Source organism: Eleutherodactylus coqui, chromosome 5 (genome assembly GCF_035609145.1).
Source record: "Eleutherodactylus coqui strain aEleCoq1 chromosome 5, aEleCoq1.hap1, whole genome shotgun sequence".
In the NCBI taxonomy this organism is placed as follows: Eukaryota; Metazoa; Chordata; class Amphibia; order Anura; family Eleutherodactylidae; genus Eleutherodactylus; species Eleutherodactylus coqui.
In genome coordinates, this window is record NC_089841.1 from 249,865,248 (window position 1) to 249,937,336 (window position 72,089).

At 46.0% G+C, this 72,089-nt stretch overlaps 1 protein-coding gene across 1 annotated transcript; it reads right to left on the reverse strand.

Annotated features, from left to right (window-relative positions):
* Positions 1–19,449: 19,449 nt before the first annotated feature.
* On the reverse strand, positions 19,450–29,017 carry LOC136627088 (protein kinase C delta type-like). Its single transcript, XM_066602033.1, has 6 exons — positions 28,974–29,017; positions 27,139–27,309; positions 25,201–25,292; positions 23,789–23,851; positions 21,640–22,140; positions 19,450–19,552 (listed from the first exon to the last, which is right to left on the reverse strand). The coding sequence occupies exons 2-5, from the start codon at positions 27,214–27,216 to the stop codon at positions 21,837–21,839; spliced, it is 537 nt and encodes a 178-aa protein (XP_066458130.1). The 5' UTR covers positions 27,217–27,309; positions 28,974–29,017; the 3' UTR covers positions 19,450–19,552; positions 21,640–21,836.
* Positions 29,018–72,089: the final 43,072 nt, after the last annotated feature.

A 72,089-nucleotide genomic window follows, 5' to 3' on the forward strand; every position in this document is an offset into this window, starting at 1 on the left:
GGATGTATGACTTTACCTCCATCGTTCTAATAAGGACAGGGCTGTTTTAAAATAGACAGAGAGGAATGCCCTATGTTGTTCTCTAGCTGCAGCACTGAAGTACCATTGGTGCGGATTTTGACTGAAAATCAGCTGCATATCCACAGGTGATTTTATGGTATGTGGCGCTCCCCCTCACCTTCTCTGAAGGCTTGCCACTGTCAGTGCTCCCCGGTTTCCGGATCCCAGTGGACGTTAATGGCCTCACCTCACCAGCGGTGCTGCACCTGATCAGGCTGCCGGGACCCGGGAGCCGGTGAGCGCTGACAGCTGGAAGCCTTCAGAGGTGAGGGGGAGTGACACATAGTATGAGATCAGCTGCAGATACCCAGCTGATTTTCTAGTCGAAAGCCACACTAATGGTGCAGAGTTTGACAGTTTTTTTGGATGCAAAAATGCTGAGCAATTTTTCGCAAAAATTTACGCTGTGGACAGTCTGCAGCATTTCCACCACATGTACACTTTCCCTACATCAGCTTAATGTATGCTGTCACGTGCATAGTGGGCTCAGTAGTAATAGTGACCCCCCCACATTTGACTCAGTATTGATAGTGAACCACCACAGTGGCCTCATTAGTAATAGTGACCCCCCCCCACAGTAGCCTCGGTAATAATATCAGCCCCAGTAGTATAGTGACCCTCACAGTGCTCTCAGTAGTAATATTGGCCTCAGTTGTAATAATGGCCCCCACATGGGCCTCAGGAGTAATATTGGCCCCTGTAGTAATAGTGACCCCTACGGTGGCCTCAGTAGTAATAGTGACCCTCACGGTGGCCTCAGTAGTAATATTGGCCCCAGTAGTAATAGTGACACCCACAGTGATCTCAGTAGTAATATATATTGGCCTTAGTAGTATTAATGGCCCCCACATCAGTAGTAATATTGAACACCCATAGTGGCCTCAGTAGTAATTGTGACCCCCCCACAGCGGTCTCAGTAGTAATAGTGACCACACCACGGTGGCCTCAGTAATAATATCAGCCCCAGTAGTAATATTGACCCCCACATTGGTCTCAGTAGTAATATGAGCCTGAGTAGTAATAGTGACCCCCCCACAGTGGTCTCAGTTGTAATATTGGCCCCAGTAGTAATAGTGACCCCCACAGTGTATCAGTAGTAATATTGGCCCCATTAGAAATAGTGACCCCCCACAATGGCCTCAGTAGTAATATTGGTCTCAGTAGTAATAGTGATCCCAAACAGTGGCCTCAGTAGTAATATTGGCCTCAGTAGTAAGTGACCCTCCACAATGGCCTCAGTAGTAATATTGTCCTCAGTAGTAATAGTGAACCCCCACAGCGGCCTCAGTAGTAGGATTGGCCTCAGTGTAATATTGATGCCCACAGTAACCTCAGTAGTAATAGTGACCCCCCCCCCCCACAGTGGCCTTAGTAATAATATCAGCCCCAGTAGTAATATTGACCCCTACAGTGGTCTCAGTAGTAATATGGGCCTGAGTAGTAACAGTGACCCTTCACAGTGGCCTCAGTAGTAATATTGGCCCCAGTAGTAATAGTGGCCACCACAGAGGTCTCATAAGTAACATTGGCCCCACTAGTAATAGTGACCACCACAGAGGTCTCATAAGTAATATTGGCCACAATACTAATAGTGACCCCACAGTGGCTTCAGTAGTAATATTGGCCCCACTAGTAATAGTGACCACCACAGAGGTCTCAGTAGTAGTATTGGCCCCATTATTAATAGTGACCACCACAGACGTCTCATAAGTAATATTGGCCACAATACTAATAGTGACCCCCACAGTGGCTTTAGTAGTAAGTGTCTCATATATTAGCCTCAGTTTTAATACCATTACTACTGGGGATGCTAGAGAGGACACTAATGGTGTCCCCTATATCAACCCCAGTACTAATAGCGACCGCCTGATACCGATACACTTATTTCCTTCTTGTCTTTAAAACTCCGCTGCTTCTCTGCTTGGCGCTGCTGTGGGTGGAAGTGTGTGCGCCCAGATTTCTGCAGAAACAAGGAGGATCCTGGGTGCACACACTGCCATCAGTTTGCTGCTGAGTAATTACAAGCTAGGGAGCCACGGCACCCCTGCTGGTAATCACTGTCATGGTGACCAGACGTCGGCACACGTGCCCACAGAGAGGGCTCAGTCTGCCCCCTTTGGCACATATGCCATAGGTTCACCACCATGGATATAGGGGGTCCAAGTTGAATAGGACCAAGCAAGTTCTGTTTGTTCTGGACCAATAATAAGCTCTTTGCATGTATAATACAGGGTTACTATAAAACCAATACTTTTAACATTTTATAGAAGCCACGTTTTTATTGATAAAGCTGAAAAACTCACGTTTTTGTTTAGAATGTCTTCATTGGCTATGGGCATCTTTTGTTTAGAATGTCTTTATTGGCTATGGGCATCTTTTCTTGTGGGATGGTGTGCAGTTTTTTGTTTTCACTTAAATGGACATTTTTTTGGTAGTGTTTCTCTTCTGCAGCTCCTACTTATCACTGTACAGAGGGTCCCCTACTTGGTTCAGTTCCAGGAACCTGTCCGCGAGTACATTTGTTCGTATGTCTGCACAAATGGTTGCATGGAGGGGATCGCGGGTGGATCCCGCTCCATACAACGTCGGATGCCGGCTGTTCTTACAGCGGACACCCGGCGACAGCAGTTCTGACGAGCCGCACCGCTCATCGGGAACTGTTAACACTTTAAATACCGCTGTCAGAGCGGTATTTAAAGTGTTAACGCTGGACGTTCAGGGGGCCTGTGCAGTGTCTCGCGATAGATCACGGGATGCTGTGCGGTTGCTAGGCAGCTGGGGGCCTTCTGAAAGGCCCCAGGGCTGCCTATATAGAGTGCCTATGATGTGCACGGCTTGACAGACCCTTTGCATAAGCAGCCCTAGGACCTTTTATAAGGCCCCCGGCTGCCTAGCAACCGCACAGTGTCCTGCAATTTGTCCGGAAAGGCTGGATAGAAGCCATAGCATTACATCATACTGTGCAGGGCAGATTGTTCGCATCTTGCGAAGTTCATAACTCGAACGTTCACAAATTGGGGACTATCTGTATATATAAACGGAGGTCTTAAAGGGGTTGTCACGCGCCGAAACGTGTTTTTTTTTTTTTTAAACCCCCCCCCCGTTCGGCGCGAGACAACCCCGATGCAGGGGTTAAAAAAACAACCCGCACAGCGCTTACCTGAATCCGGCGTCTTCATACTCACCTGCTGAAGATGGCCGCCGGGATCCTCTGTCTCCATGGACCGCAGGGCTTCTGTGCGGTCCATTGCCGATTCCAGCCTCCTGATTGGCTGGAATCGGCACGTGACGGGGCGGAGCTACACGGAGCTACACGGAGCCCCATTCAGAAAAGGAGAAGACCCGGACTGCGCAAGCGCGGCTAATTTGGCCATCGGAGGGCGAAAATTAGTCGGCACCATGGAGACGAGGACGCCAGCAACGGAGCAGGTAAGTATAAAACTTTTTATAACTTCTGTATGGCTCATAATTAATGCACAATGTACATTACAAAGTGCATTATTATGGCCATGCAGAAGTGTATAGACCCACTTGCTGCCTCGGGACAACCCCTTTAAGGCTCAGTGGGAGATCTGGCTTTGTTTCCCTCTGCTCTCTCCTTTCCTGCACCTTGTTATCAGCTAATTTATGACCATAAAACATTAGCTGATGGGCTGGGCGGAATTGCTGCGGACTTTCCGTGCGGACTTTCCACATACATTCTTAAACCTAAGACTGAACAGCAAAATGGACGGGATTTGCAAAAATCTCTTTCACACGAAGCCACAGGGAAACTAACTTTCGGCATGGAATTTAAATCCGCGTCATGTCAGTTTTGGCGCAGTTTCCACTGCGGGCTCTTTTCTCTCTATGGGGAGAGATTTCTGCAGCAGCATGCAGGCTGAAAGATCACTTTATATCTGCGCCAAATGACGCGGTGTTTGAAGCAGCCTTTATGCTGCGGAAATCTTGCAGAATGTCCGTGTGGTTCCACTGCAGACGTTCCACGAGACTTCCATCCCGATGGAACCCAGCCATGAGGTGTAATAGAGCAGAGGGAATCTAAGGGTTCTTTTACACGGGACGATATGTTGGCCGACAGATGCCCAGCAGGGTGTCCCATCACTGATGCCAGGGCATTGTTGGCTAAATGGAGGTGGAGCTGGTGGTTGTTCATGCCCACCCACTTCCATTCACATGGAACGATATGTCGTTCAGTCCCTGCATACATTTACACTGAATGATAATTGTTCAGATTCTCGCTGGATTGCAGGAATCTAAACGATAATCATTTTTGCCTTCCTGCAGTTCAAGGAGCAGCTTGTTAAGACCGTCGCACCTCAGGAAGATTACGAAGCCTCACAGTGCGCCACTTTACACCCCATTCCTGCCACTGAGGTAAAAAAATACCCCCCAAAAAGCATGAGAGGAGGGGGGAGACCCGGCTTTATTGCCCCATGTACCCATGCCAATCAGGCCCCCGTAATTAGCCCTGTCTTCGGACATACGAGACAGTTCACATTATTACTTTTATCCAAAATTTGGGAAACGCCAAAAAGGGCGCGCGGGGGCAAAGGAGGGGGGGGGGATATTTTTAGGGAGTCAATTTTTATTCCGCACAAGTGAGCAATGCGGCCTGGAATTTATTCAGTTGTGCCTTGCACTTCAACGGGTGTTCCCTCTGTTATATGCCTTGCCATTTGCCCTGTAAGTAGATTAGTGCCACAACAGGAAAGTTCCTGAACACGGGACATACGGGGGGATCCATTTTGGGGTGAATGTCTTCATTTCTATGTACACTGTACAAAAAAACTGTTTTTAAATTGACACAATTGCCAAAACAATCTGTAATTTTTTTCCTTCTGCTTTGCTTAGAATTTATTCAAAAGTTTTAGCGTAAAAATACACGGTACATGCCTAGATAAATTTGTTACGGGGTCTAGTTTTCAAAATGGGGTCATTTGTGGGCGTTCTCAATGGTTTTGGGCGCTCAAGAGCTTTACAAGTGGGCAATTAGGCCTGGAATTTATTCAGTTGTACCCTGAAATCCAACGGGTGCTCCTTCCATTATAGGCCAAGCCATGTGTCCTGTAAGTAGATTAGGGCCACAATGGGTATTTTTCTGAACACGGGGCAAACAGCTGGATCTATTTTGGGGTGAAAGTCTTCATTTATATGTGTGCTGTACATAAAAAACTGTTTTTAAATTGACACAATTGCCAAAAAATGAAAATCGTAATTTTTCCTACTGCTTTGCTTAGATTTATTCAAAAATTGTAGGGTTAAAATACACAGTACACCCCTAGATGAATTTGTTAAGGGGTCTAGTTTTCAAAATGGGGTCACATGTAGGGGTTCTGTATGGTTTTGGTCGCTCAAGAGCTCTACAAATGGGCAATGGGGCCTAAAACACCTTCAAGCAAAATTTCTGTTCTGAAAGCCACCAGCTGCTCCTTTCATTTTGGGCCCCGTTGTGCATACAGACATAAGATTAGGGCCACAATGGGTATGATTCTGAACACGGGACAAACAGGGGTATCCATTTTGCGGTGTCAATACTCATTTTCATGTGCACTATAGGAAAAAAATATGTCTTTAAAATTACATATTTGCCAAAAATATAAAATTTTACTTTCTTTCCTCTAAATTGAATTAATTCCTGAAAAAAACTGTGGGGTCAAAATACAGTGAATACATCAAGGGGGGAGTTTTTAAAATATGATCATTTGTGGGGGTATCTATCATTCTGACACCGATGAGCCTTTGCAAACTTGGCTTAGTGTAAGAAAACAAAGTGTTCCTTAAAATGCTGAAAAGTAATGTTAAATTTGTACGTCTCCTAAATGGTTAAAAAACACAAATGTTTTTCAAATGTGCATTCAGAATGAAGCAAACAGATGGATATATATATTAGCAAAAATGTGTACAGTATGTTTGAACATATTTGATATATTACAATTGAAAATTTGAAAAAAATGACAATCTTTTCAAAATTTTCCCAATATTGGCACTTTTAATAAATATACACAAATTCTATCGGACTATTTCCCCACCTAAATGAAGTACAAAATGTAGCAAAAAAACTGTGTCAGAATCACTTGGATATACAAAACCTTTACGGAGCTATTCTACGTTAAAGTAACACATGTCAGATTTCCAAAATTTGACCTAGTCATTAAGGCACAAACAGGCTTGGTCACTAAGAGGTTAAACCAAGCTTTTATGTTAAACATATTTTAAAGACTTTTTGATTTTTTTTTCCGTTTTACAGTCTATTTTTCAATAAAAATCCTAATATTCTGTAATTTTAACACCGAGCCAATAATAGTCTGACACTTCCTGGAAATGTTTCAGCATTCATCTCTATATCTGAGAGAGATAATACATTTATATAGATAACAGGATCCACCATTCACAATAGGAGATGGTCACAGCTCACCTCCTCCCCCTCCCTTAACAATGACCTCTGCACATGCAACAAAACATGCCTGGAACACTCTCCCATAGTAGTCAATGAGTCATCTGTTGTCTATAGGTTCCCATTTACATGAGAATGCTGTGAAGCATCTCTAGATGCTGTTAACTGCTGCTCCAGCGAGATAGCAGCCCCCATAGTTATTGGCATAAAATGTGCACATATAGAGTTGTCACTCCGGCCTCACGCCCTTTTTGGCGACATGCTCAATTGCTAGATTTAGGATAGCAAAGAGTCAAAGGGAATAACGTTGTCCTGCTTTCACGTCTTGTTCTTGGGCAGTGCAGGAGTTGATATGAACACTAAGGTTTAGAGATGAGCGAGCGTACTCGTCCGAGCTTGATACTCGTTCGAGTATTAGGGTACTCGAGATGCTCGTTACTCGAGACGAGCACCACGCGGTGTTCGAGTCACTTTCATTTTCTTCCCAGAAAATTTTGCACCGTTTTCTGGCCAATAGAAGCACAAGGAAGGCATTACAACTTCCTCCTGTGAAGTTCCAGCCCTATCCCACCCCCCTGCAGTGAGTGGCTGGGGAGATCAGGTGCCACCGGAGTATATAAACTGGGGCCACCCGCTGCATGCTGAGAGACATTAGGGAAACTGCCGTCTTGCTGTAGCTGCTATAGGGAGAGTGTTAGGCTGTTATATTCGTCTAAAGAACCCCAACGGTCCTTCTTAGGGCCACATCTGACTGTGTGCAGTACTGTTGGGGCTGCTTTTAGCAGTTTTGCAAATTTTTATTTTTTTTGTATATCGGGCGTGCAGACCATAGCGTCCTCAGTCTGTAGTCATTTTACTGAGTATAGGGGCAGTACTGGTGAGGCAGGGACAGTGGTACAGGGAAAGAGGTATATTGGCTATATAGGCAGTGGGCTTTTTCAAAAAAATTGGAAAAAAAAATCTTTGGGCTGCCTGTGACCGTGTTCAGTTTACTGCGTGTCTGCTGGGGGTAGTAAACGCTCACTTATTACCCAGCTAGGTGTTACTGCAGCCTTGCGTATAATTTTGTTCTGGCTGCACTGTGCTTTCAATAACCACAGTCATCCTCCAACAGGGAAATCCAGATACAGGCTATATAGGCAGTGGGCTTTTCCCACAAAATTGGGGAAAAATACTATATTTGGGCGGCCTGTGACCGTCTTCAGTTTACTGCGTGTCTGCTGGGGGTAGTAGTCGCTAATTAATACCCAGCCTTGCGCATAATTTTGTTCTTGCTACACTGTGCTTTCAATAACCACAGTCATCCTCCAACAGGGAAATCCATATACAGGCTATATAGGCAGTGGGCTTTTCCCCCAAAAATTGGGAAAAAATACTATATTTGGGCTGCCTGTGACTGTCTTCAGTTTACTGCATGTCTGCTGGGGGTAATAGTCGCTCATTAATACCCAGCTAAGCGTTACAGCAGGCTTGCGCATAATTGTTTCCTGGCTCTGCTGTGTCCGTTACATGATCGCCGTCATCCCGGCAGAGGGAAAGAGTATACAATATATACGCTGCATACGGTGTCTGTCTGGTTTTTCACCTCACCATTTTAAAAAATTGAAGCAAAATACTTAAGGCCTACCACTGGCCTTTGGCCACTTGACTGGTTCTGCGCTGTGAATTCCAGTAGCTCAGTCATACGCACCTAGGTCTCACTACAGGCTTGCGCATAATTGTTTCCTGGCTCTGCTGTGTCCGTTACATGATCGCCGTCATCCCGCCAGAGGGAAAGAGTATACAATATATACGCTGCATACGGTGTCTGTCTGGTTTTTCACCTCACCATTTTAAAAAATTGAAGCAAAATACTTAAGGCCTACCTCTGGCCTTTGGCCACTTGACTGGTTTTGTGCTGTGAATTCCAGTAGCTCAGTCATACGCACCTAGGTCTCTCTACAGGCTTGTGCATAATTGTTTCCTGGCTCTGCTGTGCGCTCCGTAAGCGAAGTCAGCCTCCAACTACAGGCCAATAAGCGGCACATTTAATTACAGCGTTCTGTTTCTGCTCACTCGTAATACACCATGCTGAGGGGTAGGGGTAGGCCTAGAGGACGTGGACGCGGGGGAGGACGCGGAGGCTCAAGTCAGGGTGTGGGCACAGGCCGAGCTCCTGGTCCAGGTGTATCACAGCCGACTGCTGCAGGATTAGGAGAGAGGCAAGTTTCTGGGGTCCCCAGATTCATCTCACAATTAATGGGTCCACGCGGTAGACCGTTATTAGAAACTGAGCAGTGTGAGCAGGTCCCTCCTCCCAGCCTCCCCACTCCATGAAAATGCCACATTCTGAGGAGCAGGCAGACTCCCCGGAACTGTTCTCGGGCCCCTGCCCAGATTGGGCAGCAATCGTTTCTCTCCCACTGGAGGAGTTTGTCGTGACCGATGCCCAACCTTTGGAAAGTTCCCGGGGTCCGGGGGATGAGGCTGGGGACTTCCGGCAACTATCTCAAGAGCTTTCAGTGGGTGAGGAGGACGATGATGATGAGACACAGTTGTCTATCAGTGAGGTAGTAGTAAGGGCAGTAGGTCCGAGGGAGGAGCGCACAGAGGATTCGGAGGAAGAGCAGCTGAACGATGAGGTGACTGACCCCACCTGGTTTGCTAAGCCTATTGAGGACAGGTCTTCAGAGGGGGAGGTAGGTGCAGCAGCAGGGCAGGTTGGAAGAGACAGTGTGGTGGCCAGGGGTAGAGGCAGGGCCAAACCGAATAATCCACCAACTGTTTCCCAAAGCGCCCCCCTCGCGCCATGCCACCCTGCAGAGGCCGAGGTGCTCAAAGGTGTGGCAGTTTTTCACTGAGAATGCAGACGACCGACGAACTGTGGTGTGCAAGGTTTGTTGCGCCAAGATCAGCCGGGGAGCCACCACCACCAGCCTCACCATCACAAGCATGCGCAGGCATATGATGGCCAAGCACCCCACAAGGTGGGACGAAGGCCGTTCACCGCCTCCGGTTTGCACCACTGCCTCTCCCCCTGTGCCCCAACCTACCACTGAGATCCAACCCCCCTCTCAGGACACAGGCACGACAGTCTCCTGGCCTGCACCCACACCCTCACCTCTGCTGTCCTCGGCTCCATCCACCAATGTCTCTCAGCGCAGCGTCCAGCCGTCGCTAGCGCAAGTGTTTGAGCGCAAGCGCAAGTATGCCGCCACGCACCCGCACGCTCAAGCATTAAACATGCACATAGCCAAATTGATCAGCTTGGAGATGCTGCCATATAGGCTTGTGGAAATGGAGGCTTTCAAAAACATGATGGCGGCGGCCCTGCGATACCCGGTTCCCAGTCGCCACTACTTTTCCCAATATGCCGTCCCAGCCCTGCACGAAAACGTTTCCCGCAACATTGTACGCGCCCTCACCAACGCGGTTACTGGCAAGGTCCACTTAACAACGGACACGTGGACAAGCACAGGCGGGCAGGGCCACCATATCTCCCTGACGGCACATTGGATAAATTTAGTGGAGGCTGGGACCGAGTCAGAGCCTGGGACCGCTCACATCCTACCCACCCCCAGAATTGCGGGCCCCAGCTCGGTGCTGGTATCTGCTGCGGTGTATGCTTCCTTCACTAAACCACCCTCCTCCTCCTACACGACCTCTGTCTCGCAATCAAGATGTGTCAGCAGCAGCACGTCGCCAGCAGTCGGTGTCGCGCGGCGTGGCAGCACAGCGGTGGGCAAGTGTCAGCAGGCTGTGCTGAAACTACTCAGCTTAGGAGAGAAAAGGCCCACGGCCCACGAACTGCTGCAGGGTCTGACAGAGCAGACCGACCGCTGGCTTTCGCCGCTGAGCCTCCAACAGTGTATGGTCGTGTGTGACAACGGCCGTAACCTGGTAGCGGCTCTGCAGCTCGGCAGCCTCACGCACGTGCCATGCCAGGCCCACGTCTTTAATTTGGTGGTTCAGCGGTTTCTGAAAAGCTACCCATGCTTGTCAGACCTGCTCGGAAAGGTGCGCTGGCTCAGCGCACATTTCCGCAAGTCCAAGACGGACGCTGCCACCCTGCGGACCCTGCAACATCAGTTTAATCTGCCAGTGCACCGACTGCTGTGCGACGTGCCCACACGGAGGAACTCTACGCTCCACATGTTGGCCAGGCTCTATGAGCAGCGTAGAGCTATAGTGGAATACCAACTCCAACATGGGCGGTGTAGTGGGAGTCAGCCTCCTCAATTATTTACAGAAGAGTGGGCCTGGTTGGTAGACATTTGCCAGGTCCTTGGAAACTTTGAGGAGTCTACCCAGATGGTGAGCGGCGATGCTGCAATCATTAGCGTCACCATTCCTCTGCTATGCCTTTTTCAGAAGTTCCCTGCAAAGCATAAAGGCAGACGCTTTGCGCTTGGAAACGGAGGCGGGGGAAGACAGTATGTCGCTGGATAGTCAGAGCACCCTCATGTCTATATCTCGGCGCGTTTTGGAGGAGGAGGAGGGGGAGGAGCATGAGGAGGAGGGGGAAGAGACAGCTTGGCCCACTGCTGAGGGTACCCATGCTGCTTGCCTGTCATCCTTTCAGCGTGTATGGCCTGAGGGGGAGGAGGAGGAGGACCCTGAAAGTGATCTTCCTAGTGAGGACAGCCATGTGTTGCGTACAGGTACCCTGGCACACATGGCTGACTTCATGTTAGGATGCCTTTCTCATGACCCTCGAGTTACACGCATTCTGGCCACTACGGATTACTGGGTGTACACACTGCTCGACCCATGGTATAAGGAAAACCTTCCCACTCTCATACCCGAAGAGGAAAGGGGTTCGAGAGTGATGCTATACCACAGGACCCTGGCGGACAAACTGATGGTAAAATTCACATCCGACAGCGCTAGTGGCAGAAGGCGCAGTTCCGAGGGCCAGGTAGCAGGGGAGGCGCGGAGATCAGGCAGCATGTACAGCGCAGGCAGGGGAACACTCTCCAAGGCCTTTGCAAGCTTTATGGCTCCCCAGCAAGACTGTGTCACCGTTCTCCAGTCAAGGCTGAGTCGGCGGGAGCACTGTAAAACGATGGTGAAGGAGTACGTAGCCGATCGCACGACCGTCCTCCGTGATGCCTCTGCCCCCTACAACTACTGGGTTTCGAAGCTGGACACGTGGCCTGAACTCGCGCTGTATACCCTGGAGGTGCTTGCTTGCCCTGCGGCTAGCGTCTTGTCAGAGAGGGTGTTTAGTGCGGCTGGGGGAATCATCACGAATAAGCATACCTGCCTGTCAACCGACAGTGCTGACAGGCTTATTCTCATAAAGATGAACAAAGCCTGGATTTCTCCAGACTTCTCTTCTCCACCAGCGGACAGCAGCGGTACTTAAACAATACGTAGGCTGCACCCGCGGATGGAAACATCATTCTCTATCACCATAAAAAACGGGGACCTTTTAGCTTCATCAATCTGTGTATTATATTCATCCTCCTCCTCCTGCTCCTTCTCCTGAAAGCTCAAGTAATCACGCCGAACGGGCAATTTTTCTTAGGCCCACAAGGCTTGGTCATATTACTTTTGTAAACAATGTTTATACGTTTCAATTCTCATTAAAGCGTTGAAACTTGCACCTGAACCAATTTTTATTTTAACTGGGCTGCCTCCAGGCCTAGTTACAAATTAAGCCACGGTAACCAAAGCGATTAATGGGTTTCACCTGCCCTCTTGGTTGGGCATGGGCAATTTTTCTGAGGTACATTAGTACTGTTGGTACACCAATTTTTTTGGGCCCTCGCCTAGAGTGTAATCCTAGTAATTTTTATGGGCTTCGCCTTCACTCATAGTACAGCAAGGTGTGTGGGGTTGGCCTACACTTTTGCTACATAAATGTAACTGGGGCCTTGTCTATACTGCAACTACTGAAATGTGAAAGAGACTGTTATCTCCCTAAACTGCTGCAACGGGAATGTTACTGTGGCCTGTCTTGACTACTACTACTACTGAAATGGAACTAATACTGTGCTCCCCCTATACTGCTGCTTCGGAATTGTTACTGGGGCCTGTCTTGACTGCTACGACTACTGAAATGGAAGTAATACTATGCCCCCCCCTATAGTGCTGCTTCGGAATTGTTACTGGGGCCTGTCTTGACTGCTACTACTACTGAAATGGAACTAATACTGTGCTCCCCCTATACTGCTGCTAGTGATATGTTACTGGGGCCTGTCTTGACTGCTACTACGACTGAAATGGAACTATTACTGTGCTCCCCCTATACTTCTGCTTCGGAATTGTTACTGGGGCCTATCTTGACTGCTACTACTACTGAAATGGAACTAATACTGTGCTCCCCCTATACTGCTGCTTTGGAATTGTTACTGGTGCCTGTCTTGACTGCTACTACTGAAATGGAACTAATACTGTGCTCCCCCTATACTGCTGCTAGTGATATGTTACTGGGGCCTGTCCAGACTGCTACTACTACTGAAATGGAACTAATACTGTGCTCCCCCTATATTGCTGCTAGTGATATGTTACTGGGGCCTGTCCCTAATGCTACCGCTGAAATGTTACTATTTCTGGGCTCTGCCTATACTGCTGCTTCGGAATTGTCACTGGGGTGTGGAAACGGAGGCTTCCCAAAGACATGATGGCGGCGAGGCCATTTCCCACCAACGCGGTTACTGTTAAGGTGCATATAACCACGGACACGTGGAGAGGACACGTAGTGCCTCAAAAACATCCCCCTCCTCCTCCAACAATGAAAACATTCTTGGCAAATACCTTTGCATTGGTTTGTCTGGTGGCAGTCCAAGAATTTCACCTTTACCGACACAACAAGGGAGCCACCCATGCTGTCAGTCCACACGGAGTTGTACCTGCCTGTGTCTACTTATAAAGAACCCCAGTCTGACTGGGGCATGCAGTGTGGGCCGAAGCCCACCTGTATTTAATCTGACGTTAGCTCTGCTGTCCAGGGCACTGCAATGGGATTTGTTCATGTACCGCCGGTGGGTTCCAGGGAGCCAACCATGGTTTGGGTCGACACAGACTTCACATTAGGGATTTGTACCTGCCTATGTCTATGTATTAAAAACCCTGGTCAGACTGGGGCATGCAGTGTGGCCCGAAGCCCACCTGCGTTTAATCTGACATTACCTCAGCTGTGCTGGGCAATGCAATGGGATTTATTTATGTAACGCCGGTGGGTTCCAGGGAGCCACCCATGCTGTCGGTCCACACGGAGTTGTACCTGCCTGTGTCTACTTATAAAGAACCCCAGTCTGACTGGGGCATGCAGTGTGGGCCGAAGCCCACCTGTATTTAATCTGATGTTAGCTCTGCTGTCCAGGGCACTGCAATGGGATTTGTTTATGTACCGCCGGTGGGTTCCAGGGAGCCAACCATGCTTTGGGTCGACACGGACTTCACATTAGGGATTTGTACCTGCCTGTGTCTATGTATTAAAAACCCTGGTCAGACTGGGGCATGCAGTGTGGCCCGAAGCCCACCTGCGTTTAATCTGACATTACCTCAGCTGTGCTGGGCAATGCAATGGGATTTATTTATGTAACGCCGGTGGGTTCCAGGGAGCCACCCATGCTGTCGGTCCACACGGAGTTGTACCTGCCTGTGTCAACCTATAAAGAACCCCAGTCTGACTGGGGCATGCAGTGTGGGCCGAAGCCCACCTGTATTTAATCTGACGTTAGCTCTACTATCCGGGGCACTGCATTGGGACAAACTGCAGGAGCAATACAGCGCTAATGAGACGTGCACAGCTACGCTAGCATTGGAGTCCGCTGTAGACCCGCGATTGCTGAGGGTTTGTGCAGAGGCCTATGTCCTGGGTGCAGTGAAAGTCCGCTTCCAGCCTAGGATTGCTGAAGCTGTGGGCCGAGGCCTATGTCGTGGGCGTGGTGCAAGTCTGCCATGTTTGGCCGCTCAGATCAATTTTTTGTTCATGTCTTGGGTTTCCTAGGACCCACCTATGCTGTTGGTGCAAACTTAGTTCCCATCGCGGTGTTTGACCTGTCTGGCACAAAGGCACTGACTGACTTGGGTAGGGGGCAGAGCGCTGACGACTTTCCCCTTGCAGTGTGGATTGAGCTATGCGTCACCTTGATAGAATGAATAGTGTGTGGCACATGGGTTCCCCATTGCTATGCCCACGTTTGCAGCTCCTGACGGAGGTGGCACAGGATTGGAGTTCTCATTGCTTCTGTACAGCATTGTGGGCTATCGCCCCGCCCCTTTTAAAGAGGGTCGCTGCCTGGCCCTGCCAACCTTCTCCTCATGGCAGACGCACTTATAAATAGACATGAGGGTGGTGTGGCTGTGAGGCCAGCGTGTGGCATGAGGGCAGCTGAATGCTGCGCAGGGACACTTTGGTGTGCGCTGTGGACACTGGGTCGAGCGGGGGGGGGGGGGGTTTGAGCAGCATATAACCCAAGAGAAGTGGCAGCGGAGTGTCATGCAGGCAGCGATTGTGCTTTGTTGGAGGTAGTGTGGTGCTTAGCTAAGGTATGCCTTGCTAATGAGGGTTTTTCAGAAGTAAAAATTGTTGGGGGGGGGGGGGGCACTATTGCCGCTATTGTGGCTTAATAGTGGGTCCTGGGAACTTGAGATGCAGCCCAACATGTAGCCCCTCGCCTGCCCTATCTGTTTCTGTGTCGTTCCCATCACTTTCTTGAATTTCCCAGATTTTCACAAATGAAAACCTTAGCGAGCATCGGCGATATACAAAAATGCTCGAGTCGCCCATTGACTTCAATGGGGTTCGTTACTCGAAACGAACCCTCGAGCATCGCGAAAAGTTCGACTCGAGTAACGAGCACCCGAGCATTTCGGTGCTCGATCATCTCTACTAAGGTTGTATTTGTTCCTGTCGTTTTTTAGTTCCGGTGGTTATGCACATTCAGCTTATAGAATGTACACAACAGGGGATAAATGTCTTCTAGGAGGCAAACACTTCTGTATGGTATCCTGCAGCATATCGCTCCAGATTTGCTGTAACTGAACCTCTGGATTGTGCCAAGTCACAGACTATTGAAGTTCGTGTCCCAGATGATCCCATACATGTTCTATTAGTGCTAATTCTGACGCTCCACAGCAAAGGCAGGACTGCGGCGCTCACCCCTAGGTTTACACACAGAAACACGGATGTCATTAGTGCCCAAACTAAACCTGGATTCGTGAATGAAGACAACCCGGTTCCACTCTGTAGTGTCCAGTATTGTCATTCACAAAACCACTGCAAGCAGAGGTGATGGTGGGTGACTGTCAAAGGCTTTAGAAGTAATGGGCACTGTGAGACCAAATGTCCCTCAGCTAAGTGCCTGGAAATGGTTCTGACAGATACAGGATACTACAACGGTGGCGTCACCTGTCTCTAGATGGTGGACAATGAAACAATTAGAGCTCTTTATGTTTGTCAGATGATTAGACAACCCTTTCATCTTGTGCGCCCTCACACATCCACTGGTCCCAACACCTCCTAACAGTCTGGTCAGATGCTCCTCTCTATTGGTGGTCTGTAGGGGGTGTCCTGAGCCCGGTCACCTTGTGCGCCCTCACACACCCACTGGTCCCCAACACCTCCTAACAGTCTGGTCAGATACTCCTCTCTACTGGTGGTCTGTAGGGGGTGTCCTGAGCCCGGTCACCTTGTGTGCCCTCACACATGCACTGGTCCCAACACCTCCTAACAGTCTGTTTAGAACAGCCCAGGTGCCGGCAATTCGTCGATACGATCATCCAGCTTCTCACATTCCAATAATAAACCTCCCTTCTCAAACTCTGTTAACTGGGCCAAATCTCTTTGTTGCATTGTAGAGACGTCTAGTGGTCAACACAAGTAGAAGAAGAGGTCATAACACACAAGGAGCCTCTGACAGCCTTTGTATAGGTCATGGGTGGAACCACTTTTAGGGCCTAAATGCCAGTCATTTGTATATCTGCCTGAGATGTAACTACATGCCGAGTTTTGCAGCAAATTGAGAACTTCTTCTAGGGGCTAGATTTTTTTTACAAAGAGTATATATAGGATCATCTGGAGTGGGTAATTTCCCAAAATAAGGTCAAAATGTCCTAAATAGATCATTTTAACAGGCAATGTCCTATCTATGGGTATATTTCCTTTAAGAGGGACTACATATTTAGCTCATATAAAATCCAGCATGGCATGCTATGTTATCAATCAGCAATTGTTACCGCAGATTACCTGCTCCTAAGGCCGAGGTCAGATGGGTGTAGTTTACACTCTGCTGAGCAACATGTAAAACCCACCGCTGTCATCCTAAAAAAGATAGTGTGCCCGGGTGGCTTCTAGTTTCGTGAAGCAGCCTGGTCACAGATCCATGGTGTGGGCTGCGTGCTTCCACGGCTCTCTTAGGAGCCTATGGTAAGCACTCTGGACAGCGCATGCCATGGAGCTGGCAGGCGAGTCGGCACTCGCTGTCTGTTCTTTTTTAGAAGCGCAGGTCCATGTGAGTGCTTCCATAGCAACCTATTGTTTCCTATAGCAGCGTTGTTTACATGCTGCTGTAGCAGCGTGTAAACCACGCTTTTCTGACCGAGGCCTTAGAGATAGCTCACTATCAAGCTGATTACAACATAAACTATCTAATTCTAAACCTAACCTCTTACCATCACTGCCAGTTTTGGCGTTTATATCACAGCAATTGTTTCTCAATTTTGCCGTCCATTACTGTTTTGTTATTTTTCCGTTGACAGTCCTATCAGGCTTTGTTTTTTGCAGAATAGAAAAATTCCATGAAGTCTTTCTTGGAGAGAAAAAAAAACTGCTCTTTTTTTTTAAATAAACACATTCACAGTAGAAATGATGTAACTTATTTATTCAACAAGCTGATACAATTATGGCGATACCAAATGGTAACATTTTTCATATTTTAATACCTGTGCATAATAAATGTACTTCAAAAAAATTATCAATGTTTTTTACATATTGCTATATCCAAAGACCGAAAACAGTTTTATTTTTCCATTGACGGAGCTGTTTGGGGGCTTGTTTTTTGCAGGAGAAGCTGAGATAAAGTTGTCAGCAAGAGCGGATAATAATTTGTTGGATCCATTACTTTTACCTGAGAGATTCCCAACAAATGTCTGGATAGTTATAATCTCCCATGATCACTATGTTGGGCTTTTTTGAGCGCTTGGCCATCAGATGTACAAAGAGTTCATCCATATATTCCTATAGGAAATGCCTACAATGGTGTCCTTTATGTTGTTCTCTCTTTGTATTCCTACCCAAACAGCTTGAAGCTTGAATCTCTGTGGAGATGAATGTTTTCCTAACATACAACACAATACCTCCTCCCAGAGGCGTAACTTGAAGTTCCCGGGCCCCGATGCAAAACTTGTAACAGGGCCCCCAACTATAATGCTTTACTCATAGTACTGGGTTCCCTATATGGAGAAGAGACGCCTTATGGGCCCCCTAAGGCTCCTGGGCCCGGGTGCAACCGCATCCCCTGCATCCTCTATAGTTACGCCCCTGCCTCCTCCCCTTTCTTAAGGTCTATTTCTTACCGGTCATGTGAAGGAATCCTTATACAGTCAAGCTGGTGGAATACGGGTGTATTTGCACACGCAATACACAGATTATAGAACCCATTGATTTCAATTAGTTTGTTCACATGCATGCATTTTTCCTGAGGATTTTAGTCGAAGAAAAACCCAACGCACCATGCTCTATTCTCCTGCACATGTGCACAGCAAAAGGTCTCATAGAAGTAAAGTAGAGGGTACATAAATGCATACAAAATATGCTAGGAGATGCGTGAAACACTGCGCAATTGTGCAGGAAAAAGAACACATCTGGAGCTCCTTAGACTCTTTAGCCATTTCAATCGGTGCATTTTATTTTTCATGCAAATGAGCATGCCCTTCAAAAAGTACAGTAAAAAACACCGACGTGGGCAAAAAAAGCATCGTTCATTCTGTAGGAACAATACACTGGTGCACATAGGCTTATATGACGCTGGCATTAATGACATCTTCACTACATCCTGTGGTCAGTAGGATTACATTTGTATCCAATTTATATAGTTTTGTAACATTTTATTACTTTTGTACAATAAAAACAATTTAAAAATGGTGTCACTGCATTCAAAGATCCGGAACATTTGTGTTTTTCTGTCTACAGAGCTGAACCAATGACCGACTACTATAATTGGCACAAATAAAAAAGCAAACAATTACAATAAAAGGTCCGGCCTCCTCCACCCCTTAATAGCCGGCCATCTCTCACCTTATTTCCCCGTCGCCGGTGACAAAACTAAACAATGTCATAGAAGAGGGAGAAATATGAAATTACACTCACCGGTAGTCAGCGGTAAATGTAATTGCAGCATTAATATCTTATGAAGTATATGCATACTGTGACACTATACATAGAGTATCATAATATCATCCTATATTGGGCATGTGGTGCGTCTGACATGGTCAGGCACATCCTAATACCATACATAAAAAGAAAAAAAAAAAGGGTCCGGCCTCCTCCACCCCTTAATAGCCGGCCATCCCTCTCCTTATTTCCCCGTCATCGATGACAATACTAATAGATGTCATAGAGGAGGGGGAAATACAAAATTACACTCACCAGTAGTCACTGGTAAACATAATTGTATTTTTAGTCATTTATGGAGTATATATAAAGTGTAACACTATATATATAGTACCATAATATCAACGCACTCTGCGCATGCGGTGCGCCTGACATGGTCAGGCACATCCTCACGCCATACATATTAAAAGAAAAACAAAGGTATACCACCTGTATGCCAGATGTAGACATGGCAGTAATCATCCAGCTTGGTCTGATGGAATTGCTGGGCTGCTCTTGATGACATCATCGGTGTTCTTCTGCTTCTCTTGATGGTCTCCTGCTCTTTCTTGATGGTCTTCTTCTCTTGATGGTCTTCTTGGGGCTTATGAGATCTGGCTCTGATGATCTTAAAAAGCCGGTGTGCTGTCCAGGGTTTTCCAGTTAGTGCTGACAAATGAAAACCCTGTGAATAAGGCCTGATGGTCTGCCGATATGGCCGAGTGGTGAGCTTCTGCTGCCTCCATCCTCTCGAGATTAAATGGTCGGGAGCCGCGCCGGATGTTGTTTGACTATAAGAAGAGGAAGCATAGGGATTTAGCTGGTATTATAACTTCTCATGACAGCACTGGATTACAGTTCAAAAAGAAAAAAGCTAATTCCAATATAAAAATTTATCACCCTAAGGGCAAAGTCAGACAAGTGTTTTTTTTGCTTGCGCCTATGTGCGCCAAAAAGGCACATCTGATAGAGCCATTGGCTCCCTATGATTTGTTCACATGTCCGTCTTTTACAGGCGCAAAATACTCACACATGTAAAAGAGATGACATCCGTGCGCTGGGTGGGTCCGTGCAACGTGGAAAGATTCCCCACGGGGAGTCCCCTTATCACTGAACACTGTGACAGCACTGTCACAGTGTTCAGTGACAAGGGGACTCCCTGTGGGGATGAAGCTGTCACAGCTGTCGCAAAGGACCATGATGCCATTCCATTGCTTTTAATGGGACCGTTGCTACTGCCGCTGGCCCCATTGAAAGCAATGCGATGCAGTCAATCCTCACAGTGACTTTTGTGGAAGGGCTTGAAATAGAAGCTGCTGTAAAAAAAATATATATATATACACCACCTCTCTGCTGCTATGCAGCTCTGGCACATGTTGTTGCTGACTGCCAGCACTGCTCTGAAGCAATTTCAGCTGGCCTGGAATTTAAAAATACCCAACTCCTAAAAGAGCTGTGTCTGATTGGCTGAGCGTTCAGCCAATCACAGGCAGCGCTCAGCCATTCATTGAATGACAGCTAAGCGCTGCCTGTGAGTGGTCACAGCGTTCAGCCAATCAGAGGCAGCGTCATTGAAAGCAATGGGCATGGAGCTACGGTCAATTGCATTTTGCACATGCATGCAACACATTCTTTGCTCAAAAAAGACGCTCGTCTGACTGAGCCCTAAGGCCAAGTACAGACGGCCGGGGAGGAATCCAACTGTGAGATCTCGTAATGGAATCAGACCTTGTTCCCCAGCAGAGACCCCTGGCTTACCTGTCCGCTGTCTTCTTTCTGCGCTGCAGATGTTCCGGCTAGTGCGCCGCCACACATGCGCAGTGCAGGGCTGTTGCACCGGCAATGATGCAGATCTGTGGCAACTCGCTGCGGGATGGACAGCTTCCATTGACTGCAATGGAATTCATCTGTGCGAGCCTCACACTAGAATAGGACATGCTGCGATTTTTTTTCCAACCGCCAGCAGAAAATCGCAGTTTATTTCCACTCGTGGGCATGGAAAAGTGTTTTACTTAGCATGTCTAAGGGCAGTATTTGCTGCGGGATCCAGAGGTAAACACTTGCTCCTGATCCCGCAGTGCAAATACGCCCGTGGACATTGGGCCTAAGACTACTCGCACACGGACAGATTTAAACTTGTGTCTCAGATTCTTCAACGGAACTCACATCAGCCGACACACAGACACATCATCCATGCGCTGTCCGATGTGCGGGACATCACACATTATCATGTGCATAAAATTTTATTTTTCATGAACTATTCATACGAGTAGAAACAAGTCCCCCGTAAATATACCCGGTCCAATCAATACGTTTAATTTGTCTTCAATTTTCTAACCAAAAAAATCGGTTCGAAAGTCAGATGGAAAAATCTCCCGTATGAAAGTGGCCTAAATCAGGTTACTGTAAGTTATCACTGATAGTCACAGAAATTCAAGTGTTCTTCCTAAATATTACAATCTAAACATTCAAGACATATACAGCATATACACCAAGGAAGCTGATAAAGGTGATATTAGATCTATAGCCCATGTCTAGCACCATAGTGAGGCTTAGACATATACAGTATATACACCAAGGAAGCTCATAAAGGTGATATTAGGGCTACAGCCCACGTCTAGCACCATAGTGAGGCATAGACATATACAGTATATACACCAAGGAAGCTCATAAAGGTGATATTAGGGCTACAGCCCACGTCTAGCACCATAGTGAGGCATAGACATATACAGTATATACACCAAGGAAGCTCATAAAGGTGATATTAGGGCTACAGCCCACGTCTAGCACCATAGTGAGGCTTAGACATCTCCCATTAGTACTACTATGACGTTATAACATACAAAGCTGAACCAATACAATTTCTGCTTATACTTACTGGTACAGGGATGTGTGGTGGTCGCATGTGCAGGGCTTGCACCATGTCCCAATTGATATGCCGGAAAAACTTCTGGGCTCTGATGTCACCGTGGACCCCTAAGCGTGTCGTAGGATCTTCCCGGAGGAGCTAGAAAGGTTTAAATGTAATCTTATAATTTGAACTATTATTACTGTCCTGGTCTAGTATAACATGTATTACATAGAGAATATATTCACCTTCTTGATGATGTTCTTCGCCTCGATGTTGGAGGCATTAAATCGTCCTCGATGATACTTGGACCTGCTGGTAACCATGATATTAAGAATGATACCTAAGGCATACCAGTCGATGGCAGCATTGTACTCCTCCCCGCTCAGCATCTCAGGAGCCATGAAGTCCGGTGTTCCAGCATATCCTGAGGCTGTGCGATCTCCATAGATGTCCTCGAGGGCCAACCCGAAGTCGGCGATCTTTAGATGGCCCGCTGAAGTCACCAGGATGTTATCCGGCTTGAGATCTCTGTGAAGTAGAGGAAACAATGGTTTATTCCCATTCATACTGCTAAGAGAGAATCTGTCCCATTAGCTGATTTACTTTATAAATATATGAAGATTAGAGATGAGCGAACGCGTTCGTCCGAGCTTGCTATTCGTGCGAATATTAGGGTGTTCGGGATGTTCGTTATTCGTAACGAACACCATGCGGTGTTCTGGTAAATTAAACTTTCTTCCCTGAGACGTTAGCGCTTTTTTTTGGCCAATATAAAGACAGGGAAGGCATTACAACTTCCCCCTGCAACGTTTAAGCCCTATACCACCCCCCTGCTGTGAGTGGCTGGGGAGATAAGGTGTCACCCGAGTATTGAAATCTGCCCCTCCCGCTGCTCGCTATGGATGCATTCTATATGCGCTCAATGGGGCCAGCGGCAGCAGCGCTGACCCCATTGAGAACATATAGAAGACAAATCCTTCTTCTCTGGCACAGCTGTAACAGCTGTAGCAGAGAAGAACGATGTTTGCCCATTGAATTCAATGGAACCGGCAATACAGCCGACTCCACTGAATGCAATGGGCTGCCGGCGATCGCAGGATGAATGGTCGGAAAGGGGTTAAATATATAACCCCTTTCCTGCAATTCATCCAGAAATGTGTTACACTAAAAATATATACCGGCGTATAAGGCGACAGGGCGTATAAGACGACCCCCCAACTGTCACCTTATACGCCGGTAATACAGTGGAGCAAAGAATAAAAAGCATTACTTACGTTTTTAGATGATCTGCGGCGCTCCTGCAGGCTGTCACTCCCTCCTGGTCCACGGCAGACAAGCTTTCTCCACGAAAGACTTTAAATCCCTGCCTCCAGAAGCACATGTGCCTTCAGCCAATCACAGCCAATGACAATGATGTCATTGAATGGCTGTGATTGGCTGTGTTTCTGGAGGCGGGGATTTCAAGCCTTGAAATCGTCTTATACGCCCGGTCGCCTTATACGCCGGTATATATTTTTAGTGTAACACATTTCTGGATGAATTGCAGGAAAGGGGTTATATATTTAACCCCTTTCCGACCATTCATCCTGCGATCGCCGGCAGCCCATTGCATTCAGTGGAACATGCTGTATTGCCGCTCCATTGAATTCAATGGGCAAACATCGTTCTTCTCTGCTACAGCTGTTACAGCTGTGCCAGAGGAGGACGATCTTTATGCTGACAGTGGGGGGGGGGGGCACTCTTGCCGCTATTGTGGCTTAATAGTGGGACCTGTGAACTTGAGATGCAGCCCACCATGTAGCCCCTCGCCTGCCCTATCCGTCACTGTGTCATTCCCATCACTTTCCAGAATTGCCCAGATTTTCACACATGAAAACCTTAGCGAGCATCGGCGAAATACAAAAATGTTCCGGTCGCCCATTGACTTCAATGGGGTTCGTTGTTCGAAACGAACCCTCGAGCATCACGGGAAGTTCGTTACGAATAACGAACACCCGAACATTTTGGTGTTCGCTCATCTCTAATGAAGATGTTACCTAATGTGCGCACAAACATTCAGAATTAATATATCTAAGTATGTTTTATATCAGATTCCAAACCATCTACTATAATATAATCTGGGATTACAGACCCGGCCTGAGTCCATCACACCTAAAAAAGACAAGAATATATTTACCGGTGGACGATGCCCTTCGTATGCAGGTGTTGGATACCGCATACAAGTTCCGCTGCGTAGAAACTGGCACGAAGGGGAGAGAAGAGAATTAGTATCCGGAGGCTGACAGAAAGCTCTGAAGAACACATAGTACAGAAGAGCAGAAGATCCACCATGTGAGGTTATTACTATAGACTGCAGGGATCACACATCTCATTCTTCATGCTACATGTTCTCTAATCCTATCTTATTCTGCATACTACAAACATGGGGATAAGGACTCCTGCACAGGGCAGCGCCATATGTGTTTGTGTTATAGATCAGTGGGCTCTCTGTGCGACACCCTATAGAGCCTCGAGAAGATATATCATCCACTGGAGCAATGCAATATAATGTTACATGTGGTGGAGCTTTTTTTTTTCTTTTTGCAGATTAATGGCCGCCAAACGGTGCCGATAGACAAGAACAGCCATTTCCCTGCTTTAGGTGCAGTCCTATGCAAGCACTGTGTGACTTAGAGTTATGTATAAGCGATGCTGCTATTACTATGTGAGATCCATGATCTACAGGTTCAGACCATATAGAGAGTAATAAGCCTAGAATTGGATAAAAGTCTTTTAACAAAGTGTTTCAGTACTAACATCCACTGGTGTAACTATAGGGAATGCGGTTACACCTCAGCCTAGGAGCCTTAGGGGCCTATAAGGCTTCTCTTCTCCATATAGGGAACCCAGTACTATAAATAAAGCATTATATTTGGGGGCCTTGTTACAGGTTTTACATTGGGGCCCAGGAGCTTTAAGTTACGCCTCTGCGTTAAGGCGTTAAGTGAAGTTGGGTGGCCCAAGATAAACTTTTGCACCCGGGCCCATGAGCCTTTAGCTACGCCCCTGCTAACATCCTATAAATGGAGAGTATAGTTGCAGCTTCTGAGTATAACACTCTATTCTATGTACAGTCCCTTAATGAATGGAGTCCATCATTGGAGCTTGTATGTGGGCAGTAAGGCTAACAATCTAAAGGTTCCTTTACACAGGACTACTATAGGTTACATAAGCGCCCAACAGCCATTTCATGAAGAGCCGCCCAACTATCGCCCCTGTGCTTTACAAGCAGTGATAGTCGTTCTGTGAATGGAGGCTGAGTGGTTGAAGATCATGCTGACCCGCCGCCTCCATTCACAGTAAACAGGCAGTCATGCATTGTTGAACGATTGCCGGTTTACACGGCCGATAGTCGCTGGGTTTTTAGTTCTGCTAAGTGACTCTGACCAGTGATCGATTTCTCGCTCCATACCCAGTATATGGGACGGCTATTGCCTGAATTTGCTGCTTCCAGCGATAATTGCCCCGTGTAAGGGTAACTTCACTCATGTACTGTCCTCTTCATGTATAACCTACAGGGAGATGTTTATTAGCTTACGACTACATTACCGTGCACAGGGGCTGTCGAGACACCCCTTCCGCTGTAGAAGTTCATCGAAGTCTCCGCAGTTGATGTACTCCATTCCGAGCAGCACCAGGTCCTGCAATACAGAAGAGCGATACAAGAATGTGAATGTCTAGGATCAAGTTACCAAATGATTGCAGCGTCTTCATTCTATACAGACAGGAACTATCAGAGGTTGATCCAGGGATTATTCTGACCGCCATTATGGAGTCGGGAAGGAATTTTCCCCGAAAGGGCTAATTGGTTTCTGCCTCCTGGGGTTTTTTGCCTTCCTCTGGATTAACAAGGCTGACCTAGATGGACCTTGTCTGTTTTTAATGGAATCATTTAGTCTACTATATAATGTATGGGAACAGTTTTACATTTGTAAGTGTGGTGAAATGATAAAACGCACTGATGCCATTATCCTGCAGATCTTACTGTGACACAACGTTATTCTGTGGGTCGGTACAATAATGGCGATTAGCACGCTTATATAGTTTTTATTAAGTTTTACTACTTTTAACCTGAAATATTAAATTTTCAAAATTCTTGGCACCAGAGGGATATTAATTTAATTTATTTTATGACAACCAAACTGTACTGATCTTTGATTGGCTGCAGTTATCATGTGGTTTCCTGTGACATCATCTGTCACAGCAATCCCCGAGAATGCAGCGGGCTCCAGGGCTGGATCCCGGAGGCTGCAGAGGGGTAAGTATATCTCAATTTATTATTTTAATACAGAGGGTCTTATTGAAGAGGAGTTGTCCAGTAACTGGGCAACCCCTTTAATTTCAAGTGACACAAGCTGCCATTTATCATGCTATGTGAGAGACAGTTACAAACTAATTACAATGAGAGCAGCCTGTATTGTGGAGAGGGGGGTCTGCAGACCACCAGCTTAGGAGCCTGGTTGCAACAGCAACAATTCAATACCATGATGCCCTGAAAATAAGACCTTGTCTTATATAAATTTTTGTTCCTAAAACAGGCACAGGGTCTTATTTTCGGGGGATGTCTTAGTAATACTAAGCTAGTAGCCGTGGTCCGGGTTCCTCCCGCTAATTTGCAAAGTTCCGTAGCTCCGCCGGGCTTCCTGCACTCCTTGACCGCTGACAGATCATCATTTCCTGGCTGCAGCATACCTAAATCCCACCTCCAGGAAGCGATGGCTCTGATTAGCCAGCGAGCACTGCTGTCAGCCAATCACTGCAGTGCTCTCTGAACCAACGCGATGGCTGGTGAGTTCAAACGCTGCGAAATTGTTACGGAATTTCAGCTACAGAATGTGCACCGACATTCCCCAACAATGTGCAGTACATGTAAATGAGAGGGCTTTTAACAAACCCCATTCACTAACAATGGACACAACCTGCAGTGGAGGATAGTCATGCAGCATGCGTCATCTGTCACAGGAAAGTCATGGATCTTCATTGTGGATTTCATTCAAGGTAATGAGTGACGTCCGCAGTGAAAATCAGCAGATTGGCCCCCGATGTTTGCACGTACCCCTGTGGTTTGCTTCTATGTTTGTATTTGTTTTTAAGTGGTTCAATTTGTGTCTCTAGAACTTTGATTAGAGTTCTTACACATGTGTAGCACCCAGTTTTTGGTATTTTCGGTTGTGCTTGTTACTGTTGTTCACCTCGACATCCATAGACTCACGGCTCCCATATCCCTGTACAGATATACTAGGACATTAATAAGCATAGCATTGTACACCTACAAACTGAATAGCAGGCATTCATTTTAATAAAGGTATTGTATATTTAACGGCTCCTCAGTGGAAAGTGGGGCCCATTGTGACTATTGCAATGTCAGCCCAAGATCTCGGTGTATGGAAATGTCTTACTGTGGCACGGCTCACAGATACTTTGTATCACTACAGCATCAGGTACATATACTGGTGTTTGTTCATTTGGAAGTAGTCATAAATGTACCTTTGTCTGGAAAGCAAATTGTCCATGTAGAAGAAAGGGGCTGCCAGATGCAAGTTGTAGCACCCGCCGCTCCACCATCACGCGGTCCTCTCCTTCGGTAAGCAGGCTTCTCTTGGCGATGACTTTCACAGCAAACTTCTGCCGAGTAGAGTTGTCTTCTGCCAGCACCACCTAGAAAAACAGTCATTTATGAAGACTCTTTAAAGAGGACAAATAGAGCAAAAATCCTAAACTAATCTGAAGGTTGGATTCACAGTGCAGGTTTGCAGTGCGGATTCTTCAGCGCAGCTCCATAGCAATCTACACTACAATGCATCTGGATGGAGATCTGTGTAACAGTAGGGAATTACATGTTATGTAGTAATATTAATGCTGTGTGCAGAGCAAGAAACATGTGAGGAGAAGACGCATTGTAGTTCCATCTTACTAACAGGGTCTCAGACAATGATCATGCAGCTTTGTCATCATCAGCCTCTTGTAGGATTCTACTATATTAGAAGTATCGCACGCGCTCTAGACTTTACATTGTGGACCGTTGGAGAAGCCAAAGTATAGAACCTCTTGTATCAGAACAATAAAGCAGAAGAGCCTGAACACATCACTTCAGTGTTTTTCGAGCCTGTTTCACATTCCATGTTCTGTATATGCCGTGTGCAGGCACATCCTAATGCCATATATACATGTGATAGTCAGTCCGTCCAATAGTGCAATCCATATTTCAGCCCCATTTGCGGTGATGAGAGGATTCACCTATATGCTCTCCTCAGTCAGTAAGTAACGGCCGTTTTCTGTGATTGTTTTTAATTCTCTATATTTCCCCTTCTGTGATGCATTTATATTAGTGTAGGGACCCACTACAACGCAAGGAACCGTGAAGTGGTTAGTGGGCTCATGTATCTTGGCCAACATCCAACCAATGCCTTGCATATATTATCTATCATTCACATGCAGCGTGGCTTTAAGACTCCAGGGGGAGCCCAGGGGGGCAGTACCAATGTGGTTCACTGATGGAAGTGCAGGGCAACCCGCCAAATTATTATGGCGTCATTAATAGGTTGCTGGTCTGCATGGTGAACTACATATATCAGAATGGTCTGGCACTTTGTATCCACTCTGTGTGGGAGTATACACCAAGCAGCCACCCCCCTCATTATCAGGAGGCAGTGTGAGTGGTGGTCTCATCAGTGTATAGGTGTAACACAGGTGTAATTTGCTCCCCCATTTGGTAGTCAGCCTACCTGCATGGTGAGAGGAGGATGCATCTATATGCACTCCTTACTCAGTATTTTACTATTAGTAGAAGAGCAGAGAGCGCTGACAACATTGTAGCTGCCTGGGTTGGTACTACAGACAGTGAATTCAGGGGGAGCTTTGCCTGCAGTACCAACCCAGGCCTCTGTATTATGGGCAGCGCTGTCTCCTCCCAGCACTGCCAGCAGGCCCAGTGAATAGCTGTATTTACTGCATAGCAGGAGTTTGGGGTTCATATTATGTCTGTATAACTTTTTATTCATGTATTTTTGGGGGATGAGACCTAGAAATGTCAGCATTGTGTTTGGGGTTTTTACAGACTTTACTATGCAGCATAAATCGCTTGAGAACATTATACTCCGGATCAGCACGATTAGAGCAATACCAAATTTATTCAGTCCTAATGTTTTACTACTTTTGTAAAGAGGGGCATACATTGAACTCACAGGGCCCGACAGCAGAACTCAGAATTAAATTAGGGACAGCATATCTATAACAGCGGCTCAGCTCTAGTATACCTCTAATACAATCATATCATAGAGATGCTAGATTCTACACTGTGATAGTGATTACAGTGCTGTTACCTCCAGTGATCACATGTGACATCTCCTCTGATTGATGACTTCTGGTTTCGTTTTTGTTCTTTGTCTGGGCCCAGACAGCCACTAAGATTTCTTCTTGCCAAGATTCATCCCTGCACATTCCCCATCCTACCACTAGCTCTCACTATCTCTCCATAGTATTGGTGTCTCCTCTGTGGCCTCAGAAAGTACTGCTGTGCCCTCAGTGTATCCCTACAGACTACTGGCGTCCCCTCTGCGGTGCCACAAACTACTGATGTCCCTTCTGTGTCTTCCCTTTCCCCTTAAAGGGGTTGTCTCGAGGAAGCAGTGAATTTATTTTATTAACCAGTCCCCGTAATTAAGCATACATTACTAAGCCCCCCTGTAAATGACTTTTCTAGCTGGTTTCTACTTACAGTTCCAGCGTTTCAGCAACTTATAAAAATTTTCCTAAGATGGCCGCCGGCTCTTTTCCCATCGCTTGCTGTAGCCCGACGTGCGCGCTCCCGAGACGCTACCAGCTATGTCTCCCTGACAACCAGACGCCCCGCAGCCGCCGACCGGACCCCTGGATTGAACGCGGCCGACCACGGCACACAGTCACCCACCGCCAGGCAGCAGGTAACCGGCGCAGCCCCCCCCCCCGGCACAGCGACAGCCCCCCCGGCACAGCGACAGCCCCCCCCGGGACAGCGACAGCCCCCCCGGCACAGCGACAGCCCCCCATCACAGCGGCAGCCCCCCCGGAACAGCGACAGCCCCCCATCACAGCGACAGCCCCCCCCATCACAGCGGCAGCCCCCCCCGGAACAGCGACAGCCCCCCATCACAGCGGCAGCTCCCCCCGGCACAGCGACAGCCCCCCCAACCAAGCGGCAGCCCCCCCCGGCACAGCGGCTGCCCCGCCCCGGCGCAGCCCCCCCACGGCACAGCGGCAGCCCCCCCGGCCCATCACTTACCTGGGCGGCAGGACGGCAGGACGGCGGGACAGCTGGGCGGCTTCTCGGGACAGCTGGGCGGCTCTGCACCTTCCTCTAACAGAGGATGGTACAGAATGGCCGCTCCAGCGCGCTCCCGAGCAGTGACAGCTCGTCTGCGCATGCGCAGAACAGCTGTAGCGGGGAGCACACTGAAGCGACTCGTGCTGAAAGGAGAAGACCGGACTGCGCAAGCACATCTAAAAAAGCAAGCTGCCAGCGAATTTAGACGGAACCATGGAGACGAGGACGCTAGCAACGGAGCAGGTAAGTAAATAACGTCTGTATGGCTCATATTTAATGCACGATATATATTACAAAGTGCATTAATATGGCCATACGGAAGTGTATAACCCCACTTGGTTTCGCGAGACAACCCCTTTAATGTCTGACTAACAGGTGCAGCATAAGTTTCTTTGTAACCTGCTGGTAGGGGGCGCTGCTCTCTCAGGCTTCTTATACACAGCTGAGTGTGATCTCGGGTTGTGAAACCCAGACTGATATTGCACTCATCAACATGTGATTCACCCACGGATACAAGGCATTTTTCTTTAAAACCACCTCCCATCACTTCAGGTAGAGTGCAGGAAGGAGGTGGAGAGGAGAAGGCGGCTTCTACACTGATGGATCCAGACCAGCAGGAATGTAAGTTCAAGACTTGTAAAGGGGAAGGGATGTCCGCCGAGGGACAGGCGGCGGGTCCTACACAACCCGCAGCAGTGACATCGTCTGCTTACATTGGAGACACATCATTGTTTTCAGACCAGAAATACTTCTTTAAAACAATATATATAATTTTATGAGAATTCCTACATTCAAAAAACCATCACATTTTTATTTTTTAACAGTCGTCTGTTTTTTCAGGACAAGCTGCAGTTTTTAATGGTATAACTTTTTGGTTCATAGATCGCTTTTTATTCCATTTTATGTAAGTTGTGATGTACAAAATTAGCCATTTTGGGCAATTCATTTACATTTAATTCAGTTTTTACCAGGCAAGTTTTAATTTTTTATTTATTGAAGTTGTTATGAATGCAGCAATACCAATTCTAGGTGGTGGGGGTGGGGGTGGGGTTAATTTGTAAGTTTTTTAAATAAGGGACAAAAGTGGAGACGTTTTTTTAAAATAGTTTTTACATTTTTATTATACTTTTTTACACTTTTTACATTTGCTCTTTGTGAGACATGAACTTCACCAGCTTTGAGCGCTGATAGAACGCACAGCAGGCCTTCAGTATTGCCATGTATTCTACAAGCCTAATGGACCCTACCTCTGCCAGGGCATAAATGGCTGACTTGGAGGTCATTGTTAGGCATCTGCATAACATAGCAACTGATCAGAACCTTGTGATGGCATCACGGGGGTCCGATGTGTGCCAGAGGAAGCCTCCTTCCCTGTCAGCCCTTTCAGATGCTACAGTCACACTGACCGCAGCATCTAAGTGGTTAAACTGCTAAGATCGGAACTAGCTCCATTGTTGGCAGTCAGTGCAAAAGCCCATCTGACTGCTGACAGCTCAGCTTTAGTTATACCATAAAACCTGTAAGTCACTGTGGTCAAAAGGTGCATGTGTGGCCACTAAAGGGTTAACAATAGATTTTGGAAAAGGTTATAAATATTAGTGCAAAAATGGGTAAACCAGAAATGGTCAAGAGAAATCACACTGACATGTTCATGTGAGGAATGCCAACCACACTATATAGATATGTTGTAGTGTGATTCATATAGAACCATTGCAGTGGTAGGCGTATATTAATACTTGTCAATTGGCCTGAAATGTTCGGGAGAATCTAGGAAGAGAAGGCAAATCACCCGGGCACTGAACCTATGAATTACACTCGCCTCTCTCCCTCTGCACCCCTCTTCATTGTTGGGCATTGCTGGCAAGTGAAATGAAGTGCAAGGAAGGAGAGAAGAAAATAACGACCGGTCCGGGGCTTGTATTCAGGTCTGTATAAGGTCTGTGTGATGTCAGAATAAAGCAGGGGAAGGGTGACGGCTAGTCTGGGGGTCTGTATAGAAACACAGAAGACCACATGGTCCATGTCTACCATTGTAATATTTCCTTATCATTATTCTTTAAATGGGTCCTATAGACTGTATTAAAGGGGTTGTCCCGCGGCAGCAAGTGGGGTTATGTACTTCTGTATGGCCATATTAATGCACTTTGTAATATACATCGTGCATTAAATATGAGCCATACAGAAGTTATTCACTTACCTGCGCCGTTGCTAGCGCCCCCGTCGCCATGGTGCCGTCATGGAGCCAGAACGCCGCTGCTGCCGGACCGAGCCGAAGGGAAAACACCCATCTGCGCAAGCGCGTCTAATCGGGCGATTAGACGCTGAAGTTAGACGGAGCCATGGAGACGGGGACGCTAGCAACGGAGCAGGTAAGTGAATAACTTCTGTATGGCTCATATTTAATGCACGATGTATATTACAAAGTGCATTAATATGGCCATACAGAAGTGCTGAACCCCACTTGCTGCCGCGGGACAACCCCTTTAAGTCAGTTCTGGTCTAGGGTTTGTACTAAGTAGGGTCTGATCTGATATTTGTAGGGTTTTCTGCTCTTTTTTGACTAATGACCTTTTCCCTAGATAGGTCATCAGTACTGTAGTTGATGGATTGGTTATCCGTCGATCAGGATCCCTGTCCATCAGCTGATCATCCGGCCCACTGTCCGGTGTAGTAGGCTGGATGGCGTGATCACTGGTCAGAGGAGGAAGTCTGATCTCCAAACATGAAATGTAGGAGCAGCGTGGTGCCATTGATTTCAAGCCAGCGCTTGGACTACGACCATTTAGCTGATGAACTATCCAGAGAATGGGTCATCAGTTAAAAACCCCTTCAGTAACGAGCCCCTTTAAAGCCTTAATGGCAAATCATTTCCAATTTTTTTCATTGCCCATTCCAAGAGCCATAATGTTTTAGTTTTTCCATCCACATAGCCGTATTAGGGCTTGTTTTTTGCATACATGTATTATATAACGTTTTTTGGGGGGAGGGTTGAAAAAAAAGACATTTCACCATTGTTTCGCTTTTAGTGAATAAAACCTGCAATTCTTCTTATTCTTTTTTTTTTTAAGCTCTTCACAATATGTCAAACCATTATATTGTGCAAAAATAATGCCATCTTCAATAAATCCCTGTGTGTATTACTTATTGGTGCGAGTCAATATGCAATATGTGTGTCATACTAAATGCATACAAAACGTGGGTGCCAATCATTCAATATGAGGATAGTTGAACATGCATATAGTATAATTATCACATGGGTAAGGTTTCATGTCATATTAAGTTATTGTACAGTGGAAAAACAAGTTAATTTTCCCCATGGCGGTGAGCGTAGTTGCACATACAGCCGAGTGAAACCGCCCTAATAGGGCTTCTCAAATCTAACCCACAAAGATAAAATATGCTTGAACACCACAAAGATGCTAATAAAACTCTATAAGACCCTAGGTAATCATGTCACAACCATACCCTCAAGAGAGATCACATTATAAGAGCACGACGTTGGCATTAGGAGTCACTTACATCACACAGTCCAAATTACATAGATACACATCGCCAAAAAACTAACATGCCAAAACATTTAAAGAGGGTCCAGAGATGACTAAATACAAGAAAAGTCATGCAAAACAAGATAATACAAATGGGAGGCTAAGACAGCAGAGAAAGAAATATTTACTTATAATTTAAACCCTGCCCCCTCCATCACCCCCCCTCCCCACAGAGCAAAGTAGAGTCCAGACATGATCTTAGGCAAAAGATCTAAAAGTCCTGAGGACAGTCATAGTGCAAATCTGAACAGTCCACTTTAGACCAGGGAATTTTCTTCAGAGCCCATAAAGGTCAAGATCACGAAGTTCCATCAGTCCAACGGACAATCCACCAATGATTCCAAGACGTGACAAAGTAGGGCCAGAAAGAAGCCAGAACTCCAGCGGTCAAGGAGTATTACCAACGGGATCCCAAAGAGGCAGCCCCCAAATAGATAACCTGAGGGAGAACACAGAGAGGAGACCTATAACAAAAAAATATACAGAAGTGTCAAAACAAATGTATCAAACAAACAATTAAACAAGGAATCCTGTAAATAGGAGATCTTCATGGATCCTTTATGGGCCAACGATTTGTAAATAACCACCTGGATTCATACTCCTTTATATCGGTCATTATGAATGTAGCAATAGTAAGGGTGTGTGTGTGTGTGTGTGTGTGTGTGTGTGTGTGTGTGTGTGTGTGGGGGGGGTTGTATGGGGGGTCGCACATGGATGGATTCTAATTGTGGAATCCGCGATCGCCGTCCATGTGGAGCCCTTAGAACATGCTGAAATAGGATTGCAGAAATGGGAATATTCCTTTAAGAGATCTGGTCTGTGGTTTCAATTAGGGTTTATTTACATGAGCCTATATCCATCTAAGCAATTCCCCCCTTCCCTCCCACTCACCAGCTCTCAGCCTCTCTCCTCCACCCCAGTGTTTGCAATGGGTGGGGTGGGGGTGGGGGGCTAATCTCTGCCATGCCCACTCTCATTGCTGGCTAAGGACAAGGGGCAGAGAGGGGGCGTGAGTTTAGCTCCACCGCGTCCCACCCAGTCCCATTGCAAATCGCTCAGAGGGAAGCAGAGAGCCAGTGAGGGGAAGGGAAGTGGGAACTGCTTAGATGGAAGCGTATATCGGCTGGCTGTGAAAACGCTGGACGATATACGCTCATGTAAATGAGCCCTTAGTTTAGGGGGTCTGAAGGAATTTGTATCTATTTAGGTGTGTATATTTAAGGGATTTATGGTGGTCTGCATTTGCTTAGGGGATTGGGTTTGGAATCTGTATATATACATATGCACTCAATTTGGCACATTTTGTGGCACAAATACAACTACATGGATATATATATATAATATATATATATTTATTTTTTTGGCCCGCATTTTTTGTTTTATTATCATTATTTGGACTGTTGACTAATTATTTTATATTAGTAGATGATATAGAATACATTTTTGGAAGCAAAATATATTTCTGAATGCAAACTGGTGCATTTTTAGCATACATAGTAGTGTCATGCGGGAATTGACCCATTTTGTGGTGCAAAATAAACTACACGAATATGGTGTTTTTTCATGTTTTCACCTCCATTTTACGTGTTCAAATGAGTAATTTGATGGCGGAATAATTTTTACATATTAGTACATAAAGCAGAATTTAATTTGTGGTGGAAAATATTACGGCTATGTGAACATTGCTGCATTTGTGGTGCATCTTTCCTACTTTTGGTGTCTTGTAAATTGTGCCAATTTTATAGGTTTGTGCTCAATTTATGTGAATTTACTGCAATTAAAGACTGTTAAGTTCTATAAAGAATTGGTTCAATATACGCTAATATTTTATAAATAAGAGCCAATGAGTAAAATCTGCTCCAATGTCCACAATAAAATCTGCAAGTGGATTTCAGTGCGGGTTTACTCCACAACATGCGAACACATTCTTAGGTTGCTTTAGCAAGTAGCTGATTTAGGCCGCCTGCAGACGGGCCGAAATTCTGCGTCGATTTCCCGCGGAATTTCCCCCCCTGGAAGCTGCCATAGGATTGCGTTAAAAAATGCAATCCTATGCAGACGGACGCGATTTGGCCATGCAAAATCTCGTGCGGCAAACAAAACGCGGCATGCTCTATTTCTGTGCGGGGCTTGCAGAAGCGTCATTCACCGTCCGCCGGCTCCGCTCTGCGAATGCATCGGCTGCCCGGCAGCTGGCACATGAAAGAGCCGGGGCCGCGGGAGCAGGTGAGTGTCACGCTGCTCTCTGCAGACGCTCGGGTTGGGCCCCGCTGCGAGAATTCTCGCAGCCGGATCCGACCCGGCCGTCTGCAGGCGGCCATACTGCAGATTTTCCGCAGCTTAAAAAAATCGTAGCAATTCCACACCGAAATCCGTGTCACAATCTGCACCGTTTAACACGGATTTTGATGTGGATCCCCAGCAGATTTCCTCCAGTTGGAGTAAAATCTGCTTCAAACCCACACCAAAATCCATGTCAAAATCCACAACAAATTCTCCCGCTTTTGACGCCTATTTTGCTGCAAATTTGTGCTGCCTCTGATTGGTCACAGCGCTCAGCCAATCAGTGGCAGCGCTTTCTGGAGGCAGAGATTTTTCGATCTCCGACCACAAGAATACAGATGAAGACTGACAGGTACCGGGGAGAAGAGTCGGACTGCGCTTCTAGGTAAGTAAAATTATTATTTTTTTAAACAGCTACAGATGATTTTCGGGGTAGGGCTCATATTTCAAGACCCCCCCCGAAAATCTTCACTGCAGGCGTTGCCTTTATCCCATTGGCAGCAGCGCCGACACATTGAAAGCAATAGGATAGCATTGCAGTCCTCTGTGCTGTCACAGTGCTCAGTGATGAGGGGACTCCTCATGGGGCTTAACAGAACACTCCGGGAGTCCCCTCATCCCCTGTCACCTCTGTAACATCACACGATCACATGCATGCCCTATCTTTTGCAGGTGTGAGTATTTTGCACCTCTAAATGAACATGTGAACACACCATAGGAATCCAATGGTTCTAATAGACACATTTTTTTTTGGACACATAGGCACACAAAGAAAAAAAAAACACTCGTCTGACCGCGGCCTACGGGTGCCAACAGTCATGCCATAAAGGGTGCAGAATTTGAAATATAAAGCTTGAAGCCAGTAGAGAATCTGCATTAAAAACCTGGGTCAGAAAGCCTGCAGCAAAAATGGAGGGTTTATTCAGATGTTCGTATATCGGTCTGGTTTTCTCGCCTGGTCTATATACGCTGCCCCTCGCTGCAGGAGAAGGAGGCAGGATGGGCCGGGAGCAGTGCACTGAGCTCCTGCCCCCTCTACACCCCTTGCCACTATTTGCAATGGGATGGGGCCTGGCAAGGGCGGAGCTAAGTTCTGCTCCACCCACCCCCTCCCATTGCAAATAGTGGTGAGGGGCGCAGAGGGGGCGGGAGCTCAGTGCACTGCTCCTGTCCCGCCTCCTCCCCTTGTAGAAAGGGACCTCGTATATCGGCCGGGCGTGAAAACCCAGCCGATATACGGATGTCTGAATAAGCCCTTAAAGAGGTCTTAAAGGTATGACCTGTCACTAGGCTACACTAATTTACTGATCATACATGAGAAAGCTAAATAAGAACAATAAGACAAACCAAAAAGAGGAAGTGCATAAGATTTTGTTTTTGGGTTTCTGTCGCTGTCATTTCAGTCCATATTAAGCACAGTGCCATACTTTGTATATTGGCTTTTCCTGATATTGCAGCTCAGTCCCATTCCATTGAATGGGACTGATTTGCTCTCAGGCCATGTGACCGATAAAGATAATATCACTGGCCGGGGAAGAGGCTGCAGCGCTCACCTGAGTGCATGCCCTCTTCAATCAGCTGATCGGTGGAGAGTAAAAGCAACAGACCCCACTGATCTGATATTGATAACCTATCCTGGGGATAGTCATCAATATTGTAGTCCCGGAAAAGCAGTTTAAATATGTTGCCCCATTTGGAAAATTCCTCAACCTTCATGACTCAATCAACATCGCTGTTCTTGAGTTTGCCTGGGTGCCAGGCACTACAACATCATCTCTGCATGGACACATGAGTGGCTGTAATAAGCATCCTCCGGCAGTATCAGCTGGCCATTGGTGCAGAAAGGTTCTACATACGAAATATCCAGATGGGTGAATGTAGGCTGCAGAGTCTTAGGGCTCAAACAGACGAGCGTGACGGCCGCAAAACCTGAAGAAACTAAACCATTCATTTCAATAGTTTAGTTTTGACTAGCGTGATTCTCGCCGATATTACTACATACGAGAACAGATAGGTCTTGCCTGATCTTTCTCACACATAGAAAATAGGACAGAACCTACCTTTCTGCTTTTTTTTTAACCATGCGCAATAGCACGAAATTTAAAGGGTAAAGTAGAAAACTTTCCACTGGTTCATGGGTAAAGGCTCTCCGTAGCGGCGAGCGTATTTCTGCGTGCGCCTGTGTGTTTAAGCCATCAGAAGCAGTAGCTGATATTTTTGTCCAGCACAATATGTCTAACCTGTCCGAAGCTACCCCGGCCGAGCACATGATGGAAGGTGAGTCTACTGATGTCATCCGAGGTTGTGCTGCCGGGGTGGGGTGGCCGAGCACCGATGTCTCCTACAAGGAACAGAAAAGGGAGACATGAAGATTAATGGAAAATCTGCCATACAAGAGTCACGATGAGGAGAATTTGGGGGGAAATTTGCAGGTAGCTACAATAATAATATCACTGATGTAGAAGCATTGTAAACCCAGATTATTGGGATAAAGTGCCAGTTCAAGGGCTTATTCAGATGTCCGTATATCGCCCGGGTTTTCATGCCTGGCCGATATACACTGACCCTTTCTCCAGGGGTAGGAGGCGGGCCTGGAGCAATGCACCGAGTTCCCGCCCCCTTTCCACCCTCTTTCTGCCCCTCGCCACTATTTGCAATGGGAGAGGGCGGGATGGGGTGGAACTTATCTCTGCCCCGTCCAGCCGTCCCATTGCAAATAGTGGCGAGGGGCGGAGAGGGGGCGGGAGCTCAGTGCACTCTGCCTCCTGCCCCTGCAGAGAGGGACAGCGTATATCGATTCGAGTGTAAAAACCTGGCCGATATTCGGACGTCTGAATACGCCCTTAGGATTATACTGAGAAATGTTGGATACAAATACATAATACATTTTACTGATGAGGACACATACTTTGTTCCACAGGTCTTTCTCTTTTACATTTGATGAATCCTTAACCCTTAAATATCCTTAAATATATGCCATGCAATCATGAAGGGTGTATAAAGCGGTATCAGAAGCCGAGTGTGCGCCATACCTGCCAGCTATCAGCTGTTTTAGACAGCTGTCAACCATCATCAACTGTTTAGGCCCACACTCAACTTTGATTGCAGCATCTAAATAGTTAATTAACAAAGTTGACCACGCACCTAAACAGTCAGCCAAAAGAAAGCCACCCTATCATCCCCCCCAACCCCATGGAATGCAATCATTGGTACCAATGGGCTAGCATTGCAACATGGAGACCGTTAGTCTATACTGCAATACTGAAGTGATCATAAGTTCAAGTATCCTGTGGGACTATATGAAATATAGAAAAAGGTTTGATAATTTTAAAACAGTAAAGAAAAGTTAAGGTTCAGAAAAAACTCTTTTAATTTTTCCAATAAAAATCTAAATAATAAAAAAAAAAGGTTTTTGGTATCGCTGGGTTTGTAAAATACCGAATTTATAAAATATTGCAGTATTTGTCCTGGTGAACACTGTAAAAAGAGGACAGAATGACAGAATTATTTTTTGTTACTTCGGCTCCCCCAAACTTCCCTCATGGCTTCATATGAGTGGAGTTCCCATTAGGGACCATTGCCATGAACATATTCACCCCATACTCATCAGCCATGTAATATCTTCTGGCTTCACTGATACTGAAAACAAGCACAACATTTTGGGGGGAATCTCCTGAAGACTGGCATCTTCGGCCCATCTTATGCCATCTTTAGCTGCAGTGAGCTGTAAAAAGATGTACCAGATTTATTAGTAAGTGAGCGCGTCTTAATAAATTTGGTCCATCTTTGACTGTTCATGCCCCAGAAATGCAAATTAAATTATTCTCCCCTGCTAAACCAAGGCCCCGTTTTTGCTTTCCCCATTTAAAAAATGCCAAAAGTGCAACAGTGTATCAAAAGCCTGTAACTGGCAAATGTATCAAATAGTAAACTGACAGGGTTATAGATAAGAAAAGGCAGTCTATAAGTAACAGTGTGGTAAAGCAGCTTCCCCTTGTAGTTAGTTGTGTCTGTGTATGTGCATCTATAGGTATTATGGCTCTCCATGCCCCCCAATCTGTATTCCTCTACCTGAGTCCCGGGGGTCTTCTTTCTTTTCCTCTTCTTTCTTGATTGCAGGGTTCTCCTCCTCACTTGAGTCCAAGATAAGGACCACCTCCGCTTCTCCACATCCTCCTCCTCTCCGGTCTCCATGATGTTTCACCGGCCAGATGTTCTGTCCTGAGCCAATCCTCCTCTTCCTCCCATGGCTCTTCTTCAGAGACGTCTCCTCATCTTCCGATGAATCAATGACGTCTCTTCTCCGCTTCCCTCCTCTTCTTACAATCTCCTCCATTTTTGATCGCTGCTGCATAAAGCTGCTGTGCATCCAGTCTCTGACAAGTGTCACCTGGACTGCCAACTGCCACTCAAGATTCCAACTGCCCGCATGCCGCTGGTCATGTGACTGATAACTGACCAATAGCATTCACTTATATGTGCTATATACTGTATAGATGAGCCATCACTTCATCTCTACAGGAATTATAAACAGTCTTCATGTATTAATATAAACTTTATGGTCTTCATTTGTATTTCTCCTTCCATTTGGTCTTCATTTCTATTTCATTATTGATTAAATCAGCTGGTGTTAGCAGAGACAAAACGAGTTGTTCATTCTTCTGCCCTTATTACTTACCTCTGATAAGATAACAAAATGAATAACATTTCAGTAAAAAAAGGTGTAAAAAATATCTCTATATGTGATGGAAAATAATGCTGCAAAAACAGGCCAGAAAACAAAATAGGGCCATAAAACCGCCAGATGGGTAAAATCACTTAGATGTGATTGGTCCTTTAGAGTAGATTTTCACCGAGGGCCACATCTGCCATAAGGCTTCTACCCACTAGCGTTTTTTTTTTTTTTACGCTGCGCTATCGCTGCTTTTTTTACTGCACTGTCAATGGGACTTTCTAATGTTAAAATCGCATCGCACAAAAATCGCAATTTTGGGCTTCTGCGTTGTTTGTGCGATTTTAACATTAGAAAGTCCCATTGACATTTGCAGTAAAAGAAATGCAGCGATATCGCAGCGTTAAGAAAACGCTAGTGGGTAAAAGCCCTTCTGGTGACCTTCAAGGGGCCGATAGTAATTGTAAGACAGTATAGTGAGGGCCTGTTCACACAGGCGTATTTGTGTACATAATATGCAGTGAATAGAAGCCATCGGTTACAATGAGTTCATTCACATGATGTATATTTTTACACAGCATCACCTATTTTGTTGCGTACTACGCACCCCAATAGGCCATTGAAGTGAATGGGCCGCGCAAATACATGGTGAATGCGCCGGAAACCTTCGTATTCACTGCGTATATGTGCACCATTTCAGTGGGCCCATCTGTGTTCTTTTTTGCGCGCCCACATACGTAGGCATAAGCGATTTTTAATTGCACAAATACGCATCATATTTGTGCAACCAAATAACTATTACGCCCGTGTGAATGAGCCCTAATAGAGATCCCTATTGTGGTCGCAGTAGTAATAGTGTCCCTTATAATGGCCCCAGTAGTAACAGTGACTCTCATAGTGTCCTCAGTAATAACATTGACACGCATAGTGGTCCCAGTACTTACAGGGTACACCATAGTGGCCCAATTAGTAATAGTGAACCCCACAGTGGCCCCAGTAGTAATAGCAACTCCCAGGTTAGCCTCAATAGTAATAGTGACCCCCACAGTGGCCCCAGTAGTAATAGCAACTCCCAGGGTGACCTCAGTAGTAATAGTGTCCCTTATAATGGCCCTAGTAGTAACAGTGATTCTCATAGTGTCCGCAGTAATAATATTGACCCCCATAGTGGTCCCAGTACTTACAGGGTACACCATAGTGGCCCTATTAGTAATAGTGAACCCCACAGTGGCACTAGTAGTAATAGCGACCTCCACAGTGGCCCCAGTAGTAATAGTGACCCCCACAGTGGCCCCAATAGTAATAGTGACCCCCACAGTGGCCGCAGTAGTAATATTAACCCCCTTAGTAATACTAACCCCACAGTAATAATAGTAATCCCCTCAGTAATATTAACCCCTTCCCGCTCCATGACGTACCGGTACATCATGGCAGGCTGGTACTTCGCGCAAAATGACGTACCGATACGTCATCGGGATAGCGCGATATCATGACTGACCTTGCGCTATCCCGCAGCTGGAGCCGGCTGGCAGTCACACCCGGCATCCCGCTGCAACAGCGGGGCGGCATCGGCGATGCGCCAACCGCTGTTAACCCCTTCCCTGCCGCAATCTAAGTAGATCGCGGCAGGGAAAGAGTTCACAGAGGGAGCGCGCTCCCTCTGTGTCTCCGGCCGGCTCTTGCGATGTCATCGCGAGAGCCCGGCCATTCACCATGGCAACAGGATGCCAGACACTGGCGTCCTGTATTGCCTATGCCTATGATCGCTGTATAAGCGATAAGGCATGGCAGAGCAGTAGCTCTGCCATGCCATATGACAGCGATCATAGGCATAGTGCTGCAAGTCCCTCAGAGGGACTCAAATAGGGGAAAAAAAAGAAAATAAAAATGTAAAAAAACGAAAAATGTAAAAAAAAAAGTAAAAAACCCCCCCTTTTTTATGCTTTTTTAAATATTAGCATAAAAAAAGGTAAAAAAAAATTAAAACCCCACATATTGGGTATTGACGCGTCCAAAATGATGTGTACAAAAAGGTGAACATGCTTTTTATTTTGTACGGCAAAAAGCCTAAAAAAAAAGCTAGAAAACAGAGGCAAAATGCAAATTTTTAGCATTTTGCCTCCCAAAAAATTAAATAAAAGTGATCAAAAAAGCCGTACATTGGGGGGCGTGGCCTGACGGAGCCGATGCCAGTCGTGTTCTGAGTAGCTCCGCTCTCAAGCCCGTTACAAAAGCGACAAAAAGCCTGCCCAGGGCATAAAAAGATATAAAGAAACTACAGGAAGGTAGCGTCACTCACCGTCAGCTGATGGCGTCCCGGAGGAGAACCGGGAAGACTGGACCGAAGCGCCTAACAGATTTCTACCCGGCGCGCGGCACAGAGGAAGATAAGATCGCGGAAGCAGCCTCCAGCAGCACCGGAGGAGAAGAGGGGAAGCGATAGCAGGGACCGCAAGATCAAGCGGTAAGCAAAAGCGCCAGACAGCCCGCTTCACAGAGCTCAGCTCCAGCAGAAAACTCCCCACATGCCGATACACCAGAGCACCTTAACATAGAAGGGAGAAAGAGTCTGGAGCTACAGGCAGCTGTAGAGATAGAGGAGGAGGGAGGAGTGCGGGCGCCATCTTCTCCCCCTGCAGCATCCACACATATTAAAGATAAAAGAGCCATAAGCTCCCCCAGTAAAAGCCCCGAAAAAAGAAGGCCAAGAAGAGAACCACCTCCTAAAAATATTTACAATACAGCAGAGGAAGGTTCAGAAGCAGGGGAGAATACAGACCCGTTATTAAACTTTGAATGTTCAGATCAGATGGCCTCACAAAGCTTCATAAAAGACTTAGCCATTGCTTTAAAAAGATCAATAAAAAGCGACCTGGCTGATATCAATAACAAAATAGACAGAAACCTCAATGACTTGGAAGAGAGAGTCGACCACCTGGAAAATAAAACCGGGGAACTAACAAGCTCACATAACGAGCTTATCAACGCTCACTACAAGCTTGAGGAAGAAGTCACTTATCTGAAAAACAAAATGGCCGATCTTGAAGATCGCAGTCGACGTAACAACATAAAACTCAGAGGCATCACAGAAACAGTGAAATCTGAAGAACTAAACGACTTTGTGCAGGAATTAATTAAGACTCTCCTCCCCAACTCAAAAAAAGACGAACGCATCCTGGATAGGATACATAGGCTCCCGAAGCCCAAGAACATCCCCGAAAACGTTCCAAGGGATGTCATCGCCAGAGTGCATTTTTTCCACACAAAAGAAAACTTGATGAGAGCAGCGAGAAATACAAAAGACCTCCCCCCCCCTTAAAGCAACATTAAAATCTTCACAGATTTTTCCCAGACCACAATGCTGGCCCGGAAGAAATTCACAAACATAACAAAGGCTCTGAGGGAAAACAATCTAACTTACAGATGGGGATTCCCCACTAAACTATACATTAATAAAGATGGCAAAATCATTACAGCCCTAACCTACGAAGAAGGTTCGCGCCTTCTGAAAGAATGGAACATCCTAGAACCCCAAGAACGCCAACAACCTTACATAGCTAAAGATTGGTCCCGCAAACAGAACAACAAGGCAAACAAAGACAAAACACCCCATCGCTGAAAACCTAAACAAGAAGACCAACTCGCGTCTTTACCCTGGGCACCAAACGCACAAATTAGCTTGGGCACAGGCTGAACTTTTACCCCCAAACTAGACCTTCCTAGGGCCTAGAACCCAACGAAGGACAGGTCCTTCCAAGTTTACCCCAACCTCAAGTTAACAACAGTTACATGAATTGAATCTTACCAGAACCACCAAGTTTCTTTACTCCTTAGCTCTTCCTCCATGCAATATTCTTACTTAACCCTACACATGGGGAAAACTTCCGTACAAGAATTCAATTCCTTCCATCTATTTCGTTGGACCGGGAATAATCTGGGAACCTCAAGAATTTATCTAAAGATCCAACTCGATTACAAAGCAATGAACCAGGAAACAAGATGGATCTAAAAATAATCTCTTTGAACACAAGAGGATTGAACTCACCCTATAAGAGATCCTGTTTATGGAGAGAAGCTATTGCATCCCAAACGGACATTCTCTGTGTTCAAGAAACACATCTAAAAGCTTCAAACCACCCAAAGATTGAACATCCTAAATTCAACAGATGCTTCCTTGCCAACGCATCCAAGAAAAGATCCGGTGTTATGATTGCCGTTAAAGATTCGGTGGACTTTCAGCTACTGGAAGAAATCAAAGATCCTGAGGGTAGATATCTAATTTTAATATGTAAAACTGAGGGTTTCCTCGTCACCCTGGCCAACATATATGCTCCAAACTCACAGCAAATCAGATTCTTGAACAGGGTGACGAGGAAAATCAGGCGAGTCCAAAAGGGCTCATTGTTGTTATGTGGGGATTTTAATGCAATCAATGACCAGTTGCTAGATTCCACCCACCCAGGCAGAGACAGAGGAACATGCCTGGTGGCTTGGATCCAAAGTAATGAGTTGTACGATGTGTTTAGAGTGCTAAATCTCAATTCCAAAGAGTTCACCTTCTACTCCTTCAGACATGACTCATCTTCTAGAATCGATATGTTCTTGGGAGACTTCCACATACTAAACAAAAGTCTAGAAGCCAGGATAGGGGTTACAACTTGGTCGGACCATGCTCCGATCACGTTAAAACTAAGAATAGGTCCCCCGGTGAATGCTTCCAACACCTGGAGAAACAATACTTTTTTAATGAAAATTCCAAAATTCCAACAAAAAATCAGGGAAGCAATAGAAGAATACTATCTCTATAATGATACCCCAGATATCTGTCGCTTCACGTTGTGGAATGCACATAAATCGGTCATCAGAGGATCCATGATCCAACAAGGGTCCATTTACAAAAAAGTAAAAAATGCCCTTTTAAAAACAGCCATAGAAGAATTGAAAAATCTGGAAAACCATAACCAGACCGGCCCCCTCCCCTCAAGGGGTAAACTCATAAGAGAAGCCAGACTTAAAATTCGCAACATTCTAATAGACAAACTCGAAAAAAATACAAAACTTATGAAAACGACATACTATACGGAGGCCAATAAAAACACTAAATGGATGGCAAACAGAATCAAACAAAAAAGAGTCAAGTCTAAAATACCCTTCGTGATAGACCAGATCTCAAAAAACAAAATATTACACCCTAAAGACATAGCAGAACAGTTCAGAAAATTTTACGAAGATCTATACAACCTAAATAAAAATCCTGGGGTTCACCCGCCCTCAGACAAGGCTATAGAAACATTCCTTTCAGCCCTACAACTACCAAAATTAAATGAAGAGCAATTAAATAAAATAAACTCCAAGATCACACAACAAGAAATACGTCAAGTTATAGACAAAACTAAAAAAGATAAGGCACCGGGACCAGATGGTTTCTCGTGTGAATATTTCAAAATTTTTAAAGAAATACTAATTCCCCACATGGCAGATATATATAATAAAGCAATGTACACAGGATACCTCCCAGCCGAGATGCTACAGGCTACTATTTTAACCATCCCCAAACCGGGGAAGGACCCGACTACCCCCGCTAATTTTCGACCTATTTCTCTTCTCAACAATGACACCAAAATTTATGCAAAAATCCTTTCTACTAGAAGTCACACCTTATTAGAAGTCACACCTTACCTCATACATACTGACCAGGCAGGATTTGTCAAGGGAAGGCAGTCACAGATATAGAGTTAAAAAGAATACATTTTATTAGTAATTAATTTAAAAAGTCAAAGCCTACCAACAAAAAAACAGTCACATAGAACATATAGTGACAGGACAAACAGTTAACATAAAAAGGGAGGATCTTATGGGGGTAAGGGAGGGGGGAGTATATCTACAGTTCCCGTGTAGCCCTCCAGAGGTCCTCAGGAGTCACTTATATAAGATGGTTCACTATCAAGGTAAGTATTTAGTACTTGAGCTGTTATGATTCGCATCCCCTTGAGATGGCGATTGTTTTTTAGTGCGAACCAGACAGCCCTTTTATTTATAAGGACTCGCATGATTTTTAGTATGGTATTCAAATCAGTGTCGTTTGGTGTATTGTTTACACTGTATCATTTCGTGCATTGTTTACACTGTATTCATATTATTTTTGACTCTCATTTGTTTTTGCTCTACGCGTTTCCCTATCGGGATAGCCGATAGTTCGTCAGGAGCTGGGCAACAATACGCCCCTAGAGAAGTAGGAGAGAGTTTTCTATCAGAAATGATCACCAAAACGATGGCTAAAATGTGCCTGTCACTTTTCAATAAAGAGATTCCTAGATTCCTCAAAATTGCTTCATTTATAAATTGCGCTTGGATTCTATCTGTAGAGTGAATCCTACGTATGCTTGAAACCTATAAGGTCCAGAAAGCTATTCAACTGGATCCTATTGCCTCGCAACTGAATGCCGTATTCGCATTAGATAATGTAACTCTAAGATAGAGTAAAGTAACTGTGCATCGTGTATTATACACGGCGACGATGCATGTGCAAAATAGCCAGAATTTTGTCCACCTCCAATCGTGTCTCAAGATCCTTGGTGATTTTCGTAGGGTTAACACCAAGAGACCTTGGCTCTTGGAAAAATGACTGTCAAGTTAAACACCTATTAGCCCAGCACAATGATAGCATGCAGGATATACAGCCCCACTTCAGGCTAAGACCTACTAGTAACTGCCACAATGGCAAAAAGCATTTTAAACTGGCTATAAGGCTTGCATTCAGTAAGGCAGAATTAGCTGTAATAGCTTATAGAGCGAGACAGAAGGTATAGAGCAGGGCAAGAGGAGTGCCAGGAGTGATCTCCAGCAGCACCTGCAGCTCTGATGGTGAGCTTTCTGGACCTTATAGGTTTCAAGCATACGTAGGATTCACTCTACAGATAGAATCCAAGCGCAATTTATAAATGAGGCAATTTTGAGGAATCTAGGAATCTCTTTATTGAAAAGTGACAGGCACATTTTAGCCATCGTTTTGGTGATCATTTCTGATAGAAAACTCTCTCCTACTTCTCTAGGGGCGTATTGTTGCCCAGCTCCTGACGAACTATCGGCTATCCCGATAGGGAAACGCGTAGAGCAAAAACAAATGAGAGTCAAAAATAATATGAATACAGTGTAAACAATGCACGAAATGATACAGTGTAAACAATACACCAAACGACACTGATTTGAATACCATACTAAAAATCATGCGAGTCCTTATAAATAAAAGGGCTGTCTGGTTCGCACTAAAAAACAATCGCCATCTCAAGGGGATGCGAATCATAACAGCTCAAGTACTAAATACTTACCTTGATAGTGAACCATCTTATATAAGTGACTCCTGAGGACCTCTGGAGGGCTACACGGGAACTGTAGATATACTCCCCCCTCCCTTACCCCCCATAAGATCCTCCCTTTTTATGTTAACTGTTTGTCCTGTCACTATATGTTCTATGTGACTGTTTTTTTGTTGGTAGGCTTTGACTTTTTAAATTAATTACTAATAAAATTTATTCTTTTTAACTCTATATCTGTGACGGCATCAACCTATAAAAAATATAGATACTTCATACCACTGTGATTTGTCAAGGGAAGGCAGGCATCAGATGCTACTCGCCGTCTGATTGATGTGGTTGGGGAGGTGGAGAGCTCTCGAATGCCTTCTCTGCTCCTAACTCTGGATACGGAGAAGGCATTCGACAGACTGCACTGGGGATACACCTTCTCGGCTTTGGAGAAGTTTGGGCTTAGAGGAAATATATTATCAGCCATTCAAGCACTATACAGAACCCCGTCAGCGAGAGTCCTTACGAATGGAGTCCTGTCGGACCCATTCTTAATAACCAACGGCACTAGACAGGGCTGTCCCCTATCGCCCACACTGTTTATCTTGACAATTGAACCGCTAGCTGAAGCTATCAGACTCAATGATAAGATAAGGAGGATCCCGCTAGCAGGCAGAGACCAAAAAATAGGACTGTTTGCTGATGACATTGTGCTGATGCTCTCCTCCCCGTTAGAATCACTGAGAGAGGTCTACAAACTGCTAGTCAACTTCGGTACAATGTCATATTATAAAGTTAATCCGACCAAATCTAAAATTCTCCCCATTAACTTACACTCTAAGTTGAGAAAAATAATTAAAGAAGAATTCCCATTTGAGTGGGACCCAGGAGGTGTTCAGTACCTGGGAACGACAGTCAACACTCCCATAATAAACACAATGGATAATAATATAACCCAACTTATATAAAATATCCACCAAGATCTAAGTAACTTCAGCAAAACAGAACTAACTTGGATGGGCAGAATAGTCACTTACAAAATGATGATATTTCCCAAGATCTTATATATTTTTAGAACTATCCCACTAAGATGTAGTCCCAAACTATTAAAAGAGCTACAAAAGCAACTAATGTCCTTCATATGGAATAATAAAAGACCCAGAGTGGCCGCCACCATCTTATATACCCCCAAAAGGAAAGGAGGCCTAGGAGTTCCCAATATAGCGGCTTACTATGAAGCTAATATTATTCTACAGACAAGACCCTGGGGAACATCCCAAGCAGGAATTAGCTGGTTATCCATTGAACAAAATAGCCTGTGCCGGGGAACCTTAAAAGAACTATTACTAGCAACTTCCTTAAACTGGAAAACTAATCTAATAACAAACCCAATAATAGCAAATACGTTAGAAGTGTGGAAACACACACTCCAGATCACGAGAGACTTCCTCCCCAGAACGTACATACCCCTCCCAATAGGATGCACAGAATTCGAACCCAACACCATACACACCAAACGCTGGAGATCAAAAGGAATTGAAACGATTGGGGACTTAGCTGAAGGAAACAAAATAAAAACTTTCCACCAACTCCAAAACGAATACGGGCTACAAGGAGGGGACTTTCTTCTATACTCCCAGCTTAAAAGCAGATGGCCTACATTGTCGACTCGAAGAACCTCCCTCCCTAAAATACTAACAAATCTTCTCTTCAATCCCTCGCCTCACAAAACCCCCCTGAGAGACATCTATGAGATATTCTGTGGAGAATCAACTCACAGCCGAACCAAAAGAAAAGAGCGCACATCCTAAACTGGGAAAAGGAGATAGGAAGAACATATTCAACAGAACAATGGAACCAATCATACAAATGGGCAAACAAATCATCTTTATGTGCTACATTAATAGAGGTTCACTACAAACTAACTACTCGCTGGTACAGATCCCCAGTGAGACTGGCAGATTTCTTTCCTGACTCCTCAGACCTATGTTGGAGAGACTGTGGGCGGAGAGGCTCCCTACTCCACGTATTCTGGAGCTGCCCAAAAATTAATGGAGTGTGGAGAGAGCTCCTACAACTCATAAAATCAATGACAGGAACCGTAATCTCCCTGGAGCCGGATTTGCCTCTGCTGCTGTTGGGGGTGGAGGGAGTGGCCCCAAAATCCAGAAAACTCATCACCCATTGCCTGATGACATACAAACTCCTGATAGTGAGGAATTGGAGATCCCACCACATACCTTCCCTAGTTGACACTATACAAATGATGTCAGAACACATGAACATGGAAAAAATATATGCTATAAGAGAAAATAAAATTCCTAATTTCGTGGAGACATGGGATCCTTGGATAAAACGCTTCCACCCACACCAAACCTTACTAAACCTAAATTCATAATATCACTGACCCAGAACACCCGGCACATGATACTAATGAAAATACAGAGAAGGAACAGAAGAAGAATTTTTTTTTTTATTATTCATTGACTACACCACTCGCTTGGAAGAATCCGCACATGTTCGAGCATGGAATCCCTTCCCCTGTTCTCCCCCCCTCCCCCCCTCTCTCCTTCCTGCCCCTGTCTTCCATCCCTCCCCCAATTGTTACATGTTTTATTATATTACAATATACGACAAACTATCCCATAGGGAAGTTGGGCAAAGTCCAATATTTAAGTTGTTCACAGTGTTACCTTATTAATATCCATCCAATCATTATATGGAATGTACAAATATGAAACCGTATGAATGTAGCCTAACTTTCTATGTTAATAAAAACTATTGAACATTAAAAAAGCCGTACATTCCCCACATTGGTACCAACAAAAACTGCAGCTCGTCTCACAAAAAAATAAGCCCTTATAGAGCTCCGTACATAGAAAAATAAGAAAGTTACAGGACTTTGAATGCAGCTATAGAGAAAAAAAAAGATTTCCATAAAAAAAGGGTTTTTATTGCAAAAAAGTGTAAAAACCTAAAAAAATATAAGAATGTTGGTATCGTTGTAACCGTACCGACCCGCAGAAAAAATTTTAGTGTGTCATGTATGCTGCATGATTAATGCTGTAAAAAAAAAATCTATGGCAGAATTGTTACGTTTTCTCTCCCTGTTATCATAAAAAAAATAATAAGAGTTTTACAATATAGTCTATGTACCCAAAAGTGGCACCTATAAAAACTACAGCTCACCACGCAAAAAACAAGCCCTTATACGGCCGCGTCGACGGAAAAATAAAAAAGTTATGGCTTTTGAAAAATGGAGATTGAAAAATACCAAAAATCGCTTGGTCCTCAATGCCAAAATAGGCCGTGTCCTTAAGGGGTTAACCCCACAGTAATAATTTAAACCCTACAGCAGTATTAACCCCTATAGTTATACTAACCCCACAGTAATAATATTAACCCCCTCAGTAATATTAACCCCACAGTAATAATATTAACTGTTTCAGTAATATTAACCCAGAGTAATAATAATAACTCCCTTCAGTAATATTAGCCCTACAGTAATAATATTAACCCCCTCAGTAATATTTACCCCACAGTAGCTCCAGTAATAATAACCCCCCCAACGCATATACTTGTCCCCTCCTTGTAATCAGCGCCGCTCCTGCTTTGCTCAGTGCTGATCATCAGTGTGTGATGATGGGTGGGTGCATATATTGTAGTAAGGCTTTGATGACGTTTTATTGCCATTTTTGTCTGTATGTGTTTTGCTGTAAATTGAACATGAAGTAAGCATCATCATGTTTTATTGGTATTTATTGGTATGAGCCCGTGTTCCTGCGGGATAAGACGGCCGCACTGCAGGTACGGACGACTCTCCGCACCGCCAGAAGAAAGAACCCATGACCGGCCCCATTGGCGCTCCGTCTCTTTCTCGTCATGTAAAACACATTGATAGAGATTAAAGTAAAATATAAAAGAAAATTACGGAGGTCATGAAGCTCCTCTATGGGGAGATTGGGGAAAAAACTACTTGTACAACACTCCCTTGTTTTTCTGACCTAGACTGTAGAGCCCGTGGTCATTTTGAGACCAGTTACCTATTATTCATTACTCTTAGGGCTCCTTCACAAGGGCGCTGTAATTTTCGGCCATCCACGTCACGCCTGCATCTTCCGTTTTTGCTCCCCTTCAAACGGACAGAATACTTATGGGAAGGGGGAGAGAGTTTTATCTCTGCTAAACTGCCTCCCCCTTCCCTCCCCCTCTCCACCCCTTGCCGTCTCTCGGCAAAGGGAGCGGGTGGGAGCTAGTGTGCTAAACTCTGCGCCGCTCCCTCCCTTTGCCAGCACCTGGAAGGGGGCGGTGATGGAGAGGGAAGGGGGAGGGAATTTAGCAGACATGCTGCTTAACTCCCTCCCACCTCCCTTCTCCGGCAGCAATCATATTCTCCCCTGGAGTCTATGGGACCGACGAGCGTATTCCGAATGGAAGAGAGGTCCAGACTAGAGATGAGCGAACACCAAAATGTTCGGGTGTTCGTTATTCGTAACGAACTTCCCGTGATGCTCGAGGGTTCGTTTCGAACAACGAACCCCATTGAAGTCAATGGGCGACCAGAACATTTTTGTATTTCGCCGATGCTCGCTAAGGTTTTCATGTGTGAAAATCTGGGCAATTCAGGAAAGTGATGGGAATGACACAGTGACGGATAGGGCAGGCGAGGGGCTACATGTTGGGCTGCATCCTAAGTTCACAGGTCCCACTATTAAGCCACAATAGCGGCAAGAGTGGGCCCCCCCCCCTCCCAACAACTTTTACTTCTGAAAACCGCTCATTAGCATGGCATACCTTTGCTAAGCACCACACTACCTCCAACAAAGCACAATCACTGCCTGCATGACACTCCACTGCCACTTCTCCTGAGTTACATGCTGCCCAACCGCACCCCCTCCCCCCCACAGCGCACACCAAACTGTCCCTGCGCAGCCTTCAGCTGCCCTCATGCCACACCACCCTCATGTCTATTTAGAAGTGCGTCTGCCACGACGAGGGACCGCAGGCACACACTGCACAGGGTTGGCACGGCTAGGTAGCGACCCTCTTTAATAGGGGCGGGGCGATAGCCCACAATGCTGTACAGAAGCAATGAGAAATACAATCCTGTGCCACCGCCATCAGGAGCTGCACACGTGGGCATAGCAATGGGGAACCTATGTGCCACACACTATTCATTCTGTCAAGGTGTCTGCATGCCCCAGTCAGACTGGTTATATGCACCTTAACAGTAACCGCGTTGGTGGTAATGTGGTGGTGACTGCGGACCTAGTACCACGGTTGTATTTTGTTGGTTTTCGGAATGTGGCCAGGATTAAGTGGGCCGTGGCGGGGGGATGGTGGGGGGGCTCTCTTGTAGTGTCGGTAAAGGTGAAATTCTTGGACTGCCGCCAGACGAACCAATGCAAAGGCATTTGCCAACAATGTTTTCCCTGTTGGAGGAGGAGGGGGATGTTTTTGAGGCACTACGTGTCCTCTCCACGTGTCCGTGGTTATATGCACCTTAACAGTAACCGCGTTGGTGGTAATGTGGTGGTGACTGCGGACCTAGTACCACGGTTGTATTTTGTTGGTTTTCGGAATGTGGCCAGGATTAAGTGGGCCGTGGCGGGGGGATGGTGGGGGGGCTCTCTTGTAGTGTCGGTAAAGGTGAAATTCTTGGACTGCCGCCAGACGAACCAATGCAAAGGCATTTGCCAACAATGTTTTCCCTGTTGGAGGAGGAGGGGGATGTTTTTGAGGCACTACGTGTCCTCTCCACGTGTCCGTTCCATGTAAGCAATAGTAGCACTCAAGACAGGCCCCAGTAACAATTCTGAAGCAGCAGTATAGCGGGAGCGCAGTCTTCGTTCCATGTAAGCAATAGTAGCACTCAAGACAGGCCCCAGTAACAATTCTGAAGCAGCAGTATAGCGGGAGCGCAGTCTTCGTTCCATGTAAGCAATAGTAGCACTCAAGACAGGCCCCAGTAACAATTCTGAAGCAGCAGTATAGCGGGAGCGCAGTCTTCGTTCCATTTCAGTAGCCTTAGTATAGCCAAGGCACAAGTGACATTTATGTAGCTAAACTGTAGGCCAACCCCACACACCTTTCTGTACCATGAGTGCAGGCGAAGAACATAGAAATCACTATGATTACACTGTAGGTGAGGGCCCCAAAAAATTGGTGTACCAACAGTACTAATGTACCTCAGTAAAAATTGGCCATGCCCAACCAAGATGGCAGGTGAATCGCTTTGGTTAATGTGGCTTAAGTGGTAACTAGGCCTGGAGGCAGCCCAGTGTAACGAAAAATTGGTTCAAGTTAAAGTTCCAACGCTTTTAAGCTAATTGAAACTTATAAAAATTGTTCTGAAAAATTATTTGAGTGAGCCTTGTGGCCCTAAGAAAAATTGCCCGTTCAGCGTGATTACGTGAGGTTTCAGGAGGAGGAGCAGGAGGAGGAGGAGGAGGAATATTAGACACAGATTGATGAAGCACAAATGTCCCCGTTTTGGATGGTGAGAGAGAACGTAGCTTCCATCCGCGGGTGCAGCCTACGTATTGCTTACGTATCGCTGCTGTCCGCTGGTGGAGAACAGAAGTCTGGCGAAATCCAGCCTTTGTTCATCTTGATGAGTGTTAGCCTGTCGGCACTGTCGGTTGACAAGCGGCTACGCTTATCGGTGATGATTCCCCCAGCCGCACTAAACACCCTCTCCGACAACACGCTAGCCGCAGGACAAGCAAGCACCTCAAGGGCATACAGGGCTAGTTCAGGCCACGTGTCCAGCTTCGACACCCAGTAGTTGTAGGGGGCAGAGGCGTCACCAAGGATGGTCGTGCGATCCGCTACGTACTCCCTCACCATCCTTTTGCAGTGCTCCCGCCGACTCAGCCGTGACTGGGGAGCGGTGACACAGTCTTGGTGGGGAGCCATAAAGCTGGCCAGGCCCTTAAAGACTGTTGCACTGCCTGGGATGTACATGCTGCTCGATCTACGCACATCCCCTGCAACATGGCCCTCGGAACTGCGCCTTCTGCCACTAGCGCTGTCGGCTGGGAATTTTACCATCAGCTTGTCCGCAAGGGTCCTGTGGTATAGCAACACTCTCGAACCCCTTTCCTCTTCGGGAATCAGAGTGGGCAGGTTCTCCTTATACCGTGGATCGAGCAGTGTGTACACCCAGTAATCCGTAGTGGCCAGAATGCGTGCAACGCGAGGGTCACGAGAAAGGCATCCTAACATGAAGTCAGCCATGTGTGCCAGGGTACCTGTACGCAACACATGGCTGTCTTCACTAGGAAGATCACTTTCAGGATCCTCCTCCTCCTCCTCCTCCTCAGGCCATACACGCTGAAAGGATGACAGGCAATCAGCCGGTGTACCGTCAGCAGCGGGCCAAGCTGTCTCTTCCCCCTCCTCCTCATCCTCCTCATGCTCCTCCTCCTCCTCCTGTACGCGCTGAGAAATAGACAGGAGGGTGCCCTGACTATCCAGCGGCATACTGTCTTCCCCCGCCCCCGTTTCCGAGCGCAAAGCAGCTGCCTTTATGGTTTGCAGGGAATTTCTCAAGATGCATAGCAGAGGAATGGTGACGCTAATGATTGTAGCATCGCCGCTCACCACCTGGGTAGACTCCTCAAAATTACCAAGGACATGGCAGATGTCTGCCAACCAGGCCCACTCTTCTGAAAGGAATTGAGGAGGCTGACTCCCACTGCGCCGCCCATGTTGGAGTTGGTATTCGACTATAGCTCTACGCTGTTCATAGAGCCTGGCCAACATGTGGAGCGTAGAGTTCCACCGTGTGGGCACGTCGCACAGCAGTCGGTGCACTGGCAGCTTAAAGTGATGTTGCAGGGTGCGCAGGGTGGCAGCGTCCGTGTGGGACTTGCGGAAATGTGCGCAGAGCCGGCGCGCCTTTACGAGCAGGTCTGACAAGCGTGGGTAGCTTTTCAGAAACCGCTGAACCACCAAATTAAAGACGTGGGCCAGGCATGGCACGTGCGTGAGGCTGCCGAGCTGCAGAGCCGCCACCAGGTTACGGCCGTTGTCACACACGACCATGCCCGGTTGGAGGCTCAGCGGCGCAAGCCAGCGGTCGGTCTGCTGTGTCAGACCCTGCAGCAGTTCGTGGGCCGTGTGCCTCTTATCGCCTAAGCTGAGTAGTTTCAGCACGGCCTGCTGACGCTTGCCCACCGCTGTGCTGCCACACCGCGCGACACCGACTGCTGGCGACATGCTGCTGCTAACACATCTTGATTGTGAGACAGAGGAGGAGGAGGAGGAGGAGGGTGCTTTAGTGGAGGAAGCATACACCTCCGCAGATACCACCACCGAGCTGGGGCCCGCAATTCTGGGGGTGGGTAGGACGTGAGCGGTCCCAGGCTCTGACTCTGTCCCAGCCTCCACTAAATTCACCCAATGTGCCGTCAGGGAGATGTAGTGGCCCTGCCCGCCTGTGCTTGTCCACGTGTCCGTAGTTAAGTGGACCGTGGCAGTAACCGCGTTGGTGAGGGCGCGCACAATGTTGCGGGAGACGTGGTCGTGCAGGGCTGGGACGGCACATCGGGAAAAGTAGTGGCGACTGGGAACTGAGTAGCGCGGGGCCGCCGCCTCCATGATACTTTTGAAGGACTCCGTTTCCACAACCCTATACGGCAGCATCTCAAGGCTGATGAATTTTGCGATGCGGACGGTTAACGTTTGAGCGTGCGGGTGCGTGGCGGCGTACTTGCGCTTGCGCTCGAACACTTGCGCAAGCGACGGCTGAACGGTGCGCTGAACTACACTGCTGGATGGGGCCGAGGACAGCGGAGATGAGGGTGTGGGTGCAGGCCATGAGGCGGTAGTGCCTGTGTCCTGAGAGGGGGGTTGCATCTCAGTGGCAGGTTGGGGCACAGGGGGAGAGGCAGGGGTGCAAACCGGAGGCGGTGAACGGCCTTTGTCCCACCTTGCGGGGTGCTTGGCCATCATATGTCTGCGCATGGTGGTGGTGGTGAGGCTGTTGGTGTTGGCTCCCCGGCTGAGCTTTGCGCGACAAAGGTTGCACACCACTGTTCGTCGCTCGTCAGGCGTCTCTGTGAAAAACTGCCAGACCTTAGAGCACCTCGGCCTCCGCAGGGTGGCATGGCGCGAGGGGGCGCTTTGGGAAACACTTGGTGGATTATTCGGTCTGGCCCTGCCTCTACCCCTGGCCACTGCACTGCCTCTTGCAACCTGCCCTGCTGATGCCCTTGACTCCCCCTCTGAAGACCTGTCCTCCTGAGTAAGCGTTGCACACCAGGTGGGGTCAGTCACCTCATCGTCCTGCTGCTCTTCCTCCGAATCCTCTGTGCGCTGCTCCCTGGGACTTACTGCCCTTACTACTACCTCACTGCAAGACAACTGTGTCTGATCGTCATCGTCCTCCTCACCCACAGAAAGTTGTTGAGACAGTTGGCGGAAGTCCCCAGCCTCTTCCCCCGGACCCCGGGAACTTTCGAATGGTTGGGCATCAGTGACGATAAACTCCTCTGGTGGGAGAGGAACCGCTGCTGCCCAATCTAAGCAGGGGCCCGAGAACAGTTCCTGGGAGTGTTCCCGCTCCTGAGCAGGTGTCATTGTAGTGGAGTGAGGAGGCTGGGAGGAAGGAGGAGCAGCAGACAGAGGATTCGGATTGGCAGCAGTGGACGGCGCAGAACTGCGGGTAGACGATAGGTTGCTCGAAGCACTTTCTGCCATCCAGGACAGGACCTGCTCACACTGCTCATTTTCTAATAACCGTCTCCCGCGTGGACCCATTAATTGGGCGATGAATGTGGGGACGCCAGAAACGTGCCTCTCTCCTAATCGCGCAGCAGACAGCTGCGACACACCTGGATCAGGAGCTTGGCCTGTGCCCACACCCTCACTTGGCCCTCCGCGTCCTCGCCCACGTCCACGTCCACGTCCTCTAGGCTTACCCCTACCCCTCAGCATGCTGTATTACCAGTGATTAGATTTCCCAGGCAGGAAATAAATTGGCGCAAGACTGCAGGCCAAATATAATTTTTGCCCTTTTTGGAAAACGAAAGGCCCCACTGCCTCTAGTGAATGAATTATCTAAGTTTAATAACTGTGCTGTGTCCCTGCTTATGTGTCACAGAACGTGAGGGTAGCAGAGTTATTAACTGTGGCAGAGCAGGTATTTTTTTTTCCCAATTAAGGAAAGCAAATGGCGAAGCCAGCAGTAAAGCGTAGCTGGGTGCGTATGATTTAGCAATGTTTTTCACGCAGCTCACACGTCTCCACAGGCGTAAGGACGGACACAGGCTGGACAAATAGATTTCTTTTCAGTTTTTTCCCACCAACAGGCAGCACTGCGTATATTCAATGAACCTGAGAAGTTTAATAACTGTGCTGTGTCCCTGCTTATGTGTCACAGAACGTGAGGGTAGCAGAGTTATTATAACTCTTGGAGAGCAGGTATTTTTTTTCCCAATTAAGGAAAGCAAATGGCGAACCCAGCAGTAAAGCGTAGCTGGCTGCGTATGATTTAGCAATGTTTTTCACGCAGCTCACACGTCTCCACAGGCGTAAGGACGGACACAGGCTGGACAAATAGATTTCTTTTCAGTTTTTTCCCACCAACAGGCAGCACTGCGTATATTCAATGAACCTGAGAAGTTTAATAACTGTGCTGTGTCCCTGCTTATGTGTCACAGAACGTGAGGGTAGCAGAGTTATTATAACTCTTGGAGAGCAGGTATTTTTTTTCCCAATTAAGGAAAGCAAATGGCGAACCCAGCAGTAAAGCGTAGCTGGCTGCGTATGATTTAGCAATGTTTTTCACGCAGCTCACACGTCTCCACAGGCGTAAGGACGGACACAGGCTGGACAAATAGATTTCTTTTCAGTTTTTTCCCACCAACAGGCAGCACTGCGTATATTCAATGAACCTGAGAAGTTTAATAACTGTGCTGTGTCCCTGCTTATGTGTCACAGAACGTGAGGGTAGCAGAGTTATTATAACTCTTGGAGAGCAGGTATTTTTTTTCCCAATTAAGGAAAGCAAATGGCGAACCCAGCAGTAAAGCGTAGCTGGCTGCGTATGATTTAGCAATGTTTTTCACGCAGCTCACACGTCTCCACAGGCGTAAGGACGGACACAGGCTGGACAAATAGATTTCTTTTCAGTTTTTTCCCACCAACAGGCAGCACTGCGTATATTCAATGAACCTGAGAAGTTTAATAACTGTGCTGTGTCCCTGCTTATGTGTCACAGAACGTGAGGGTAGCAGAGTTATTATAACTCTTGGAGAGCAGGTATTTTTTTTCCCAATTAAGGAAAGCAAATGGCGAACCCAGCAGTAAAGCGTAGCTGGCTGCGTATGATTTAGCAATGTTTTTCACGCAGCTCACACGTCTCCACAGGCGTAAGGACGGACACAGGCTGGACAAATAGATTTCTTTTCAGTTTTTTCCCACCAACAGGCAGCACTGCGTATATTCAATGAACCTGAGAAGTTTAATAACTGTGCTGTGTCCCTGCTTATGTGTCACAGAACGTGAGGGTAGCAGAGTTATTATAACTCTTGGAGAGCAGGTATTTTTTTTCCCAATTAAGGAAAGCAAATGGCGAACCCAGCAGTAAAGCGTAGCTGGCTGCGTATGATTTAGCAATGTTTTTCACGCAGCTCACACGTCTCCACAGGCGTAAGGACGGACACAGGCTGGACAAATAGATTTCTTTTCAGTTTTTTCCCACCAACAGGCAGCACTGCGTATATTCAATGAACCTGAGAAGTTTAATAACTGTGCTGTGTCCCTGCTTATGTGTCACAGAACGTGAGGGTAGCAGAGTTATTATAACTCTTGGAGAGCAGGTATTTTTTTTCCCAATTAAGGAAAGCAAATGGCGAACCCAGCAGTAAAGCGTAGCTGGCTGCGTATGATTTAGCAATGTTTTTCACGCAGCTCACACGTCTCCACAGGCGTAAGGACGGACACAGGCTGGACAAATAGATTTCTTTTCAGTTTTTTCCCACCAACAGGCAGCACTGCGTATATTCAATGAACCTGAGAAGTTTAATAACTGTGCTGTGTCCCTGCTTATGTGTCACAGAACGTGAGGGTAGCAGAGTTATTATAACTCTTGGAGAGCAGGTATTTTTTTTCCCAATTAAGGAAAGCAAATGGCGAACCCAGCAGTAAAGCGTAGCTGGCTGCGTATGATTTAGCAATGTTTTTCACGCAGCTCACACGTCTCCACAGGCGTAAGGACGGACACAGGCTGGACAAATAGATTTCTTTTCAGTTTTTTCCCACCAACAGGCAGCACTGCGTATATTCAATGAACCTGAGAAGTTTAATAACTGTGCTGTGTCCCTGCTTATGTGTCACAGAACGTGAGGGTAGCAGAGTTATTATAACTCTTGGAGAGCAGGTATTTTTTTTCCCAATTAAGGAAAGCAAATGGCGAACCCAGCAGTAAAGCGTAGCTGGCTGCGTATGATTTAGCAATGTTTTTCACGCAGCTCACACGTCTCCACAGGCGTAAGGACGGACACAGGCTGGACAAATAGATTTCTTTTCAGTTTTTTCCCACCAACAGGCAGCACTGCGTATATTCAATGAACCTGAGAAGTTTAATAACTGTGCTGTGTCCCTGCTTATGTGTCACAGAACGTGAGGGTAGCAGAGTTATTATAACTCTTGGAGAGCAGGTATTTTTTTTCCCAATTAAGGAAAGCAAATGGCGAACCCAGCAGTAAAGCGTAGCTGGCTGCGTATGATTTAGCAATGTTTTTCACGCAGCTCACACGTCTCCACAGGCGTAAGGACGGACACAGGCTGGACAAATAGATTTCTTTTCAGTTTTTTCCCACCAACAGGCAGCACTGCGTATATTCAATGAACCTGAGAAGTTTAATAACTGTGCTGTGTCCCTGCTTATGTGTCACAGAACGTGAGGGTAGCAGAGTTATTATAACTCTTGGAGAGCAGGTATTTTTTTTCCCAATTAAGGAAAGCAAATGGCGAACCCAGCAGTAAAGCGTAGCTGGCTGCGTATGATTTAGCAATGTTTTTCACGCAGCTCACACGTCTCCACAGGCGTAAGGACGGACACAGGCTGGACAAATAGATTTCTTTTCAGTTTTTTCCCACCAACAGGCAGCACTGCGTATATTCAATGAACCTGAGAAGTTTAATAACTGTGCTGTGTCCCTGCTTATGTGTCACAGAACGTGAGGGTAGCAGAGTTATTATAACTCTTGGAGAGCAGGTATTTTTTTTCCCAATTAAGGAAAGCAAATGGCGAACCCAGCAGTAAAGCGTAGCTGGCTGCGTATGATTTAGCAATGTTTTTCACGCAGCTCACACGTGTCCACCGCCCGTAAGGACGGACAGAGGCTGGACAAATAGATTTGTTTTCAGTTTTTTCCCACCAACAGGCAGCACTGCGTATATTCTATGAATAATAACTGTGTTGTGGCCCTGCCTATACAATTCTTTCCCTGCAGTATCAATGGAGGGTGGAATGCTCTGCAGAGGCGATTTTGAGAAGCCCAAAAAAAATGCAGCACAGCCAACAGCAGCCTGGACAGTACTGCACACGGATAAATATGGCCCTAGAAAGGACCGTTGAGGTTCTTGAAGGCTACACTCACTCCTAACACTCTCCCTGCCTATGCAGCACTTCTGTCCCTAATGCCAGGTGCAACGGTCTGCAGAGGCGATTTTGAGAAAAAAAAAATCCCACTGCTAACAGCAGCCAACACACAGCTATCAGTGGCCCTAATAAAGACCTTTGGGGGGTCTTGAAGCCTACACTAACTACCAATTCTTTCCCTACAGCAGCTCCGGTATAAACAGCACTGTCCCTCATCTAACTCACACCGCATCTGAGGCGAGCCGCGGGAGGGGCCGACTTTTATATTAGGCGAACACCTGATCTCGCCAGCCACTCACAGCAGGGGGGTGGTATAGGGCTTAAACGTTGCAGGGGGAAGTTGTAATGCCTTCCCTGTCTTTCAATTGGCCAGAAAAGCGCGCTAACGTCTCAGGGAAGGAAGTGAAAGTAACCAGAACACCGCATGGTGTTCGTTACGAATAACGAACATCCCGAACACCCTAATATTCGCACGAATATCAAGCTCGGACGAACGCGTTCGCTCATCTCTAGTCCAGACCGATCTTCTCTGCCCGGCCGTTTTTACGAATTAGAAAATAACGCACCTGAACGGAGGCATTGGAATCGAATGCATCAGATGGTCTGATTTTCAGCCAACGTCTTATAGCGGCCAGTGCCCAGCATTTTAAAACGCTTGTGTGAAGGCAGCCTTATGGAGGAATACTAGATACAAATATGGACTGTCTGCTAGACCCTCTCCTACACTCCTGATTACTCCTAACCCTAAATTCCCTCCGAGTCTTGACTTTTCTTTATTCACCTGGTGGAATTCTAACCAGCTAACCATTTAAGGCTGATTTAGGGTTTACAGTTTTGATCTATCACAATTCATGACTAAGTTCAAACCGCCCAAACAAGAAATCTTCAGAATTAATGAAGTATTCTATTTTCTCCATTCCCTATCTCTCCCATCCATCTGTTCCCCCAATGGGTGCATCATTATTTTCCCTCAACCCTGTTTTGGTTTAGGGGATGCCAGGAGTTGGGCAGTCCATTACACATCTAGTAGACATGCCCAGAAGTTGCAAGGCTCTGGTCCCAGGTAGATTGCCTACTTAATTGCCTGTTCATGGGTCCAGTTCCCAGATCTCCTACTGTTTTTCTTTTGGGCTATAGTCTACCAATATTTAGGAACCAGGCACATAAGCTTAAGGCCCGTCTAGACACAACGATTTTCGCTCAAAAATCACTCACAGCCATCTTTTGAGCGATAATCGTTGTATCTAACTGCACTGACATCGTACAGTTTTTGTTAAGCCGTCGCTCATCGTTGTCTTTCAGCGTGCTGAAAGATCAGCGATCAGTTATCAGGAATTCTCAGTGGGATACAGCTGATACTATTGTTCCAGCTGTATCCCGCTCCCTGATGACAGGTGGGGAATGAAGAACACAGCGGTCCAGCTCTGTTCTCCATACCCCGCTCGGAGCTCTTGGCTGTATAACAGCGGGCGTTTCTAGTGGGGAACAGCTGGATGCAGAAGACAAGTGGCCCCACGTTCGGAGCGCAAAGTGATTGCTCAACGTTTGATGGATCACCTTCTGCTATAAAAAGCACACAATGATTATCACTCAAAAATCACTCAAGACATTTTTTGAGCAATAATTGTTGTGTCTAAACCAGGCTTTTGGCCACAAGAATCCATATCGCCTCTAGATGGAAGACACCCACACTTTATGTTCAAGAAGTTATCAACAATTTGTCTGCTATAATGATATATGAATAAATTAACATGGTTTGAACTGACACTATCGGCTTTTACAAACACTTGGTAGCCCTGGATCCACTATATATATATATATATATATATATATATATATATATATATATATATATATATATATACATGCTCTGGGTCTTCGCTATAACATAATGTCCACTTAATTATTACTCTAAGGACTTTAACAGATACTTTAATAGCACTTTCTCCTATAAGTTTAGCAATCTATATGGATTCTTGACGACCATTTGTATAATGTGCCCCCCCCCTCCCAAGATTTGCAATTTAAACATATATATTTTTAGATGTTTATATTTGCAGTTTAAACATATATTTTTCATACCATAAATCCCCATAGAAGTCAATGAGGGGGTGCACAAATGCACACACAATACACAAGGAGATGCGGAGACAGACAGCTGGGGTGAGAGCAGGGCGGACTACCACATTACTATACAATTCCTCACCCCTCGGCCCTCCCACATGAGGACCCCGGCCGTCACCTCTCCATATGTCTCCTTATCCTGACTAGGGCCTGGACTATGTCCGTCGCCGGGTCTTCCTGATACAACCTCTCCATAACTGGAGCTGGGGTCACTACCCAATGTGATAATCCTATCTGCTCCTCACTTCTATGGTGGCAGGTTAATGTCCTTTATAGTCCCTCCTGATTATGGTTGCAGCTCTAATATATGAGGTCTCATGGGGTGTAGGGTATATATGGGGGGCTGTCATTGTCATAGTCTGGTGTTAGGAATTATATCACCAGAGCAGTGATTGCAGGTTTGAGTCTGCAAAAGAGTTGAATTCCTGGAAAGCGTATTGGTCATGGATGGTAACTACTTTTAGTAACCCCCTGGTGGTCACATGACATTGTTTAATAAGTGCAGACTATTAGTAAGGGTGGTTTCCCAACTGCAATTTTTTTTGCTCAGTTAGGGGAGCAGTAAAAGGGATTCCGGATGGTTCAGTCCCCGGGCGTTCCACCCAGCTGCCCGGATTCTAGACGGAAGAATAAGCAGTACATGCAGCGCTTTTCTTCCAGTATTTTCAGTCAGATCTGAGACAGAACCTCGACCGAAGGTTCCAACACAGACGTGTAATTGGAATATCTTTGACAATGGTTTGTGGGGTGTAATCCATTTTTTTGTGACCATAGATTACTTGGCTGTCTAATCTCATCCTTCCATTTGTTATTGGGGGTCATGGAAAACTATAGACTAGGGCAGCCCATGGTATCTCTCCATTGGCCGGATGAAGAGAGGCGACCCCTCCTGTAATATCATGGTTCTACAATGAGTGATGACTGGTGTTTTTTTTGGTCTCCGACCAAACCTTTAGCGTGTGGCCAGTATTATAATCATTTATTATAACAGTACATCAGTATTTCAGGGTTAAAATTATGTGAATGATTAGCTCCTCTGTAATTTCTATGTCGTCTTGATTTTGGTCTACCCCGATAGTTGTTAGGACCTTGTTCGTAGCCATTGCGTGTTTCGCGTGATTGCCAACTAAAGACAGTACCGTCCTCATAGTCTTGCTGGTCTTGAAACCATTTTCTTTTTGTATCTTCCAAATCTTCTTTAATTTTTTTCAAAAATATTTCAAATTTGCCACGTCGGGTATGCCAATCCTGTTGTGTCACTTTACTCATAATTTCAGATTCCATTAGGGCGAGTTGTTCTTGGCAGGATTTAACTTCCTGCTGTAGAAACTCAATGTTTAATAGAATTATGTCAAACGAAAATCTATTCACAATATTTTGGAATTTCTTGCAAAAAATGAACATTGTTTCCCAATAAAGTGGGTTGCGTATGAGGTCTCAAGCCCCTCGGAATCCTCCCTGCTTTATAATATTGTTTTAATGTGACCATATGCAGATTTGACGCGATGATCTTCTTATTTGTTTGTTCCCATTTACGTACCAACATCTCTGTAGTAGGTAAATTTAGTGAAAAATTCTCATCAGGTGTACCCGCCAATATCTTCTCAATTTCATCATTGCTGTAAGTAGTAAAACTAGAAACAACCCCTGGTGCATCATCCCCCAGGGTATTCAATCGTATATCGCCTCCACGTGGTGAACGTTGGACGTCCATTATAGAATCAACCAAAAAAGGACTTCTTTCGGGGGGGGAGACCAAATTCAAAGACCTCCAGTGGTCAAAAAAAGCCAAGCCAACTTCGGGGCTATGGACCTATGCCCCTTCAAAATTACAATAAAAGGTAGCAAAGAAGTGGCAGCACAAGATAATGCAGAAAAAACTCTTTAGTTAAAGGAACATTTTTATTGTTCCGTAGTTAAAAATAGACAACGTTTCGACCTAATCAAGGTCTTTCTCAAGCCATTAACAGATGAAACAAGGTATGGTATCCATGTTCCAGATACCGTACCTTGTTTCTTCCGTTTTGAAGGGGCATAGGTCCATAGCCCCGAAGTTGGCTTGGCATTTTTTGACCACTGGAGGTCTTTGAATTTGGTCCCCTTTCTGTGGGGGCTGTGTGAGTGCTGTGGCTCTTTTCTTTTTGGGTTAAAATTATGATTGCAGCATCCCAGACCATGCATGGTTTTAATGAGTTGAGTTTACCCCCTGAACCATATAGGACAGTGATGGCGAACGTGCCCAAACTGCAACCCAAAACTCACTTATTTATTGTAAAGTGCCAATACGTAAGGGGGCAAGGCTTATCGGGATGTATGATTTTACCTCCATCGTTCTAATAAGGACAGGGCTGTTTTAAAATAGACAGAGAGGAATGCCCTATGTTGTTTTCTAGCTGGAGCACGGAAGTACCATTGGTGCGGATTTTGACTGAAAATCAGCTGCATATCCACAGGTGATTTTATGGTATGTGGCGCTCCCCCTCACCTTCTCTGAAGGCTTCCCACTGTCAGTGCTCCCCGGTTTCCGGATCCCAGTGGACGCTAATGGCCTCACCTCACCAGCGGTGCTGCACCTGATCAGGCTGCCGGGACCCGGGAGCCGGTGAGCGCTGACAGCTGGAAGCCTTCAGAGGTGAGGGGGAGTGACACATAGTATGAGATCAGCTGCAGATACCCAGCTGATTTTCTAGTCGAAAGCCACACTAATGATGCAGATTTTGACAGTTTTTTTGGATGCAAAAATGCTGAGTAATTTTTCGGAAAAATTTACGCTGTGGACAGTCTGCAGCATTTCCGCCACATGTACACTTTCCCTACATCAGCTTGAGGTATGCTGTCACGTGCATAGTGGGCTCAGTAGTAATAGTGACCCCCCCACATTTGACTCAGTATTAATAGTGAACCACCACAGTGGCCTCATTAGTAATAGTGACCCCCCCCCCACAGTAGCCTCGGTAATAATATCAGCCCCAGTAATATAGTGACCCTCACAGTGCTCTCAGTAGTAATATTGGCCTCAGTTGTAATAATGGCCCCCACATGGGCCTCAGGAGTAATATTGGCCCCATTAGTAATAGTGACCCCCACGGTGGCCTCAGTAGTAATAGTGACCCCCACAGTGGCCTCAGTAGTAATATTGGCCCCAGTAGTAATAGTGACACCCACAGTGATCTCAGTAGTAATATATATTGGCTTTAGTAGTAATAATGGCCCCCACATCGGCCTCAGTAGTAATATTGAACACCCACAGTGGCCTCAGTAGTAATTGTGACCCCTCCACAGCGGCCTCAGTAGTAATAGTGACCACACCACGGTGGCCTCAGTAATAATATCAGCCCCAGTAGTAATATTGACCCCCACATTGGTCTCAGTAGTAATATGAGCCTGAGTAGTAATAGTGACCCCCCCCCCACAGTGGTCTCAGTTGTAATAATGGCCCCAGTAGTAATAGTGACCCCCACAGTGTATCAGTAGTAATATTGCCCCATTAGAAATAGTGACCCCCCCACAATGGCCTCACTAGTAATATTGGCCTCAGTAGTAATAGTGACCCCTACAGTGTATCAGTAGTAATATCGGCCCCATTAGAAATAGTGACCCCCCCACAATGGCCTCACTAGTAATATTGGCCTCAGTAGTAATAGTGACCCCTACAGTGTATCAGTAGTAATATCGGCCCCATTAGAAATAGTGACCCTATTATTGTTCTGGACCAATAATAAGCTCTTTGCATGTATAATACAGGGTTACTATAAAAGGAATACTTTCAACATTTTATAGAAGCCACGTTTTTATTGATAAAGCTGAAAAACTCACGTTTTTGTTTAGAATGTCTTTATTGGCTATGGGCATCTTTTGTTTAGAATGTCTTTATTGGCTATGGGCATCTTTTCTTGTGGGATGGTGTGCAGTTTTTTGTTTTCACTTAAATGGACATTTTTTTGGTAGTGTTTCTCTTCTGCAGCTCCTACTTATCACTGTATAGAGGGTCCCCTACTTGGTTCAGTTCCAGGAACCTGTTCGTAAGTACATTTGTTCGTATGTCCGAACAAATGGTTGCATGGAGGGGATCGCGGGTGGATCCCTCTCCATACAATGTCGGGTGCTGGCTGTTCTTACAGCGGACACCCGGCAGCAGCAGTTCCGATGAGCCGCACCGCTCATCGGGAACTGTTAACACTTTAAATACCGCTGTCAGAGCGGTATTTAAAGTGTTAACGCTGGACGTTCAGGGGGCCCGTGCAGTGTCCCGCGATAGATCACGGGATGCTGTGCGGTTGCTAGGCAGCTGGGGGCCTTCTGAAAGGCCCCAGGGCTGCCTATATAGAGTGCCTATCAAGTGCACGGCTTGATAGGCGCTTTGCATAGGCAGCTCTAGGACCTTTCAGAAGGCCCCCGGCTGCCTAGCAACCGCACAATGTCCCGCAATCTGTCCGGACAGGCCGGATAGAAGCCATAGCATTACATCATACTGTGCAGGGCAGATTGTTCGCATCTTGCGAAGTTCGTAACTCGAACGTTCACAAGTTGGGGACTATCTGTATATAGACACTGAGGTCTTAAGGCTCAGGCGGAGATCCGGCTTTGTTTCCCTCTGCTCTCTCCTTTCCTGCACCTTGTTATCAGCTAATTTATGACCATAAAACATTAGCTGATGGGCTGGGGACTTTCCACATACATTCTTAAACCTAAGACTGAACAGCAAAATGGACGGGATTTGCAAAAATCTCATTCACACGAAGCCACAGGGAATCTGACTTTCAGCGTGGAATTCAAATCCGCGTCATGTCAGTTTTGGCGCAGTTTCCACTGCGAGCTTTTTTCTCTCTATGGGGAGAGATTTCTGCAGCAGCATGCAGGCTGAAAGATCACTTTATATCTGTGCCAAATGACGCGGGGTTTGAAGCAGCCTTTACGCTGCGGAAATCTTGCAGAATGTCCGTGTGGTTCCACTGCAGACGTTCCACGAGACTTCCATCCCGATGGAACCCAGCCATGAGGTGTAATAGAGAGCAGAGGGAATCTAAGGGTTCTTTTACACGGGACGATATGTTGGCCAACAGATGCCCAGCAGGGTGTCCCAGCGCTGATGCCAGGGCATTGTTGGCTAAATGGAGGTGGAGCTGGTGGTTGTTCATGCGCACCCACTTCCACTCACATGGAGCGATATGTCGTTCAGTCCCTGCATACATTTACACTGAATGATAATTGTTCAGATTCTCGCTGGATTGCAGGAATCTGAACGATAATCATTTTTGTCTTCCTGCAGTTCCAGGAGCAGCTTGTTAAGCGCCTTCTCTATGAGACCGTCGCACCTCAGGAAGATTACGAAGCCTCACAGTGCGCCACTTTACACCCCATTCCTGCCACTGAGGTCAAAAAATACTCCCCAAAAAGCATGAGAGGAGGGGGGAGACCCGGCTTTATTGCCCCATGTACCCATCCCAATCAGGCCCCCGTAATTAGCCCTGTCTTCGGACATACGAGACAGTTCACATTATTACTTTTATCCAAGATTTGGGAAACGCCAAAAAGGGCACGCGGGGGCAAAGGAGGGGGGGGATATTTTTAGGGAGTCAATTTTTATTCTGCACAAGCCTTGCACTTCAACGGGTGTTCCCTCTGTTATATGCCTTGCCATTTGCCCTGTAAGTAGATTAGTGCCACAAGAGGAATGTTCCTGAACACGGGACATACGGGGGGATCCATTTTGGAGTGAGTGTCTTCATTTCTATGTACACTGTACAAAAAAACTGTTTTTAAATTGACACAATTGCCAAAAAAAATTGTAATTTTTTTCCTTCTGCTTTGCTTAGAATTTATTTAAAAGTTTTAGCGTAAAAATACACGGTACATGCCTAGATGAATTTGTTACGGGGTCTAGTTTTCAAAATGGGGTCATTTGTGGGCGTTCTCAATGGTTTTGGGCGCTCAAGAGCTTTACAAGTGGGCAATTGGGCCTGGAATTTATTCAGTTGTACCCTGAAATCCAATGGGTGCTCCTTCCATTATAGGCCTAGCCATGTGTCCTGTAAGTAGATTAGGGCCACAATGGGTATATTTCTGAACACGGGGCAAATAGCTGGATCTATTTTGGGGTGAAAGTCTTCATTTATATGTGTGCTGTATATAAAAAACTGTTTTTAAATTGACACAATTGCCAAAAAATGAAAATCGTAATTTTTCCTACTGCTTTGCTTAAATTTATTCAAAAATTGTAGGGTTAAAATACACAGTACACCCCTAGATGAACGCATTAAGGGGTCTAGTTTTCAAAATGGGGTCACATGTAGGGGTTCTGTATGGTTTTGGTCGCTCAAGGGCTCTACAGATGGGCAATGGGGCCTAAAACGCCTTCAAGCAAAATTTCTGTTCTGAAAGCCACCTGCTGCTCCTTTCATTTTTGGCCCCGTTGTGCATACAGACATAAGATTAGGGCCACAACGGGTATGATTCTGAACACGGGACAAACAGGGGTATCCATTTTGGGGTGTCAATACTCATTTTCATGTGCACTATAGGAAAAAAATATGTCTTTAAAATTACATATTTGCCAAAAATATAAAATTTTACTTTCTTTCCTCTAAATTGAATTAATTCCTGAAAAAAACTGTGGGGTCAAAATACAGTGAATACATCAAGGGGGGAGTTTTTAAAATATGATCATTTGTGGGGGTATCTATCATTCTGACACCCATGAGCCTTTGCAAACTTGGCTTAGTGTAAGAAAACAAAGTGTTCCTTAAAATGCTGAAAAGTAATGTTAAATTTGTACGTCTCCTAAATGGTTAAAAAACACAAATGTTTTTCAAATGTGCATTCAGAATGAAGCAAACAGATGGATAATATATATTAGCAAAAATGTGTACAGTATGTTTGAACATATTTGATATATTACAATTGAAAATTTGAAAAAAATGACAATCTTTTCAAAATTTTCCCAATATTGGCACTTTTAATAAATATACACAAATTCTATCGGACTATTTCCCCACCTAAATGAAGTACAAAATGTAGCAAAAAACTGTGTCAGAATCACTTGGATATACAAAACCTTTACGGAGCTATTCTATGTTAAAGTGACACATGTCAGATTTCCAAAATTTGGCCTGGTCATTAAGGCGCAAACAGGCTTGGTCACTAAGGGGTTAAACCAAGCTTTTATGTTAAACATATTTTAAAGACTTTTTGATTTTTTTTTTCAATTTTACAGTCTATTTTTTTAAAAATCCTAATATTCTGCAATTTTAACACCGAGCCAATAATAGTCTGACACTTCCTGGAAATGTTTCAGCATTTATCTCTATATCTGAGAGAGATAATACATTTATATAGATAACAGGATCCACCATTCACAATAGGAGATGGTCACAGCTCACCTCCTCCCCCTCCCTTAACAATGACCTCTGCACATGCAACAAAACATGCCTGGAACACTCTCCCATAGTAGTCATGAGTCATCTGTTGTCTATAGGTTCCCATGTCCATGAGAATGCTGTGAAGCATCTCTAGATGCTGTTAACTGCTGCTCCAGCGAGATAGCAGCCCCCATAGTTATTGGCATAAAACGTGCACATATAGAGTTGTCACTCCGGCCTCGTGCCCTTTTTGGCGACATGCTCAATTGCTAGATTTAGGATAGCAAAGAGTCAAAGGGAATAACGTTGTCCTGCTTTCACGTCTTGTACTTGGGCAGTGCATGAGTTGATATGAACACTGAGGTTTAGAGATGAGCGAGCGTACTCGTCCGAGCTTGATACTCGTTCGAGTATTAGGGTACTCAAGTTGCTTGTTACTCGAGACGAGCACCACGCGGTGTTCGAGTCACTTTCATTTTCTTCCCAGAAAATTTTGCGCTGTTTTCTGACCAATAGAAGCACAGGGAAGACATTACAACTTCCTCCGGTGAAGTTCCAGCCCTATCCCACCCCCCTGCAGTGAGTGGCTGGGGAGATCAGGTGCCACCCGAGTATATAAACTGGGGCCGCCCGCTGCACGCTGAGAGACATTAGGGAAAGTGCCGTCTTGCTGTAGCTGCTATAGGGAGAGTGTTAGGCTGTTATATGTGTCAAAAGAACCCCAACGGTCCTTCTTAGCACCACATCTGACCGTGTGCAGTACTGTTGAGGCTGCTTTTAGCAGTTTTGCAAATTTTTATTTTTTTTTGTATATCGGGCGTGCAGACCATAGTGTCCTCAGTCTGCAGTCATTTTACTGAGTATAGGGGCAGTACTGGTGAGGCAGGGACAGTGGCACAGGGAAAGAGGTATATTGGCTATATAGGCAGTGGGCTTTTTAAAAAAAAAAATGGAAAAAAAAATCTTTGGGCTGCCTCTGACCGTCTTCAGTTTACTGCATGTCTGCTGGGGGTAGTAGTCGCTCACTTATTACCCAGCTAGGTGTTACTGCAGCCTTGCGCATAATTTTGTTCTGGCTGCACTGTGCTTTCAATAACCACAGTCATCCTCCAACAGGGAAATCCATATACAGGCTATATAGGCAGTGGGCTTTTCCCCCAAAATTGGGAAAAAATACTATACTTGGGCTGCCTGTGACCGTCTTCAGTTTACTGCGTGACTGCTGGGGGTAGTAG

Excerpts from the sequence above, each read along its gene's own strand:
- LOC136627088 (XM_066602033.1), bottom strand. The coding sequence starts at position 27,216 with ATGGTGGAGCGGCGGGTGCTACAACTTGCATCTGGCAGCCCCTTTCTT. Across the intron at positions 25,293-27,138 it reads AATTTGCTTTCCAGACAAAG|GACCTGGTGCTGCTCGGAAT; the intron begins GTACATTTATGA and ends TCTGTATTGCAG. Across the intron at positions 22,141-23,788 it reads ACGAAGGGCATCGTCCACCG|AGATCTCAAGCCGGATAACA; the intron begins GTAAATATATTC and ends TCTACTTCACAG.